Source organism: Physcomitrium patens, chromosome 8 (assembly GCF_059467195.1).
Source record: "Physcomitrium patens ecotype Gransden chromosome 8, ASM5946719v1, whole genome shotgun sequence".
NCBI classification, from domain to species: domain Eukaryota; kingdom Viridiplantae; phylum Streptophyta; class Bryopsida; order Funariales; family Funariaceae; genus Physcomitrium; species Physcomitrium patens.
The window spans coordinates 16056154-16128242 of NC_143417.1; the positions used below are offsets into that span (position 1 = coordinate 16056154).

The 72089-nt window shown below is 33.8% G+C and overlaps 5 protein-coding genes across 24 annotated transcripts in view; 2 read left to right on the plus strand and 3 right to left on the minus strand.

The window, feature by feature from the left end:
- Positions 1-3635, plus strand: part of LOC112285300 (DNA topoisomerase 3-beta) — a 6862-nt gene extending 3227 nt beyond the window's left edge. For both annotated transcript variants that reach the window (XM_024525984.3, XM_024525985.3), the window contains 8 exons: positions 15-94; positions 321-602; positions 711-879; positions 1178-1306; positions 1557-1769; positions 1954-2133; positions 2401-2817; positions 3112-3635. In XM_024525984.3, coding sequence (XP_024381752.1) covers positions 15-94; positions 321-602; positions 711-879; positions 1178-1306; positions 1557-1769; positions 1954-2133; positions 2401-2817; positions 3112-3345 — 1704 coding nt within the window. In that variant the 3' untranslated portion in view covers positions 3346-3635. The remainder of the gene's footprint in view (positions 1-14; positions 95-320; positions 603-710; positions 880-1177; positions 1307-1556; positions 1770-1953; positions 2134-2400; positions 2818-3111) is intronic.
- Positions 3636-5529: 1894 nt separating this feature from the next.
- LOC112285710 (uncharacterized) lies at positions 5530-8620 on the minus strand. Of its 10 annotated transcripts, none has more exons than XM_090252731.1 (5): positions 8453-8601; positions 7416-7532; positions 7095-7318; positions 6635-6841; positions 5530-6219 (listed from the first exon to the last, which is right to left on the minus strand). In XM_090252731.1, the coding sequence occupies exons 3-5, from the start codon at positions 7296-7298 to the stop codon at positions 5902-5904; spliced, it is 729 nt and encodes a 242-aa protein (XP_090108857.1). In that variant the 5' UTR covers positions 7299-7318; positions 7416-7532; positions 8453-8601; the 3' UTR covers positions 5530-5901. The 10 variants fall into 10 exon arrangements, with proteins under 10 accessions (XP_090108857.1, XP_073391854.1, XP_073391855.1 ...); XM_073535753.1 differs by having other exon boundaries at positions 7095-7306; positions 8453-8593; XM_073535754.1 differs by lacking the exon at positions 8453-8601 and adding an exon at positions 8296-8436 and having other exon boundaries at positions 7095-7306.
- Positions 8621-10241: 1621 nt separating this feature from the next.
- On the minus strand, positions 10242-16275 carry LOC112285709 (DNA mismatch repair protein PMS1). Its single transcript, XM_024526727.3, has 15 exons — positions 16160-16275; positions 15767-15946; positions 15387-15539; positions 14908-15231; positions 14405-14631; positions 13563-14279; positions 12985-13349; positions 12687-12828; positions 12422-12551; positions 12110-12178; positions 11879-11952; positions 11467-11532; positions 11099-11202; positions 10632-10843; positions 10242-10495 (listed from the first exon to the last, which is right to left on the minus strand). The coding sequence occupies exons 2-15, from the start codon at positions 15842-15844 to the stop codon at positions 10394-10396; spliced, it is 2763 nt and encodes a 920-aa protein (XP_024382495.1). The 5' UTR covers positions 15845-15946; positions 16160-16275; the 3' UTR covers positions 10242-10393.
- Positions 16276-52384: 36109 nt separating this feature from the next.
- On the minus strand, positions 52385-55453 carry LOC112286165 (uncharacterized). 5 transcript variants are annotated; one of them, XM_090252735.1, is made up of 6 exons: positions 54805-55453; positions 54403-54437; positions 53983-54242; positions 53746-53845; positions 53025-53613; positions 52385-52867 (listed from the first exon to the last, which is right to left on the minus strand). In XM_090252735.1, the coding sequence occupies exons 5-6, from the start codon at positions 53288-53290 to the stop codon at positions 52729-52731; spliced, it is 405 nt and encodes a 134-aa protein (XP_090108861.1). In that variant the 5' UTR covers positions 53291-53613; positions 53746-53845; positions 53983-54242; positions 54403-54437; positions 54805-55453; the 3' UTR covers positions 52385-52728. The 5 variants fall into 5 exon arrangements, with proteins under 5 accessions (XP_090108861.1, XP_090108863.1, XP_073392059.1 ...); XM_090252737.1 differs by lacking the exon at positions 54403-54437; XM_073535958.2 differs by having other exon boundaries at positions 52991-53613; positions 53746-54242.
- A 17-nt stretch (positions 55454-55470) lies between these two features.
- LOC112286163 (uncharacterized) lies at positions 55471-58029 on the plus strand. Of its 6 annotated transcripts, none has more exons than XR_012218094.2 (5): positions 55471-55836; positions 55985-56120; positions 56338-56389; positions 56515-56736; positions 57575-58029. XR_012218094.2 is itself a non-coding variant. In XM_024527807.3 (3 exons), exons 1-3 carry the CDS (start codon positions 55620-55622, stop codon positions 57591-57593), a joined length of 372 nt encoding a protein of 123 aa, XP_024383575.1. In that variant the 5' UTR covers positions 55471-55619; the 3' UTR covers positions 57594-58029. The 6 variants fall into 6 exon arrangements, 1 of the variants encoding a protein (XP_024383575.1); XR_016504605.1 differs by lacking the exon at positions 57575-58029 and adding an exon at positions 56900-57429; XR_016504604.1 differs by lacking the exon at positions 56338-56389 and having other exon boundaries at positions 56459-56736.
- Positions 58030-72089: the final 14060 nt, after the last annotated feature.

Sequence of the window (72089 nt, forward strand, 5' to 3'; positions counted from 1 at the left end):
GATATTCGGTGTAGGTGGCATCGAGTGCACTTAATATGGGACCACATCATACCATGCAAATTGCTGAGCGCCTTTATACACAAGGTTATTTGAGGTATTTACTGCTGCTCTTCTACAAATCTGTTAAGTATTGTTTTACAACTTGGATGTGGCAAAGCTATAATTTGTAGTACTTATGTCTTGGTAGTTGAACGTTGCTTCTCTGCTTTGTGTTTTTACCCTTTTAAGAAAGCCCTCTTATTTGCTATGAGGGTAGGTACTTCTATCACCTGAGTCCTGAATACATGTGCTATGCATGGCAAAAACATTTTCTGGTGCAGTTATCCTCGAACAGAGAGCACAGCATATCCAGCCAGCTATGATATCCGTGAGGCTCTTTCTATACATAGAAATCATCCGATTTGGGGAGACTATGCTTCCTCGTTGATGTCCTTGGGCCCTCATCCTCCTAAGTCTGGAGTTGATGTAGGTGACCATCCTCCCATCACCCCCACTAGATCAGCGACAGAGTCAGAGTTAGGAGGAGGGGACTCGTGGAGATTGTATGAGTATGTTACGCGGCATTTTCTCGGTAGTGTGAGCCCTGATTGCAAATACACAAGGTGAGATAATCTCTTTTTGTTTTTTTGGTTGCATTTGGAATGTTTTTGGTGTAGTTTGTTGTCAAGTATACTCTGCTTCATCTTCGTCTGTATCTTGTACGTTGCCAGAACGAAGATCACTTTTACTGCTGGAGGTGAGAAGTTCTTTGCAAGCGGGCGAACAGTAACCTCGGCGGGGTTCACTGCTGTGATGCCATGGCTTGCTGTTTCAGATGAAAGTTTGCCGCTTATTTCTGCTGGAGAATTAATTCCAATGACGGATGTGGAACTTTACCAGGTGTGTTTTTCAATGCTACTTGAGCAACCAACTGCCACAATCAATTTGATATGGATTTGAGGGGTGTTTTCTGTTGTGCGATGTGCTTTCTGATTTCTTGACTTCTACGAAACTATCCTGGTTCACAGAAAAATAAGTAGTTCTCTCATCAAATATTCTTAGGATTGAAGAGAGGTAGTTTTCGCTGAACGACGAGCATTGTATGCACCATAAATGTTCTTCTGCCCTGCATGTCTTAAATACCTGGTCCTCATGCAGCATTGGTTTGTTGAAAGCATTGGTCTATTTGGATGTGCAGGGGCGAACTTCAGCTCCAGATTATTTAACTGAAAGTGAACTCATAACTCTAATGGAAAAGCATGGCATAGGCACTGATGCGTCCATTTCAGTGCACATCAATAACATCTGTGAGCGTAATTATGCACAGGTGAAATGATGCCCACTTGTCTTTCAAATCGAGTGCAGTATCTATGCATATTCTGTAACCATTGTGTAAAGGATTTATTCATCCTGGGTTTTCTGTTTGTTCAACGCAACATAATTTCTTTTTTTGGGTATTTATGCACATGCATTTCCACATGAAACAAAACTTATCTTGATTCAAGAATGTCACTGATTCAAGGATGCCTCTTATTTACGAATAATTTTGATGGTAAAATGTGTTCGTGTGTTTGCAGGTACAATCAGGTAGACGATTGGTGCCAACACCATTGGGTATCACGCTTGTACGCGGATACCAAGTAATTGATGTGGATCTTTGCCTCCCTGATATTCGTGCTTTCATTGAGAAACAAATAACACTCATCGCTAAGGGGCAGGCAGAGTACTCTCGGGTGGTACGGCATGTCTTGCAAGAGTTTGCTGCTAAGTTTGCCTACTTCGTTGCTCAGGTAACCTCGTGCAGAGAGTATTATGGCAATTTCAGAGCATTCTCTTCTATGCAAAATCTATTGGCTGCATTCTCCTTAATCTTTTGGCTTCAGGCCTGAAATTAATATTTAGACAAGTCATAGCAAACTAAAAATAACGCCTGCATTTCGAAGTGACGTTCTCGTGTGTTGATCATGCTTGCAGATAGAGATAATGGACACACTTTTTGAGGCCCAGTTTTCTCCTTTGGCCGACTCTGGAAAGCCGTTGAGCAAATGCGGAAAGTGTTTGCGTTACATGAAGTACATTGCTATGCGACCATCACGGCTTTATTGTCCCTCATGTGAAGAAGTGCATGCCCTCCCCCAGAATGGCCACATCAAGGTATGTTTTCAACGTGTTTGACGAGTTCAACTGAGCTCGACGTAGGCTGCTGAAAATGTGTGGGCATGCAGAAATTACCCACACCACAAATTGGGCAATTTAGTCCATTGTTACTTTAGTTGTTCTATGCTTATAAAATTTGTTCTCAATGCTAAAATGCAAACGACAGTGTACTGAAGTGGCGATGTTCATCGTGGTGCTATTTTTTATTATTTTCATGTGATTCATGGTATCGCTAGACTCAAGGGACCCATATTTAATCTGCAGCTGTACAAGGAGATCACTTGCCCTCTTGACAACTTCGAGCTGGTGCTCTTCTCCCTCGCGGGTCCTGATGGAAAATCATATCCCCTTTGTCCTTATTGTTACAATAATCCTCCCTTCGAGGGAGCAGAAAAACTTTTTGGTGGAGTAGGATTCTCTAAGGAACCAGGGAAACATGTTGGGAAGGGTGGAATGCCTTGCACATTATGTCCTCATCCCACTTGTCGAAATTCAATGATTCAACAAGGAGTATGTGCATGTCCTGAATGCGACGGCACCCTAGTTCTTGATCCTGTGAGTGCCCCCAAATGGAGGCTTGACTGCAACAAATGCAGCAATCTTGTCTATCTTCCGCACAATGCACATAAAATTGCAGTTTGTCAAGAACGGTGCGAAGAGTGTGGTTCTGCGCTATTGGAGGTGTGATCATTTCCTCGTTACGTCCTTGAACTGCATTTCTGTTTATTGGGGTTTATTCTGAGACCTTGCTATTCAAAATAAGGAGGTTGTCAACTTATGTGTAGTGTAATGCAAGTGTAAGCGTCCTTGGGGGCATAGTGTGAATTATGTTGGCATTGGCAAGTATGATGAATTTACAAACATTTTCCAGCTGAGTATGGCCTTACATTCCAAACCTTCATTGTTTTGGTTAGAACTTTAGTTCACCATGAACTTGTGAATTTAAGACACTGATTTCTGCTTTTCTGAATGCAGGTCAATTTCAATAAAAATTCAACCCCCCTGTCAAATGGAGCCACTCTACACAAAGCATGCCTTCTTTGTGACGAACTGCTATATTCACTTGTAGAGGTAAAGCATGGTAGATCATTTTTCAGTAGGTCTGGGAGAGGGAGAGGGAGGGGTAGGGGTAGAGGGCGGGGTCGCCGTGGTCGCGGTCGTAGTAGGGGGAGAGGGGAAGACCCTCGGATGAGCTTCAGAGATTTCTAAATAATTGCTGAAGATGTGCATCATCGTGTTAAACTAGAGTTTTACAAAGTGCGCACCTGCGAGGAATAAGAGTCTGACGCAGGAAGTGTAAGAGGTTGGAAGAAGATGTTTGTTTGTACTTGAGGCACGAAAGAGTGGAGTCTCTTCACTCGACCGAAAAATTGACAGTTCTACTGCATGATCTTGAAAGTTGATACTGTTTCAGTCAATCGAACACATCGTTTAATCCAGCACTGGGTTAAACCCTTATTCCAGAGTGCTGGGTTTAGCGGTATGCTCTAAACGGTGGACATCTGACTGCATCGTGGGTTTACTATGGACAATGTGAACTGAAGTATGCCAAATTGCTATTGCTTTCTTTGTGATGTAAAGTAAGGTAAACAGTTTGTGATATTTTTATAGTTGGTTGTCTTCAAATGGGTGTGTTGCTGGGATGCTGAAGAGTCCGATTACCCTCTATGGTTGGAATGCATAATAGGACTGGAGGACGTCATAGAACATGTTACAATTCCTTGCTTGCATTTTTGAACCACCCACTCTGCATCCCATTGAACAAGCTTTCTCAAAAGAATTAGATACGGCCACTGTGAGAATGGTTTTGACGCAGGGATTAGGTTTCATCCTTTAATGCAGCACAAGAAGGTTGAGGCCCCAAACAAAATCAGCTGGTGACAGTCTCTACTTTAGTTGCAAGTTCATGTGAGCAAGATGAAAATGCAAGCATCAGACTTGGTTACCTCAGTGTGCCAGAATTGTTTTGTGAGTTTGTTTGTTTTTGTTGGTTTTCTTTCGATTATGTAAACCACTGTTGATCTTTTAAAGCATATGGGGATTTTTCTTGCCCTATTTTTCTTTTTCGAGTATCTTTATGTGGGAATATAATTGGACCATAACAAAGGGATTCATGACCACTTTCAACAGACATAGATTTATGTGTTAATGCTCACCAGCTTATCAACATCAACTATGTTCAATGTCAATGTTACCCAAATGTTTGTTCACAATCTGAATTGTATTTATTTTATGATTTCTATTTCTAAAGTTTAACTACTTGGAGTTAAGAATTATATTTTGACTTCAACATGATTCAAATGACTTTTTGATGCAATTAGCAACCCAATTAGAAAAAAACCTTATTATTACTTTAAATGTGGTTTCAAGGATTATGGACGTTAACATACAAAAAGAAAACTAAAGAAGTTCAAGTCTTGAATACACTAAAATGTTTTTAAATGTTAATGCATCAAACTAAAGACAAATGAAAGTGAAAGACTAAAGAGGAGAAAGTTAGAGAACTTTAATATAAAAGAGGAAGCTCACAAAAACAAGATAATAAAAATATATATATATATATATATAGACTAGGCAATCCTCTAAAGCACCTCCAGTTTATTTTTTAACAGTAGCCTTTGGATTTGCAACAATTTAAAGTCAAGTAAAGTCATAAGAAAAAAAAAAAAAAAAAAAAAAAAAAAAATCAATAATGTTGCATATATTTTTGCTTGCCAATCATGGCTGTTCTTTTAAATTCGTCTATCTAGGGAGATGATTTGGGTATCCATAGCAACTCTTTGACATGCAGTGATTTAACGGCCCATACCTGCTTGTAGTGATATTCTCCATTTCTCCATTATACATAATGAATTAAATGCAAGATACAGTGATCTCTCATTTCGTAGCATTAGATGTGACTCAATAAACATATATTGTTAAACTTTGAACATAAACAGAATGGATTAATTTTTTTACAGAAACAATTACATTTAGACGGGATCAATTTTATGTCTCACTGGAGGCAAAATTCTTCCATAAACTGAACAGTGGAAAAAGAAAAGGCAAAAGGGCAAAATCTGACCTCTGCCGCTTTCTGTCCTACAAGTTGTACTGAAAGAAATCTCTGTTTAAGAAAACCAAAATCTTAGCATTTTCCCCATCTCGTTAAAAGAATCATTTAACAATCGTACCAGATTCATTGGTAACACTAAAATGTCCTCTTCAATTATGCTAAATCTCGAAATGAGGATTATAAATTGTATTATTCAACCATAATATTCAAAACAAAGGTCAGGCTCAAGTATTTGTTTTTTGTTTTTTGTTTTTTTTTCTCATTGGAAATCCGATTAAAAAATTGTATTCCACATATCATGGCACTTGGATGTTTTGTGGCAAAATCAGGAGAATAGATTGAGGGGTTGATAGACCCTAAATGCAGGGAAGGTCATTTTTTAAAGGTCGCAATACACGGAATGCACTATTCCTATCCTTTGCCAGCTTGAGATGACAGCCCGCTCTGCTGGATAAGTGATGAACGATGTCAACATACCTTTCTCACAAAAAATTCAAGCGACTCACAAGCCTCTGTGGCAAACTGTATAAGGAAGATCTTAGTGTTTTGCTACTTATGAGTGAGGAACGGTACTCCGCATGAAGTTGTAAAATAGCCCCTTGGGTGTATCTTCATATGCAGTGTGAACAGCCTCAGGGTGTATCCCTCTATTCGAAAGGCTGGGTTTGATTGAAAAGGGAGTAGACGCAAAATGGGCTGAAAAGTGATGTTCACAAAAGGACGCTTGTTTTAGCTTCCTCTTGAAGTCTGGTGATATAATCCTGGCATTGATGAAGGTCGGTCACCACAAGCACTCCATTCTCCTTCGCTGCACGCGCCTCCTTTGAGTCAAAGCGGTTCAGGAGCAGCGCATGCATGCCCAGGGCAGCAGCAGGAACGAAATCCTTTCTGAGACTGTCCCCAATGTGCAGCGCTTGCTCTGGAAGGATGTTGTCCCCAGCTCTCGACAATGCAATCTTAAAAATTTCGGGATTAGGCTTCTCAACGCCTTCAATACCAGAAAAAACACCAAAGTCCCACTCTTCTCCCTGTTGCAACCCACCATCGATTTTTACTTGTCAGGAACATCTTGAATTACGAGTTTGAAATGGTCAGCTGAACCACATCCTGGAGTAGAGAGGCACTTCTGCTGTTTTACAAGTAATTATGTGAAACGTACTTAATAAGCCAAGGACTAGCTGACGGAAGTCCAAGGCCCAAAGGTTGAAATCTTAGTGTAGATAATATTAAAAAGGCCGAGTCCATTAACTTGTGAGGGCAGGGGAAAATGAGGAATTCGCTGGCTGAAAACAAAAAATGCGAAATTAAGGCTAGAAGTCCCAACAGTGAATACGTTTTGTAGCATTGAACCACATCCATTAGTACTCAACTCCGTGAATATGCCGATACTTCAGCTGTTCAGCACACGTAAAGGAGAAACAACAGCAGATTAAGGAATCTGACCTGGCGAAGTCCTAATTGTGGTAGGATGTCATCGCGATATCTGTAAGATGCATTACTCAGAACTCCGACCACGATACCCTGCGCTCGTACCCATCTCAAAAAGGGTTTTGCGTCTTCAAATACTTCGTATGGCGCTGCAGACCCAAAGATTCCATAGATGCGCTTAAACACAGCATCAAATTCTTTGTCGGTGTAATCATAACCAGCCTATTTAATACAACAACGGTTTAGAGGTCAAAATTTATGCTTAAGAATCACAAAAAGCCTAAAGATCTTGCAGCGAATTTCAAAAAAGTCTGAGACATTCCATACAATTTTAGTTCATAATTGTTCTTCGAAGGCAAACCTGCAATCATGAGGCCGAAACTATGAACACGAACATGCACAATAATTGGGATTCATCGTGGCACATATAAACTACACAGCACTCTAGAGGGTCGCGACTAAGATGAGATCGTACCTCACAGAAGGCCTTTCTAACACATGTCCGCCACCACTCCTGGTTTGAAATATTGTGTAGCTTCCCAAAGCACGGGTACAACGTGTCCATTTCCTTGTACGCGACCTTGAAGCCCTGATGCATTCGCTCATAATCTGGGCATGGCAACCCGGACCGCTTGGCAGCCATGCAGTAGTAATCCCCCAATACCCCCTTATACCCCATTAACGTCCCTGTAACATCAACTGTTACGCATTTCAGGGGTTGAGCTCGAGACCTTACTCCATGCTTCAGCAGGGCATGAGAGCCTGAGGTGAAAGCACGGACAAACATGATCCTCACCATGGCTGTTCAACCGCTTGAAAAAAGAGACTGGGGTTGTAAGCAATTTGAGTTTAACAATAATTGTCGTTGAGAGCTGCAAAGGTGCTTAAAAAATAAGCACATCACTGAAGAAATCTGCATAATCCACTGTTGCTCAGTCAGTGAATTATCTTTCATGACTGACGAGGGCATAAAGGTGTTGGTATCAAGTTGCAGCAACAAAAGATGCAGACAATAAAAACTAAGACATAGGATTAAAGTAGACGCTCCAGTACTCGATAATTCAGTTCACGCAAGTCAAATATCAAGGGCTTCATTTTAAAAGTCTTATCAAATTTGTCAAGGGTAAGGTGTAAACTTCCTTGAACAGCAAATCATAGAAACATAAACATATCCCGTTCTCATACCTCTCAGTATTATTGGCACCAAATACGTTCTCGTCCTTACATCATCATCAACATTAAAAGCCAATATCCAAAAAAACGTACGAATGATCACTCTGCTTACAAGGAGATTCCTAGGAGTCACTGAGGGATGGCTGCGATGCTGCCACCAATAAACATATCGAGATTCTATAAACCCCTACTTCAAGAAACCCCTAATTTCCACAATATATCATAGCAAGAATACCCGATCCACAAGCAGACACAAACCCAGCAATAGATCGAAACCCGTGATGAAAAATTCCTGAAGCCACAAAACAATGAATATTCCAACGAAATCTAACCAAACCAATCGAAAGACGATTGAAAGACGTTGCATAGTCACCCACAACCTAACCGATCGTCCCTTCAAGGTCACCACACCCCCTTCACGCACACAACAAAAGATTCTTCCCCAACATGCACTAAACCACAGCAAATTATGCTTTTTGAGATTCCATCCCGGGATAACTCACTCTCTATGTTGCTGTTCGCGAAACAAAAAATTGGGCAATACTCGAAGACATGCACTCTCCTGCAACTCACCGCGATCCCAGCAAAACAATCAAGCGGTAACCACAGTAGCAATCGTGCACACCGACTGATCATGCAAGTGGGCAATGCGAGAGCTACCGGCAAACCAACCACTGCGTCTGGGCTTTTGAATATCCCCGAGAGCTGATCGGCTTTGGCTCGTAGACGTAATAAAAAATGTGGGTCAGGAAGATGACGTCGAGGAGGAGAAAGAGAAGGATCTCGCCTTATCCAAGCATCACATCGAAGCTGCACAAGGCATCGATCGCCATGAGCTGCAGTGCCCTTTGTAACCCGCACATAGTCATACCCGGCGCAACAGGGGTCCCTCGTGCCGGGTCCTCGCTGACTCACAGTTGTTGGGTCCCTCTGCCTCCCGCGCCGTATCGCGGGCGCGGACATTTGTGCAAGTGGGTCAGGACAATTCCTCAATTTCCTGACTCAGACCTTGACGATTTGATTGTGTTACGTCTTTTACCAGCTGATGGGATGCTTGGGACAGATGAGCGCGATGGTCAGGTTAGGGTGAGGGTCTCGCACCAGACATTGTGATTGTGCGCTTTGCTGGTGACAATACAAATATCTAGTTGATATTTCATGATTTGGGGCTCGCTTCGTTTCTAAGAGTAACTCCAAAAGTTTCGGATGTGGGAATAGGACGTTGTGCTTTCAGTGATGCGTTCGAAGCTTGGTAGACGAGTTTCGATAACTGAAGGCACCATCGTTGTGACTGTGCAAGTTCCCCGTGACTCGTCCAGGTTGGTCGTTGTTTCTCTTCATCTGTGCATCAGTAGCCTTCCTTGCGACTGGGGAAACTTTTTGGTGTCAGAGTTGCTTGCGGAACATATCGGTCTCGTTGCTCTGGTCAGTAAGCAGGGTGTGCAATTTCTGCTACGGTACAGGAATTGTGAGCAGTGTTTGTGTCTGGGTATTATATTTAGACAATTCAGAAGCTGGGGGGCACAGTGACCAAGCATAGAAATATACCGTAATTTTGCTATCCATAATCCGAACAGGCTTCACGTCTCCGCGAGAAATGTTGACCGTAAAGCCAGTTGATACTCCCGTTTATAATTCAACTAATTTGGTTCAATATCTGCAAGTGATTTCTGGCATTCTAGGAAATCAAATTCCCAAGTGCTCCTCGCTCCACGCCGCAGCTCCTTTTTAATCTCGAACAACTTCAACGAAACCAACTCCAGCAATTGTCATTCCTAAAACCTTCTCAGTCCTTCATCGACCCTCATGCATAAAACGCCGACATCCTGACCAGCCTTGCAGAAGGTAGCAATACCGATGACAACCCCAGCAAAATATAAATTTCCACATGGGAACTCCATCTTCATTACGACTAAGCGCTATTTTGATACTACTTCCACGGTCGCGAGACAAAACAAATCTCAAGGAGAAGTGATTCTCGAAAGATGCTCAGGAACTTCAAAGAAATTGCAGTTCGCGTGTTGTGCCGACTAGCGTCGCAAGCGAAATTTTCACGGCATCTTATCAACGTGGGCAAATCACAAACCCGAAGGTCCAGCAAGAGCTAAACCCAAAACCACGCCACGGAGTAAGATGAGAAAACTCTTTAATCTTTTTATCCATTAACAGCACATCAACCGTCGACGATATTAATCCTATTTACATAGTTGTTGTCAAGTGAGATTAGATACCATTTTCACATCCATCCTCAGTATTTATTATCTTGTGGCTCCTGAAGGTAAGAGCGTTTAATTCACCTTACACTTCTTGCCCGCTGTCAGAATGAATGATCGTTTTGACCCAAGGTAAAAGAAACCAGAGACATGCTATGCTACGCTATGTTTACAGAAACTCTTTTTCACTTGGGAAGGAAACTTACAGATTTTCAAACCACACAACTTGGCAAGACTTGGGCAAAGATTGGAAGGCTTGGTGTATTGAGCAGATGCTATATTCACGATATTCCATCTAAATATGGACTGAGAATTTAATTTCATAAACCATCGCTATTTTTTTACATTCTAACCTGATTGTAAGTGACAATTGTAGCATCAAACTGTGCTACTTTTGTCGTAACACTTCAAGATCTGCCAAATGCCGCATGGTTGGCCGACCGTGGGGACAGTTCCAAGGGGCATCCAGGTCTGCCAAATGGCATAGAATCTGTCACATTCATAGACACCAAAAAGCAAGGGGAGCACGTTATAGGATGCCAAATACGTAAAACATCATAATGAGTCTAACTGGAACTTGAAAATCACACGAACAACCGTGAGAAGAAATCACAGACGTTACCCACCTTCTCCATCTCTTTTTTGCACAGAGCGTCGCCTATCATTATGGAAGATCTACAAGCCCGAGAGGCTAACATTCCTCGAACCCGAGATGGACGTATAGCAGATAAAAGTCCTCCCTTCTGTGATCCATTTTGTGATCCAGTGCCATTAGTAGTACTCGGTTTAGCAACTGGCGCCGTTCCGTTTGCCAAGATTCCTACTAGTTCCTGCACATCTGCATCATGCAAGTAGACATTGAGCTACACTTTGCAACATCCAACTTGACAGCACTAGGCAAAATCTGCAACCGACGTACATCTTTACAGGCTGAAGAAAAGTTCGAAAAAAAACCCGGAAACTGGACTAATAAGCTCACTCCAGGTAGAAGCAAGCAGGCACCATGAATTGTAAAATACATTCTGGGTTTACTCAGGCGAATAAGTCAGGTGCCAATCAACAGCATGCTTCTGCTGGAAAAGTACAATCGTACCTCCAATTCCGAATGTGATATTCTGGCTGAATGGCACAGCACTAAGTGAAAGCCGACTTCCTAAAGGGGCATCCTCGTTCTCCACAAAATCAAACCCATTTTGTCTGCCAAAAAATAAATCTGGTTACGACCATTAAAGTTCACAAAATCAAATGAATTCAAAGGTAAGACATTTCCAGGTCTTAGCTAACAGAGATCTCTGATACTCCTATGTAGTGCTGAAAGTGGGGAGAGACAGAAGAGCTGCTCTCCCAAATAATGGATGCTTTTACATGCTCTGACAGCACATCAATTTCCACTTCGTATGAGTTTCTGCATCTCATTCCGGAACTACAAACGTTGATCATTTAACAGATCCGCAAACAAACCTGAATGTTTCAATGTGAGTAGTAACAATGACCTCCTCTGCAGCTGACAGCTCCAAAGACAAAGGCCTGCAATTATAATAGCAAGAAATAATAAGTTGCATGAAAGTACATTTTATTCCCGTTCAAGGAAACTACTTCCACACTCCAGCATCAATTCCATGCTTTGCAGGAAATTGCAAAGGTACCCATTAGACTCCTAATATCTAAGAGACGTCAATAAATTTCTATCCATCAAAATGCCAAATCGATTTCCGATTTCTACTTCTTTTCTTTTCTTTTCTTTTCTTTTCTTTTTTTCTTCTCTTTTTTAAAATTTTGAGCCAACTACACCCAAATAGTCATCCATCTGGCTAGCCAACACTTCATGTTAATAGAAAATATTAGGTCAATAGGTTGAATCATCAGTACGAACCGCAGAAGGGGTTGCTTGTTCAGAATTGTGGACTTTGTTAGACGCTCAAAATTGTACTTTTCGTCAGATGCATGCTGTTGCAATCGCGATACAACCAAACCTTGTTAATTCTAAATCCAACATAATCTAATTATTTCGGAAAGATCTCACTGAATCAGAAGTGAATAGACAAATGAAGGCTTTCGTCTAGATAGTACACAACAATGACATGTGCAGCAAGGATTCAAGTACCTGGTCAACAATGAAGAGATCCTGATCCAACTTTGCGAGAACGAATCCTAGATTGAACTGTCCAACCACCTATATTTATGAAGCAAGCTTAGAAATTTTAAATGGAATTAACTTCCTCTCACCAAGGCCTAGAACGTATTAGGGTCAAATCAGAATGCCAATAGCACCAAAGTTCTCTGAACATCATTAAAAAAGTTACATAAATCAAGCAGATTGGTCACTTCTTAATGAAAAAGAACCCACATACAAGAGACCTGAACTTAAACCTATCAAGCGTCCATTTGCCACCATACAAGAACTATAGAAGATAACCTTCATATTCTTGAAGTCAGCTTTATTGAAACTACGTTCTAGTTCTTTGGTGGCAGCAACCAGAGCTGCTTCCTTCCCAGCCCCACCATCAGTCACACGAGCAGCCTCCAAGGTTGCGGCAGTGAAGCCCCTGGGCGCAAGGGTAAACATGCAACATTTTCTTAGTACTCCGTACAAAATGAGCAATAGAATTATACGGTGCAGTCATCTGAACCAGAAACCATCTCCATTGATGTGAGTTATCTAAATCATAGAATTTACTAACCTCATTCTTTTGATAGACTTTCCCTGCGGAGCCATAGTATCCGCAAAATGCAACAATCCACGCTCACTCTTCCTACGAAGCTTATGAATATCAAATAAAACTTCACTCGTGTCCACTGGTGGGCCGGAAGGCTGATTTGCAACTGCAAGAAGATCACAATAAACCCAGTAAACACCACCATCGAGCAGATATATACAGGAGGGATTAAGTAACCGATATTCGAAATGTCCTACAGGCTCCAGCGAAGAATTGAACCTTGAAGCAGATTACGACTTCGATAGAAGTGCAGGACACTAACCTTGTGCGCTAGCCGCGACAGCTTTATCAACTATGCTTCTATTCAACGGTGAAAGCTCAACACCTTCATCTTCCAGTCCAGTGATGTGATTATCATCTTTGTCTAAATCGACATCATCTCCACCAACTTTACTAGAACTTGCTTCCTTTTCACTCAGACCAATTACAAGTTTAAGCTTTGGAGCAGCTGGCGTTAGAGCATGCTCAGTGTGACCTGCACAACAGGGGTCTTTTTCTTGAATTTTCTTTGTAGAAGTGATATCTTCAACTTCCATTGCAGAAGTTCCGTCTAGGCTCGGTTCAAAAGTTACCATCTTGTCCTCTTCCTCCATTTCAAAATCCTCCCCCATACGTGCAGGCGCATCCCTACGACACAGAGAGACGTTAGTTTAAAATACAGTTTTTAAAATGAAGAAAGTACCACAATTTTTATTTAAGGAAGGGGGGAGGGCCTTTTTAAAGACTTGTTCATGACAGTATTAGAATAACCATGATTCGGAGGTGAAGCGATACATGAGTTGGTTTGAAGAGTATTGCAGACGTGGAAAATAATAACATTGCAGGACGAAGAAAGAGTACCTTTTTTTAGAAGAAGTCTTTTTGCTTGTCGAAACAAAACCTGTTAGACGAGACTGCGATGTCTTGAGAGCGATCCTATTCAACTTTAAATTATTCACAAGAGCGTCGGAAGGCGTAATAACATTCCCCTTCTCACTTGCTACAGTTCTGGCCCCCTTCAATTTGAAATTCGCCAAATCAATAAAATCGTTCTTGGATCCATCTTTCCGTCCAGAAACTGGAGAAGCTGTGGGAGTTCCCAAACTGGTACGAACTGCTCCTCCACCAAGCCCACCTCTACGCATGGGAACGACTTCACTTTCTTCTGCAGTAGCAGTTTTCTCTTCCAAATTCTCAAAATCATCCTCCTCAGGATCTAACTGACCAATTGGACTGAGAGGCTGGGTCTCAAAATCAACAATGCTTACTCCATGCTGGGAAGAAGTAGCTTTATCAGCAAAGTTGTTGACAGTGTAAGTGTACTTATCAGGGGTATATACACACTCCAAGGCCTCCTTCAGGGCAGTTAACAAGGCACTCTCAGTGTGTAGAAATACCTTCCGCTTGTCAGGAGTTACGTTCACATCGTAAGCTGTGGGTGTCAGGATGAAATTCAAAAATGCCATCGGTTTCTGAAGAGAGTTAAAGGACCCATACAGCTCGTTTAACAACTTGTTGATTTTGGGAAGGTCAACAGGACGGCCGTTGACATAAATAAACTGTCTGTCACCTGAAGCCCTGTGTGTCATCCATTCACCAGGCCCCACAGATTGCTAAGAATCTCCTTCCGACATCAAGTAAATGGATAACCGCAAATTAACGATTACTTATCAGAACTTCATTGTCTGAGAAACGGATTGCACCTGCCACAACCACTACCAGGCCTGGAGATGAATCCCTCCACGAGGCAGCCATCGGAGACCTCCATATTTAATGGCTCCAAACATGCAGCTGTCTTGCTACCGAACACAGAAATTATGTTGTCTTTGACTGAGCCACTACCTTGTGTTCGAACAATCGTCGTCCGCCCACTTTTCCCGACCTGATTGGTACAAAATATTCGAACGCCCTTGGCTATCAATGCGTATGCCTGTGTACAAGGTATCACAACGCGAAGTTAAGGAACGGAATCTTCCTAAACCCTGAAACCAAAAAGAAATGATGCTGGTCTGCAAAGTCAGATCAACCTCTACAACAATTATACACCAGAACAAAGAAATCCCAGTAGAAGCTAATAATAAGTTCCAAATCTAGTTTCCGATAGAGATTTAGCACTTGATTCTATTGACAGATGCTAGTGATACAGCAATACATAGAATTATCAATGCAATTACCATCAAGTCCAGAATAATGAAAAAACAGTGACCTGTAATACGGACAGCAAACGGCCGTACTCGCGCCGTATGTTGCGCTTGAACTCCTTGAACCTGACAGGCAAGGGCGAAAAGAGGTTGGCGACTGCTACAGTGGTACCAACCGCTCGTGCTACACTCTCCTGAGAGGAGAGCACACCAGAATGGTCATACGTCAGACGGGCACCGATAGCTTCCTCTTTAGCACGTGTAGTGACACTTACATCTGAGAGTGCACAGAGCGAACTCAAAGCCTCTCCTCGGAATCCAAATGACGTAAGGGTTTGCAAGTCTGAAAAATCAGAAATTTTGGACGTGTGGTACTTCAAAGTGAGACCCTGCAGATGGGAATTTATGTTGAGTATACAGGAGAAAGCCAAAATGACAAAAATCAGAATCCACGATCAATCTGCTGCCAGCAAACAGATTCAACTTCCTCATCTCGTGAATCTCAGGGAAAATTCTGCAATGGCTACCAGCACTCAAGCCATACCTGATAATTCTCTGGTGAGACCCCTGATCCATTGTCAGCAACTTCTATAAGCACACTCCCATACTCCTTTAGGCGAATCTCGATACTCGTAGCTCCAGCATCGAGACTATTCTCCACGAGCTCCTTCACCGCCGTTGCCAAATCAAGCACCACCTGCGGCATTGAACACTCTATCCACCTCAGCCTCCAGACAAACATGTGGAAGGTCAGTCATCCGCAGTCACATCGAAATTCAATCACAACCTTGCCCTGCATCCTATTCTCAGCACCCTGAAACCACAGACACTAGAGATCACAACTTCGCTTTGATTCCAGAGGCGATGAGAACGAAACCAACGTTGAAGAACTGCAATGTTTTCTCATCACGAATCGCGACCCACCTGGCCTGAACAGATGCGGTGCACTGCCGCCCTATCAATGGGCTGAATTTTAGCACCTCCATTGCTGCCCATCACCATAGTGACCCTCCTCGCATCAACAGCCCAATTCTACAAGATTCTCCCAAACCCAAATTCGACTCCTCTGCAAAATTCTCCCCTTCAAGAATCACTGCACAAATCCTGAAATCAAAAAAGACGCACCACACTCGATTAAACTCGAGGACCGACCACCGCTCGCACACAACCCATCACCATTCGCGACACAAAACGCGGTGCCCATTGAAGCTCAACTCATGAACAGCACATGCCCAGCGGGGCACATGTGTGGCCATGAGAACCAACGCTCGAAGCAGAACCATGAGGAGGCAATGTGAGGGAGAGGGAACCGAGCACCTAGCCATAACTGTAGAGGCAGGGGGCCATGAGAGCAGAGCTGAGCAAAGTAGGGGAGGAGGAGGATCGGAGCTATGGCGATGGAGTTAGGGGTTCATCACTGGCGCGGTGCCAGTCCCTGCGTCTGAACACACACACTACTCTCTCTCTCTCTCTCTCTCTCTCTCTCTCTCTGTGTTTGCTGATGTGGCAACTCCGCCAATGCTTGCTGCGGAAACATGTCTTTTATTCTATTACAAGAAAAGTTGTCATCCTAAAACATTTCTTGTAATACTCCAGCAATGGCTTCTTACATCTTAGATACAATAATTGATTTAAGATTAGATTTAAGTACTAAATCTAGATTTTAACATGGTTCAAAGGTAGAATTATACTCAAGAATTTATAAATTAGACTGTTGGATCTATTAGTCTTTTATTTTGGCATATTATTTTTTAAGTTGTCAAAATTGATTTTTCAACAATGGATTAGACTAGATGGAGCTATTTTAAGCCAATATATAAAAAAATAAAAATGAAAAATTATTATATTATTTCAAATCTTTTCTATCTATTGATTTTTTATTATATTTTTAGAAATTTAAATTCTAATATTTATTTTCTTTTAAAAATGAACAAATTGCATCATGCTAAATGTAGCTTCTAAATCACTTTTTCTTATGGCTAAATTATAACTTAGTTGGAATTTCAAGCCAACTAACAACTTTTAATATTTTAGGTTACAAGACGTTTTTTTACAGACAAAAAAATACAGCTTATAGCTTAGTAAAAATAAGACTCAGATTTACGTGTTTTATTGTTTTTTTTTTTTTTTTTAAAACATATCCACTATTTCTAGGTACTTATGGTGTTGATCTGAGGTATTCATTCTATAAACCTTTCAAAGTCACCTAAATAGAAAGTTTATTAATTATTAAAAAATTTTAATCTTTTAATTCTAAATTGCCTTGGAATTAAGACCAGAGTTTCAATCTCAGATGGTTCATAGACTTGTTGTGGTTTATTTGTTTCTTTGCCCAATCAAAGAATATATCTTTCTTATTTAATAATAAGTATTGAAATACCTTTATTTATGTCTAACTTTTATGTGTTATATTTGCTTAAGGCATTATTATTTTAAGAATCTAACAAAAAACTTAAATTCTAATTCTTGTATGATTTTTCGTCAACTAAAATATTGTAACTAATTTCTCATCATTTTTATTATCTATATTTTTGTCTTTGTACTTTCCATTATTTTTTCTTCCAACAATGCTACTATTATTTCTATAAAGAAAAGATTAGTATGGCCACAAATACATCCTACTTTAATTACTAAATTCAAATCTTATACTTTCCACAACCATCAAATTTGTAATTCTTTTGGCACCAAATATGTTTAAAATTTGTATTTTTATGGAATACTTTTAAAATATGCTTATAATTTTGTCACGGCCATAATCATGTAAGCTAATAATTACATATAGAAATAGGTAGAAGTAAGTAAAAGTAGATAAAAGTAAGTTAATTCTATAATATTTAATATAGAAGCTTCCTAGAAACTTCCTAGACGCTGCTTTGACTTCATAGGTGTCTTTAATTGACTTTTTGGATTAGAAATGTGGTCAACAAGTTGGCCATGTGCCACACATGTTGTTAGCTTGAAGATCAAGCTAACTATGTGGCCCACACGTAGAAAAACTTGCCTTGTAAGTCAAGGCATGTGTCCTACAAAGTCAACACATATTGGAGGTCCTAGAGAACGTCGCCACGTAGCCCCTAGTTAGATAGTATACATAGAGACAAGAGTGAAGGCTTCTTCACTCTTGTCAACTCCTTTCTTGTTTCTAGTCTAGGTTCAAGAGTCTTTAGTTTCTTGTCTTGTGGCAATAGCCATTCTAGTTTCCTTTTAATATACCTACTTGTTTATATTTTGACTTATTATATCGAGATAGCCTTTTGGTGTATATTTTCCCTCATCGAGTCTTTGTCCTTGACAGATTGACAAGAGTACACTTACAATATCAGAGCTTTGTTTTTTCTTGAGTAAGAGTGGATTACCCCTTTCTCTTCACAATACATAAGCGTATTAGAAGTTTGCGGATTACCCACTTCTAAACTGATATTGTTCTTAGTATCTTCTTTGTTATCAAGTCTTTCTTTTCTTTTGTCTTGAGCAATATCAAACAAATTTTTCTTCTTAGTGTCATTATGGCAGAGCTTGTTGAAATGAAGAGTGCAATGGCACAAATGCAAGAGCAAATGAGGGAGTTAATGCTTGCGATGCATCAACTCAACTCACCAACACAAGAAAGAACAAGAATAGCAGAAAGTGGAGATATAGAGATGATCGAAGCTGCTTCAATATCTACAACAAATCACGTTCCTTCTCCAATTGTACAACAGCCTATAAGCACTAGAGAACCAAGAATTGCCTTACCTGAGAAATTTGATGGTACAAGATCAAAGTTTCGAGGGTTCATCAATCAAGTACAATTGGCAATTGAACTTCAACCGCAAAGCTATCCAACTCCAGGATCACAAGTCAGGTTTATTGGCACTCTACTTTCTGGTTCTGCATTATCGTGGTTTTCGTCTTTTCTTGAACAACAAAATCCAATATTGGACAATTTGGAAGCTTTTTTGGCGGAGTTTCGATCTATGTATGGTGAACACGATGCAACTCGTGTTGCAATAAATAAGATTCGAATTCTGCGACAAAGAAATCGCTCAGTAACAGTATATGCTTCACAATTTTGACAACTTGCAATTGACATCAAGTGGGATGATGCTGCACTCATCAGTCAATTTCTTTATGGATTGTAATACGAAGTAAAGAAATTGATGCTCAACTTACCTGATCCTCAAACTTTGAGTCAAGCAATCGATTTTGCGGTAAAATGTGATAATCGACTTTTCGAATTTCGATCCGAGAATCATTCAAGGGAACCTCAACATTATTACTCAATGGCAACATCAACATCTTTGCCAAACGTACATTCAGAAGTAGAAGACATGCAAATTGACGTGGTACGTTTTAAACCCCTAACTGAGCAAGAAAAGATTCGTCGTCGTCAAGAAGGATTATGTTTATATTGCGGAGAACCTAAGCACACTGCTCAACATTGTCCAAAGAAACGACGCAACTATAAAATGAGGGGTACGACGGTCAAAGAAGACAACATGTTGGAAAACGGATTCGTCCAGCTACAATAGGGACCGTGCAGCTGGAACCTTGTACAATTCCTAATGAAGGTCCTATCCTCTTCTCAGAACCCTCTCCTTGTTTTATAATAGACTTATATTTAGGACCTAAGAATTACAAAGCCTCTGCTTTATTAGATTCGGGAGCCTCAGCATGTTTTTTAGATGAACAATTTGTTAAAAGTCGTAAAATACCCTTTGTACAGAAACCTAAATCAGTACATGTAGAAGTCATAGATGGTCGTCTCTTGTCTTCTGGAGATGTCACTCATGAAACTCATCCTATAAAAGTAACAATAGACGGTCATGATAGCTACATAGCTTTTAACATAATTAAATCCCCGTCCAATCCAGTTATTTTAGGTTTATCCTGGCTAAAAAAATATAACCCTCGAATAGATTGGAATTCGCGTAAACTTGACTTTTTCCAAAGCGTTATTAATAGTTCTACCAACCAAGTAAAAAATTATAAGTCTAGTATAGTAAAACCCGTATTGATAGGTGCAAAAGCATTTATACACGCAGCAAAGAAGGATCAACTTTTGCTATTTATACTGCACCTATTTCTGAAAACGTAAAGACTTCAATTGGCATTCCAAGTCAATATTAGGAGTATCAAGACGTTTTTGAGAAAAAGAATGCAGATATTCTTCCTGAGCATCGCCCATATGATTGTTCAATCGACCTCAAGGAAGGAACTCAGCCACCATTTCGAGTAATTTACAGTTTATCGCAAGATGAGATGGCTGAACTCAAGACATATATTGACGAGAATTTAGCGAAGAATTTCATAAGCCATTCAAAATCTCCAGCAGGAGCTCTAATTCTATTCGTAAAGAAAAAAGATGGATCTTTACGAATGTGTGTTGATTATCGATGACTCAACAAGATCACAATCAAGAACATGTATCCATTACCTTTGATATCAGGATTCCTTGACCAGTTGAATCAAGCTAAGATCTATACAAAAATAGATCTAAGAAGAGCATATAATCTAGTACGGATCAAAGAAGGAGATGAATGGAAGACTGCGTTTCGAACCAGGTATGGACATTTCGAATATAATGTCATGCCCTTTGGACTCACGAATGCACCAGCTGCTTTTCAACATCTCATGAATGATGTATTTCGTGAATTCTTAGACAATTTTGTCGTCTGCTATCTAGACGATATCCTCATCTATTCTAAGAACGTCGAAGAACATGAAATACATGTTCGTCAAGTATTACAAAAACTTAGAGATGCAGGATTGTACGCCAAGATGGAAAAGTGTGTATTTCACACTACTCAAGTTGACTTTTTAGGATACATCATTTCAAATGATGGTCTCATGATGGATTCTAAGAAAGTCCAAACAATCATGGATTGGAAGATTCCAAGGACAATAAGAGATGTCCAATGTTTCTTGGGATTTGCCAATTACTATCAGATCTTCATCAAAGATTTCTCACGAGTTACAGCTCCACTTACACGCTTGACTAGTAAAGATAAAATCCAATAGAATCAAGAAGCGGAAGCAGCATTTGAAGCCTTGAAGACATCATTTGTCTCTACACCAGTCTTATATCGTGTTGACTTCTCTAACGCATTTTTTATGGAAACAGATGCATCAAATTTTGCCTTGGGTGCAGTTTTATCACAAATGGGATCAGATGACAAACTTCATCCGATAGCTTTTCATTCAAGAAAATTCTCAGCAGTCGAGATCAATTATGAGATCCACGATAAAGAACTTCTTGCGATCGTGGATTGCTTTCAAGAATGGCGTCATTATCTAGAAGGAGCTTCTAGTCCAGTCATTGTGTATACAGATCACAAGAACTTCGAGTATTTCATGTCAGCACGCTTGTTGAATCATCATCAAGCTCGTTGGAGTATGTTTTGTCAAGATTCGAGTTCATTATTACTTATCGGCCAGGAAAACAACAAGGTTTGTCTGATGCTCTATCTAGACGTTCTTATTTTGTACCAAAAGAAGGAGATGCAGCTTTTGAGCAACAAAGAACGGTCCTCTTGAAACCGGAGCAATTTCATCTCCGAGCAATGAAATCAACATTGACTGTTGATTCAACTTTTCTCAAGCAAATCCAGTCCAGTACGTCCTCAGACCCTCTTGTTTATGATATCGAGAATAATTCTTCGAAGTCTCATGATCCTTCTAAGTTCGAGTTCAAGAATAATCTATTATATTTTGAAGGATGCCTATATGTTCCAGAAAGAGAAGCACGTTTACGTGTTCTTCAAGCACGTCATGACTTTCCAGCAGCAGGGCACTTTGGATATAATAAGACTTTGGAACTCATATCAAGAGATTTTTGGTGGCCACAAATGTGAAAGTCAGTCAAAGACTTTGTACAATCATGTGATATTTGTTCAAGATCAAAAATTCCTCGTCATCGACCTTACGGACTTCTTCAGCCATTACCTATACTAGAACAACCATGGTCTTCTGTTTCTATGGATTTCATCACAGATCTTCTAAGCTCAAGATCTTATGATTCTATATTTGTGATAGTAGATCGTTTCACCAAGATGGCACATTTTGTGCCATGTACAAAATCTATCACAGGTGAAGAAACAGCTAAGCTTTTCATTGATAATATCTATCGCTATCATGGATTATCTAAAGATATCATATCAGATAGGAGAACTCAATTTGTGTCAAGATTTTGGAGGACCCTTTTCAAGATTTTAAAAGTGGACATAAAGCTATCTTCGGCTTTCCATCCTCAAACTGATGGACAAACAGAGCGCGTAAACTAAGTCTTGGAGCAATATTTAAGGTGTACTATCAATTACCAACAAGATGATTGGACAACCCTTCTGCCATTGGCAGAGTTTGCTTATAATAATACGGTACATTCTTCCACGCAACAAACACCTTTCTTTGCCAATTATGGCTATCATCCACGACTTGATACTTTTGATTTTTCAAAAGTTGATAATCTTGCAGCAGAAGATATGGCAAATCGGTTGTCAGAGTTACATGCAATAATGAAGACGTAATTGAAGGAAGCTCAAGAACGACAAAAGATAAACGCAGATCTATATCGTAAGGAGCAACCACAAATCAACGTGGGTAATAAGGTATGGCTACTTCGTCGCAATATCAAGACTACTCGACCTTGTGACAAGTGGGACTATCGTAGGCTTGGCCCCTTTTCTGTTTCTGAACAGATCAACCCAGTTGCATATCGGTTACATCTACCGGAGTCAATGAAGATCCATCCTGTATTCCACATGTCTCTTCTTGAACCATATAAGACAGTGGATATACAAAGAAGAAGACAAATGCCACCGCCTCCTATAGAAGTAGATAATAATGAAGAATTTGAGGTGGAAGAGATATTAGACTCAAGGCGACGCCGAAATAAGCTGGAATATCTTGTTCATTGGCGCGGATATGATATTAGTGAACGCACATGGGAGCCATCCAGGAATCTAGCAAATGCATCAGCTAAAGTCAAAGTTTTTCATCAACGACATCCATCAAAATCAAGATGAAAATCTCTCTTATAAAAGAGACAAGATTGACGCAAGATAACATTCAATTTCCTATCTTTGTTTGTATTTTCTTTGCATTTGTGACGCTAATTAGATGGAGAGCCAACAACCAGCGGATTCAACTCAAGAACCTTCGTTTGCTGACTTGCCGGACGAGACATTATGATTGTCACAACCTTCAAGACGATGCAATCGAGATGAAGATCTTCAAGAACGACATGTTCTTCCTCGAATAGATGGTGAGATACAACCCGTTTGGTATCACGATTTGGGAAGGGACTCTCGATGTTTGGTGATTTTGCTAGAAGTAGGAACAACTCCTGATGGTGTTCCGAATATTCTATTCGAAGGAAGTTACGAAGGCCTCAACAATGATCAAATAACTGGGTGGTCTTCCCGCCCTGGTATGGGACACTACCGATGGTTGAGAGGCCCTATCAATCATCTTCGAAGAGAACAGAGATCAGAGTATGTGGTGAATACAATTCATCGCATCATAGATTTCCTCAACATATGATGACCGCTCCTCGTGGAACTCGTCTCTAGAAGGAGGGGTAATGTCACGGCCATAATCATGTAAGCTAATAATTACATATAGAAATAGGTAGAAGTAAGTAAAAGTAGATAAAAGTAAGTTAATTCTATAATATTTAATATAAAAGCTTCCTAGAAACTTCCTAGACACTGCTTTGACTTCATAGGTGTCTTTAATTGACTTTTTGGATTAGAAACGTGGTCAACAAGTTGGCCATGTGCCACACATGTTGTTAGCTTGAAGATCAAGCTAATTATGTGGCCCACACGTAGAAAAACTTGCCTTGTAAGTCAAGGCATGTGTCCTACAAAGTCAATACATATTGGAGGTCCTATAGAACGTCGCCACGTAGCCCCTAGTTAGATAGTATACATAGAGACAAGAGTGAAGGCTTCTTCACTCTTGTCAACTCCTTTCTTGCTTCTAGTCGAGGTTCAAGAGTCTTTAGTTTCTTGTCTTGTGGCAATAGCCATTCCAGTTTCCTTTTAATATACCTACTTGTTTATATTTTGACTTATTATATCGAAATAGCCTTTTGGTGTATATTTTCCCTCATCGAGTCTTTGTCCTTGACAAATTTGTAGGCAAGATTTTATTTTATTGTTTATTTATATTTGATTCTTAGACCAATATATGAGTACCTCCTATTATTTGATTAAATTTTTAATTATAAATATATTTTAAATGGTATTTTAAATTTAAAGATAAATAATAAAATTTAATAAAAAATACAAGAAAATTTTGATAAATATGATAAGAATAACATTAAATTTAAAGTAAATATTTTTACAAACATCTAACAAAAAGACTTAGAAAATATTTTATGAAGTTCTAAAAGATTTTGGAAGATTTTTAAAATATTCCAATAAGAGGTTCAAAAAGATTTAAATTTTTTTTATAAGATTCTAAAATATTTTTTTAGAATATTCTAATAAATTCTAAACACTTTACGATAATTAAGAAAGTTATATGTGAAGCTTTTAAGGATTGCTTTGTCTTCAAGAAATATTAAAACTTCTCATGAAACTTCTTATAGTTGCTTTTTCTTTCAGTAGTATAGAAACTTCTTGAAAAGCTTCCTAATATCTAGTATATATTAGAGTCGAGATTGAAGGGATCCTCAGTCTCAATAAAACATTTTTTGGAGCTCTAGCTCATGTTACTTGGTATTGATCTTATACTCATCTAATTTAATGAAGTTATTATTAGCTTTCTTGTTGAATCCTTCCTGTTCAACTTCTTATTTGGTCTTTTATATAATATATCTATGATATTTTGTGAAAACTAACTCTTTTATCAATATTAGATCTTGATATTTTTTTAAGAGAGAGTGGATTATCTCTCTTCTTGAAGGCATTTAAGTGCTTTAGAGGCTATGGATTATCTTCCTCTAAATTAGTATTATTTAGAAATTTTCTTTTTTTCTTTAAAGATGGTTGGAAGTGAAGATATTAATATAATTGAGTCTCCGAAGTCCAAGTTAGATATTATTACAAACATTCTAAATGCTTTATTTCATAGTACTACCGAAATTGAAGGATTTTTTGCAAGATTTTATAGTAATACAAGACTTAGAGCAGTTCAACCTATAATGCTATCACTTTTTTAAGCTTCTATATTCAAGGAGGCAGTACCATATGTACATCACTAAGAAAACTTATCTATTCAATAATATAAAGAGCATCAAATTAGTCTTACAAAAAGGTTTGATAATACTTGCTCCAAGTTTTGAGGGTGTGTTAATCAAATTTGATTGGTAATTTTTTTATGACCTAAGCACTATCCAACATAAGAGTCTTAAGTTGATTTATTTAGAACCTTGCTGATAGGACAAGCCTTATCTTAATTTGTTCCTTTATTGGAAACGAAATCTCCAATCTTGAGCAACTTTGAAGTTTTTTTAGAAGCATTTCCAAAGGCATTTGAAGATTATGACAAGGCTCAATAGATGACAACAATGATTTTTTTATTATGTCAAAAGTCATGCTCTGTATGAATTTATGCATTTAATTTTAGATAATTAACTTATGATATCAATTGAAATGAACAAGCTCTTATAAGCCAATTCTATTAGAGACTAAAGAATAATATGAAAGACCTATTATTATTATCATTTGATCTTCAAACATTCAATGAAGCTATTAGTTAAGTTATGAAGTATAATAATCAATTATTTCAATATTGTCAAGATCAATACTTGTAGACTTTAACAAAGCAATGCATTAAAAATTCTTATTTTATTACTTCAACAAACATATTACTTTCACACTTTAAAGCTAAGGATATACAAAATGTTATAATATGGTTTAAACTTCTTACAACAATAGAAAAGAAGTATTAATTTGAACAAGGTCTATACTTATATTGTGGTGAAGAAGGCCAAAAATTTGAAAATTTTCTAAAAAACAACATACAACCAAAAATATAAGTGCAATCATTTAGAAAAATAAAGAGGTTCAACAATAATAGGGATTGTGGGGCTAAATATTTAAACAGCTCAAGTTCATTAAGGTCCATGCTTTTTTGTCCAATTTATTTATTACTTTGATATATCTTTATTTCTTAGTCTACAAAAAACTTCAAAGAAATGCCTTAATAGATTCAAGAGCATCTTCTTGCTTTTTAAATGAAGAATTTTTTAAAATTCATAAAATTCTTTTAGTATAAAAGTCAAAATCTGTATATGTAGAAGTAATAGATGGTCAACATTTATCTTTAAGTAATATTATTAATAAGACCATATTTCTAGAAATATCATTTAAAAAATATAGTAGCAAAATACTATTTAATATCATTATAATCTCATTTAATCTTATTATTTTAGGACTTTGATGATTAAAAAGATATTATCTATCTATAGATTAAAGATTCCATAAGGTAGAATTTTCTATAGAATTATTTTGGAAAAAAACTATCAAGAAGTCATCAATAATAAAGTCTTTATTTTTGGAACAAGGACTTTTATAAAAATAGCTAAGAAAGAAATGTCATTTGTTATTTATGCAATTCCAACTTGTGAAGAAGCTCACTAGTAGTTATCTTAAAGTAGTATAAGGAAGTTAAAATATATATATATATATATATATATATATATATATATATATATATACATATATATTCACATATTGCTTAAGCATTAATTATATTATTATATCATTGATCTTTAGAAAAGGGCTCAACCACCATTTGGCCTAATCTACAACCTATCACAAAAGAAGCTTTTAAAATTGAAAGATTATATGGAAAAAAATATTATAAAATATATTATTTAATATTTTAAATCTTAAGCAAGTACACCTATATTTTTTGTGAAGAAAAAAAAAATGAATCTTTATACATGTATGTTGATAAATGTGGCCTTTACAAAATAATGGCAAAGAATTATTATCCATTACTATTATTATTAGAACTTTTGGAATAATTTGGTCAAGCCAAGATCTATACCAAAATAGATTTTTATGAAACATATCATTTGGTATAAATTAAAAAAAGAGATAAATAAAAGACATCATTTTGGATAAGAAACAAATATTTTAAATATAATGTCATTGTGATAGATATATAATTAAAGAAGGTTTTAGAAGATTCTAAAAAGTTCTAGAAGGTTCCAAAAGGTTTCAAAAGATACCAGTAGGTTCTAAGAAGGCTCTTGTAGGTTCTAAGAGGTTCCAGAAGATTTCAAAAGGTTCTAATAGATTTTAAGAAAGTTCTAGAAGGTCATAGGAGATCCTAGAAGGTTCTAGGAGGCTTTAGATGATTTTGGAAGTTTCTAAATAAGGATCTTAGGCTTTCTTTATTCTCAAGCCTCATAAAAACTTCTCAAGAAGCTTCTTAGGACATAGTATATATAAGAGTCGAGGTTGACGGGATCCTCAGTCTCGACAACTTACTTCTTGAAGTCTAGTTAGGACCTTCTTGCCTTATATCTAGTTGTTGTCTTAATATCAAGCTAACTCCATTTCTTGGACTTGAATCCTTGTCTTGTATATGGTCTCTAACAGTTTATCAAAACTACCATAAAACAATATTATGAGCTTAGTCTTTTTACAGAGAATGGATTATCCATCTTCTTAGAAGTACTATAGTATTCTAGAGGTTGCGGATTATCCTTCTTTAGACTAATATTTTTTTTTTTTTAATATTCTTTTGATTTCTTTTCTTTATATCATAGATCAACTTTTTTTCTTTTAAAGGCATGTATTTCTTTGTTTTTCTATGACAAAAGATAGAAAAGTTAATATGACAGAGTCAAAAGAGATCAAGTTAAATTCTATTATTAATATTCTTGAAGCATTGAGGATTATGATAAAGACTTTGTCAAAGTAGAATGAAGAACTATGTATGACCATACATAATGGTCAAAGAGCTGGAGTGTCTCAACCACCACATCAAATTACAATAAGGATTCCAAATTCTCAAATGACTATGTCTACTTTAAACATGGGAGGTGCATCCACTCAAGGCAATAATCTGACAACAATAACAATAAAAGAATAAAAAATCAGCCTTTTGAAAAAGTTTGATGGCACCCACTCAAAATTTCGTGGCTTTGTAAATCAAGTATGACTAATCACCTTACTTCAATTTCAATAATATTCCATTGAAGTATCTCATGTTGGTTTGATTAGAATCTTGCTCTCGAGTGAAGCTTTATCCTAGTTCGTATTATTATTTAAAAAGAATTTTCCTATATTGTATAATTTTGAAGCATTTTTGGTAGCATTTGTGAAAGCATTTAGTGAACATGATAAGGTTTGTTCTTCAACAACTAAAATTTGAAGCCTTTAACAAAGAATGCACTTTCCATCAACGTATGCCTTAGATTTTTGACAATTAGCATATAATTTAAATTGGAGAGAAGATACATTGATGAGCCAATTTTATTAGAAATTAAGAGACGATATCAAAGACTTATTGTTACCTATGCGAGATCTTCTAACATTCAATTAAGCCATTAGTCAAGCTATGAAGTGTGATAACCATTTATTTCAACAATGACAAGATAAACATTCTTCAAATACGCCACATGTCAATACCAATTATTCTGCAGCTTCTTTACTACCTAATTCTAATGAGAAATTGAAAGCAAAAGATATGTAGATTGATGCAATTTGCTTCAAACCTCTTTTTGACTAAGAAAAAAAAATTGAAGGGAACTTAGCCTATGCTTATATTGCAGTAAATCTAGCCATAAGGTTAATAATTGTTCAAAGAAACTCTAGTGTATATATTAAACGAGGAGTGCAGCCACATCATCAAAAGATTTGTAGAAAAACGAGGGCATCCAATTATAATAGGAATTGTGCTGCTAGATTCTTCACTATCACAAACCAAAAAAGGTCTTGTACTCTCTGCTAGCCCTTCTCATTGTTTTATTATACCTATATGGTTATGAGTCACAAAACTAAATTACCATGCATTACTTGACTTGAGAGCCTCTATATGTTTTATTAACAAAGAATTTTTTAGATCATACAAAATCTATATGGTCAAAAAATCCAAAGCCGTACATGTAGAAGTAATAGATGGTCAACCTTTATCCTCTGGAGACATCACTCATGAAAAAATTTCATTAGAAATAACCTTTGACAACCATAACAGCCAAGTAGTATTCAACATCATGAGATCACCATCAAGTCCAATTATTATACGACTCTCATGGCTTGAAAAATATAATCTACAAATAGATTGAATATCACAATAGTTAGAATTTTCTCTAGTAGATCATAGAACCCTCAGATCTATGAAAAAACTTTTAATACCCAATAAGCCAAAACTTAAATAACATTTATTTATTAGAGTTAGAGCATTTGAGGTGGAAATCAAATAAGATACTATGTTTATTTTCTACGCAAATCCACAATTGGAACCTATGATTGCTACAACAATAATTCTAGAGGCATATAAGGATTTTACAGATGTATTTGAAAAAAAAATGTAGATATCTTGCCAAAGCATCATCCTTACAATTGTACAATTGACCTTCAAGAAGGTGTTCAATGACCATTTGGATCCATCTACAATTTATTCCATAATGAGCTTACGACTTTAAAATAGTACATTAAAAAAATTTGGCTAAGAATTTTATTTGACATTCCAAGTTACCAACTTGTGCTTTGATATTATTTGTTAAGAGGAAAGATGGATCCTTACAAATGTGTTTCGATTATCATGATCTTAATAAAATCATGGTAAAGAATCGATATCCATTGCCATTGATATCCAGACTTCTTGATCAACTTAGTCATGCAAAGATCTTTATGAAGATTGATCTACAAGGTGCATATAACTTGGTATGTATTAAGGAGGGAGATGAATGGAAGATAGTATTTCACACCAGATATAGACATTTTGAATACAATGTCATGCTTGTTGGACTTACAAATGCTCCATTCATATTCCAACACTTGATGAATGATATATTTTGCAAACATGTCAATGACTTTATTATAATCTATTTAGATGATATTCTGATCTTTTCTAAGAATCCGAAAGACCACAAAAAATATGTCTGTCTTGTACTAGAAAAACTACAAAGTGCTAGGCTATATCCAAAACTAGAGAAGTTTGTATTTAATGCACCTCAAGTCGAATTTTTTGGATATATTATTACTAAAAAAGACCTTTTTATGGATCTAAAGAAGGTACATGCAATCATTGATTAGGCAAAGCCAAAAACTGTATATGATGTTCAATACTTTTTTAAATTTATAAACTTCTACAAGATTTTTACTAAGAATTATTTCAAGATTACTACTCCACTTATATGTTTGATATGCAAAGACAAATTAGATTGGAGCCCCAAAGCAGAGAAAGATTTTTAAAGCTTAAAAGATGCTTTTATAACAGTTCTAATTTTAATACATTCAAATTTCAACAAGCCCTATTTTATAGAGACCGATGCCTCAAACTTTGCATTGAAAGTAGTTTTGTTACAATATAGAGAATATGGCAAACTTCATCCAATTGTATTCCATTCTAGAAAATTCTTAGCAACAAAAATTAACTAAAAAATCCACGATAAAGAGCTACTTGCTATCATAGATTCTTTCTAAAAGTGGCACAACTTTCTTGAAGGTGCCTCTCATCAGATGATTGTATATACAAATCACAAGAATTTTGAATATTTCATGTCAGCCTAAGTATTGAACTGTTGCCAAGCATATTGAAGTATATTTTTTTTATGATTTGACTTTTGCATCACATATCGACTCAGGATCCAACAAAGATTATTGGATGGATTATCAAGACATTCCTATCTTGAACCAAAAAAAAAGACAACATATTATGAGCCATTACATTGATTTATTTTGATATTTAATATAAAAAATATACTTATTATGCTTAAAATAAAAATTTTATGAGTTAATATTAGAATTTTAGGAAGAAATAGAAAATAAATTGTTAGTAGCAGATATGCAATCTAAAATAATTTTTAATAAGAAAAGCTATAAAGACTATATTTTTTTAATTAGCTAATAGTAGAAAAATTAAAGAAAGTAGATTTGGTATCAAAAAAAAAAAGAAAAGAAAATCTAGTGAGGTTTAATTATGATGGATTTGAAGATTTTTTCTAAATTCAATAAATCCAAGTAGCAAAGTGATTCTTCTAATTTATGGAAGCCTTTCAAATGCAATAGAGGCATCAAATGCACCATGTGGAGTGAAGAAAATAAGATCAACACCCTTTCCTTTAAAGTACAAGTAGAGAAATGAAATTCTCATTTGTTGAAGAATTTTACAAATACTTCCTAAATCCTTGTAAGTAAAACACCTTCATAAAAGTTACAAAGGAACATAGATTGATGCATGTGAATAGTCAATCTTAGCATAAAAAGGTATTTTAAACACAATTGCTAAGTTAGATTTATCAATTTTTTTTTTTTTTTTTTTTTTTTTTTCCACTTATAAGAGCCATGAGCCTTAGTCACGAAATTAGCTCTTAGATGAAGGAAGGCCGTAAATCTACATTAGGGATCTTAGAGATCAAGGGTGGAGATGTGACTGCCCTTCCACAAGCCACCACTCAATTGTATAAGAGTGGTTTGATTTCCCAAGCCTCTCTCTCTCTTTCTTTTGATGAGGGCAAAGCCATACCAAAATATGGTGTCAACCCTAACCCTAATCTTATTTTTTTACTTCTTTCTTGATCTTAGAACTTATTGCAAACTTTAAGAACATATGAGCATTGGTTTTGTGTCGTAGGTGGTGCTTGTTGAGGTTTAAAAGGCGCCCCTTTGCAATTAGTGGTCACCAACTATTTCTATAGTCAAAAGGGTTTGAGGGGCGTCGGATTTTCCTCAATCGGTTTGTGGTTTTTTATTATTTGAAAGTAAATATTTTTCATCACATATTCCTTGTTATTATATTTTCAACGAGCTAAGGCTTGCTCAATTTGGAATTGAACTGAATTTTTGGTGAATTTTTGAATGCAAAAAATGGCTGCCTTGGCAATTTCAATAATCTAACTTTTAAAAGGCATTTCTCAGTGCCACTTAATGCGATTATTTTGAAATTTTGGGAATACAATAATCTACAAGCTAAGCTTCTATTGGCATAGATTGAATCAAATTTTAAGCAATTTTGAATTTTTAAAAACTTTTTGAGTAAAGAGGGGTTGACTGCAGCAGCAGGTCTAATGACCCAATTTTGAAGAAGCAATGCTCTCGCAACTCAAATAGTAGATTCCTACGAAAAATTTGAAGAAAGAGCGTCTTGAAGTTAAATTTCCAAGACAACAAAAATTCCTAGATTTGAAGCTAATTGGATTTTTGGTGAATTTTAGAGTAAAAGAGGAATGCTTCTCTCAATCTTTGGATATTGTCAAGGTACTTCCGTGTGTACCTTTCTTTATTTTATTTTATTTTCTTTTATTTTATGTTATTTTTATTATAAATTTTAACTTCTAAATTTCACTTTTGGCTTTAATTTTTAAGTTTTAATCTTCTCTATTTTATTTTTATTTTTTTTATTTTTAACCTTTATTTTTTTATTTTTTGTTTTATTTTTATTATTTAAATTTAAATTTAAATTTTTATCTTTTAATTTTTAACCCAATCTTTAAAAAATTTATAGTTACTATAGATTAAGAATAATAACTTAATTAATTACTTTTATCATCAATTATTTAAGAAGTAAAAATTTATATATTTTAAGAAAATAATAAAATAATAAAATAATAAAAATTAGTAAAAATGATCTAATAATAGTAATAATAATAATAATAATAATAATAATAATAATAATAATAATAAAATAAAAAATTAAACCAAATTATCTAATTAAAAGTAGAAGAAAGAATTATTTGCATGAAATTAAGGAGTGAATTATCATTGTGAATGTAAGTAATGTTAGAAGATTTGATTAATAACTTGGTGTTTTAAGAAGAACAAATAATAAATGGTTTAGAATTTAAATAATAGCTTTATTTTTAAATTCACATAGTTAATTCACTTATTTTGAGTTAGAATAAACTTTCAATTAATAGAGGTTTATTTTAGCTCACACATATCATCAACAATGTGCAACCTTATTAAAACCTGCTCAATTTTATTTTTGAGCAACCAATATATCAATGCATATGGATTCATCATTTCTTGATTAAGTTTGTAAAGCTTCAAACACAGACCCTCTTATTTTTAATATCAAGTGTCTTACCAACAATCTTCTTGAAGTGTCTTCAAAATTCAAGGTTAAAGACAACCTCTTGTTCTTTGAAGAATGTTTATTCATTCTTGAAGGACCAACTTTCCTACGTGTTCTTCAAATATGCTGTAATTTTTCTATAGCCAGATTCTTTGGATTTAATAAGACTTTGGAACTTTTATCTAGAGACTTTTGGTAGCCTAAAATGTAGGACGTTAAAAAATTTGTACTATCATGTGATACTTGTTCAAGGTCAAAGAACCTTAGACATCAACCATATGAACTTCTTCAATCCCTTCCTATTCTAACACATCTATGGTCATCTATCTCTATGGATTTCATTACAGATCTTCCACCATCAAATTCATTTGACACTATCTTCATAGTTGTTAATTGATTGACCAAGATGGAACATTTTATATCTTGTAAGAAGTCAATTACTAGTTAAGTAATGGCAACACTTTTTATTGACAATATCTATCATTACTACAGGTTGCCAAATGACATTGTATTGGATCGTGGGCCACAATTTGTATCAAGTTTTTAAAAGGAACTTTTTAAGATTCTTAAGATTGATATCAATCTTTTCTTTGCCTTCTACCTTAAAACTGATGGCCAAATAGAGTGGATCAATCAAATTCTTGAGCAATATTTGAGGTGCACCATCAACTATCAACAAGACGATTGGACTTTTTACTTGTTGTTGGTGGAGTTTGCATATAACAATACAATCTATATATCTACTTAGCAAACGCCATGCTATTCAAACTATGATCATTATTTAAAGTTGGATATGATAGAGCCTTCAAAGTCGATAAATCTAGTAGTAGAAGAGTTTGCTATAAAGATGGCCAAACTTCATGCAACCATGAAGACTCATCTAAAAAGGGCTCAACAACGTTATAAGCTATTGGCGGATGAATTGAAGAAGGAATATCCTCCATTTCAAGTTGGTGACAAAGTATGGCTTCTTCAACGCAATATAAAAACCAACAAGCCATGTGATAAGTTGAATTACTTAAGGTTGGAATCATTTACGATTCAAAAATAAATTAATTATGTAACTTATCACTTAGATTTACCTTCATCTATGAAGATTCATCTAATTTTTTATGTTTTACTTTTCAAAAGGTATAAATAATCAAATATATTAGGTCGAAGACAACCACCACCTTGTATGGTTGAAATCAATAATCATGTTGAATTTGAGGTAGAAAAGGTATTAGATTCAAGGATAAGATATGGAAGGCTTGAATATCTAGTACATTGGCGTGGATATGATATCAATGATCATATGTGGAAACCACCTGACAACCTTATAAATGCACAAATGAAGCTTCAAAGGTTCCATCAATGACATCCATCTAGACCAAAAGTGACAAAATGAAGAATAGTAGCGTTGTAAGATGGCTTCACCATGAAGTTTTTTAATTCTTTGTTTTATAAAGAAAAGGGAAGAAGAACCTTTTAAGAGGCAATTATTGTCAAATATTTAAAATAGTATAAGTTAATAGTTTGAGTTCATGTCCATAGCCTGTTTATATTCTTTTGGTCATATCTACTTTATATGATATGAATAGTCGAGAGATAGATGCCTTGTCGATCATACCATCTCAACCAAGTAGCTCATAGAGATGAATCCAAGATGAACAGCCACTTGAACCACAAAGACCTCAAAGGATACCTAGTTATAGGTCACTAGTAATTGTGTTTGAGGTAGAACCTGTCTATGAGGGATGTCTAGAAGGACTGTTTGCACAAAAATTTCATAATGAAGATACCAAAGTTCATGCTTGGTCACAAGTAAAAGGCTTGAGATACTATTGACGGCTACAAGGGCCTATGAACTATTTACCTCATAAAATATAACTGGAATATATAGCGGATATCATGCGACAGATCTTCAACTTCTTGCATATATAATAACTTGCTGCAACATTGCTTCTTGGAGACCTCATAGTTAGAAGAGGAAGTGATGTCACAGACATATAATTGAAGAAGGTTTTAAAAGGTTTTAGAAGATTCTAAAAGATTCCAAAAGATTTTAAAAGGTACCAATAGGTTCTAAAAAGGCTCTTGAAGGTTCTAAGATGTTCGAAAAGATTTCAGAAGGTTCCAGTAGATTCTAAGAAAGTTCTAAAAGGTCATAAGAAATCTTAGAAGGTTCTAAGAGGCTTTAGATGATTTAAAAAGTTGGTGAAGAAGGATCTTAGGCTTGCTTTATTTTCAAGCCTCATAAAAACTTCTTAAGAAGCTTTTTAGGACCTAGTATATATAGGAGTCTATGCTGAGGGGATCCTCAGTCTCGACAACTTATTTCTTGTGGTCTAGCTAGGATCTTCTTGTCTTGTATCTAGTTATTGTCTTAATATCAAGCTAACTCCATTTCTTGGACTTCAATCCTTGTTTTGTATATGGTTCCTAACAGTCATGCCTTTTGGATTAATAAATTCTCTAATTATATTCTAACATTTGATGAATAATATTTTTTGAAAATTTTTACATAAGTTACTTTTTTGTTATCTTGATGATATCTTAATTTAATCTAAGAATTATGAAAAATATAAAGATTATATGAGATTAGTCTTACAAAAGTTAATAAATACAAGTTTATATGTCAAATTAATAAAATATTTATTTTATTAGTTAAAATTAGAGTTTTTTAAATATATTATATTTAATAAAGGCTTGTTGATGAATCAAAGAAAGTTAAAGATGTAACAAAGTGGACAACTTTAAAGAAAATACAAGATGTATAATATTTCATTAAATTTATTAATTACTATCAAATATTTATCAAAAATTACTCCTAAGTTGCTTCTCCTATTACTTAATTGATATCCAAAGATAAATTAAGATAGATACTTCAAGCACAAAAGATTTTTCAAGAGTTAAAGGTAGCTTTTATTACAACTCCAATCTTAATGCATGCAAATTTTACAAAGGTCTTCTATTTGGAAATTGATGCTTCTTATTTTGTTTTAAAAGTTGAACTATCACAGATAGAAAAGAATCATAAATTCCACCAGATTATATTCTATTTTAGAAAGTTTTCAACTATGAAGATCAATTATGAAATTCACAATAAAGAACTTTTTGTGATTGTAGATTGTTTTTAAAAATAGTATTTTATGTTAAAAGATGCTATACAACTTGTAACTATATATATGGATGAAAAAAACTTAGAATATTTCATATCAAGTCAGATTTTGAATCACCACAAAGCTTATTAGAATATGTGATTATTTTATTTTGATTTTATAATTATATATCAATCAAAAAAGTAATAAAGAATATAAGATGCTGTCAAAGACAAGAACTCAATGAAAAAGCAATTCAGACAAGTGAGCCTTCACTCAAAGAAAGGTAACAAAATATAAATAAATAAGTATATATATTGAAAGAGAAACTAGAATGGCTATTGCCAAAAGACAAGAAAACTAGAGACCCTTGAAACTAGACTGGAAGCAAGAAAGGAGTTGATAGGAGTGAAGAAGGCTTCACTCTTGTCTCTATATATACTATCTAACTAGGGGCTACGTGACAACGTTCTTTAAGACCTCCAATATATGTTGACTTTGTAGGACACATGCCTTGACTTACAAGACAAGTTATTCTATGTGTGGGCCACATAGTTAGCTTGATCTTCAAACTAACAATATGTGTGGCACATGGCCAACTTATTGACCACGTTTCTAATCCAAAAAGTCAATTAAAGACACCTATAAAGTCAAAGCAGCATCTATGAAGCTTCTAGGGAGCTTCCATATTAAATACTATAGAATTAACTTACTTTTATTTACTTTTACTTACTTCCACCTATTTGTATATGTAATTACTAGCTTACATGAGTATATCCGTGATATTACCCTCCCCTTCTAGGGACGAGTTCCACGAGGAGCGGTCATCATATGTTGAGGAAATCTATGATGCGACGAATTATATTTGCCACATACTCTGATCTTTGTTCTCTTCGAAGATGATTGATAGCGCTTCTCAACCATTGGTAGTGTTTCATACCACGGTGGGAAGACCACCCAGTTATTTGATCATTGTTGAGGCCTTCATAACTTCCTTCAAATAGAATATTTGGAATACCATCAGGAGTTGTTCCTACCTCTAGCAAAATCACCAAATATCGAGAGTCCCTTCCCAAATCGTGATACCAAATGCGTTGTATCTTGCCATCTATTCAAGGAAGAACATGTCATTCTTGAAGATCTTCATCTTGATTACGTCATCTTAAAGGTTGTGACAATCATAATGTTTCATTTGGCAAGTCAGCAAATAAAGGCTCTTGAATCAAATCCGCTGGTTATTGGTTCTCTATCTCCTGAGAGTCACAACTACAAAGAAGCTACGAAAAAAGATTGAAAGTAGAATGTTACCTTGCCTAGATGTTGTTTCTTTTATAAAGAAGGTTTTCATCTTGATTTTGATGGATGTCGTCGATGAAAAGCCTCCACCGCCTTTACCGCATTTGCAAGATTCTTTATTGGCTTCTATGTGTGTTTACTAATATCATATCCGTGCCAATGGACAAGATATTCTAATTTATTTCAGCGTCGCCTTGAATCTAAGACTTCTTCTACTTCAAATTCTTCATTATTATCGACTTTTATAGGAAGAGGTGGAGCTTATCTTCTTCTTAGTATGTCCACTATCTTGTATAGTTCAAGAAGAGACACATGGAATACTGGATGGATTTTCATTGACTTCGGTAGATGTAAACAATATGAAATTAGATTGATTTGTGCAGAAATAGAAAATGGTCGAAGCCTTCGATAGTCCAACTTATCACAAGGACGAGTGGTCTTGATATTATGACGAAGTAGCCATACCTTATCACCCAAGAGGAATGGTGGTTGTTCCTTTCGATAGACATCTGCATTGACCTTTTGTTGTTCTTGAGCCTTTTTTAACTCTGCCTTCATCGTTACAAGTAGCTCTGATAAATGAATTTCCAAATCTTTCGCAGCAGGGTTATCAACTTTTGAAAAGTCAAAAGTATCAAGTTGTAGATGATAACCATAATTAGCAAAGAAAGGTGTTTTTTTTGTAGAAGAATGTACCGTGTTACTGTAAGCAAACTCTGCCAATGGTAAAAGTGTTGTTCAATCATCTTGTTGGTAGTTAATAGTACATCTTAAATATTGCTCCAAAACTTGATTAACGTGCTTCATTTGTCCATCAATTTGAGGATGGAATATCGAAGATAGTTTTATATCCACTTTAAGAATCTTAAAAAGAGTCCGCTAAAATCTTGATACAAATTGAGTTTTCCTATTTGGTATAATATCCATAGGTAATCCATGATAGCAATAGATATTTTCAAGAAAGAGCTTAGCTGTTTCTTCACGTGTGATAGATTTTGTATATGGTACAAAATTTGCCATCTTGGTAAAATGATCTACTATCACAAATATAGAATCATAAGAACCTGAGATTGGAAGATCCGTGATGAAGTCCATAGAAACAAAAGACCATGGTTGTACTAGAATGGGTAATGGCTGAAGAAGTCCAAAAGGTCGATGACGAGGAGTTTTTTAATCTTAAGCAAACATCACATGAGTGTACAAAATCTTTGACTGCCTTTCATATTTGAGGCCACCAAAAATCCCTAGATATCAACTCCAAAGTCTTATTATATCCAAAATATCCTACTACTGGGAAGTCATGACGAGCTTGAAGAATACGTAAATGTGCTTCTTCTTCTGGAACATATAGGCATCTTTCAAAATAGAGTAGATTATTTTTGAATTCAAATTTAGAGGGATCATGTGATTTAGAAGAATTATTCTTGATATCATGAACAAGAAGATCTGAAGACATACTTAATTGGACTTGCTTAAAAAAAGTTAAATCAACAGTGAATGTTGATTTTATTACTCGAAGATGAAATTACTCCGGCTTCAAGAAAATTATTCTTTGTTGCTCAAAAGCTGCATCTCGTTCTTTTGGTGCAAGATAAGAACATCTAGATAAGGCATCAGACAAACATTGTTGTTATCCTGGGCGATAAGTGATGATGAACTCAAATCTTGATAAAGACATGCTCCAACGAGTTTGACAATAATTTAATATGCATGATGATATAAAATATTTGAGGTTCTTGTGATCCATATACATGGTGATTGGACTGGAAGTGCCTTCTAGATAATGACACCATTTTTGAAAAGAATCCACAATTGCAAGAAGTTCTTTGTCATGGATCTCATAATTGATTTCTGCTACTGAGAATTTTCTTGAATCAAAGGCTAATGGATGAAGTTTGTCATTTGTTCCTATTTTTCATAAAACCGCACCCAGAGCAAAGTCTGATGCATCTGTTTCCATAAAGAATGCTTTGGAAAAATCAACACGATACAAGATTAGTGCAGAAATAAACGCTGTTTTCAAAAATTCAAAAAAAACTTCTGTTTCTTGATTCCATTGGAGTTTGTCTTTACAAGTCAAATGTATAAGTGGAGCTACAATTCGAGAAAAGTCTTTGATGAAGATTCAATAGTAGTTGGCAAATCCCAAAAAAAATTAGACATCTCTTACTGTTTTTGGAATCTTCCAATCTATAATAGTTTGAACTTTCTTAGGATCCATCATAAGTCCATCATTTGAAATGATGTAACTTAAGAAATCGACTTGAGTAGTGTGGAATACACACTTTTCTATCTTGACATATAGTCTTGCATCTCTTAATTTTTGTAACACACAACAAAAATGAAGTTCATATTCTTTTGGATTCTTAGAAAAGATCAAGAAGTCGTCTAGATAACAGGCCACAAAATCGTCCAAAAACTCTCAAAAAACATCATTCATTAGATGTTGAAAAGCTACTGGTGCATTTGTAAGTCCAAAAGGCATGATGTTGTATTCAAAATGTCCATACCTAGTTTGAAATGCAGTCTTCCATTCATCTCTTTCTTTGATGCGTACTAGATTGTATGCTCCTTGGAGATCTATTTTTGTATAGATCTTAGCTTGATTCAGCTGATCAAGAAGCCCAGATATTAAAGGTAATAGATACCTATTTTTTATAGTAATCTTGTTGAGTCCTCGATAATCAACACACATCCACAATGATCTATCTTTTTTCTTCACAAATAGAATTAGAGCTCCTGCTAGAGATTTAGAATGGCGTATGAAATTCTTAGCTAGATTTTCTTCAATATACTCCTTGAGTTCAGTCAACTCATTTTGTGATAAACTATAGATTGGTCCGAATGGTGGTTGTGCTCTTTTTTGAAGGTCAATTGAGCAATCATAGAGACGATGTTCCATGAGTGTATCCGCATTCTTTTTTTTTGAATACATCTTGAAATTCTTTATATTGACTTGGAATGCTACTTGAAGTCTTTCCACTAGTAGAAACAAGTGTGGCATAAATAATATATGGTGATTCTTTCATAGCAGCATGCAAGAAAGCTTTTGCATCTATAAATACGGGTTTAATTGAATTGGACTTATGACTCTCTACTTGATTAACTATACTATTAGTTGTACTTTTAGAAAAAATAAGAGTTTAGAAAATCGAATCTATTTGAAGGTTGTATTTTTCTAACCACGATAAATCTAAAATGACTGGATTAGAGGGAGATCTAATGATATTAAATACTACAAAACTATTATGACCATTGATTATTACTTCTATAGGAAGGGTTTCGTGAGTAATATCTCCAAAAGACAATGGACGACCATCTATAACTTCTACATGAACAGGTTTAGTTTTCTTTACTAAAGATATGTTATGTCTTTTAGTAAATTCTTCATCTAAAAAACACGCTGAGACTCTTGAATCTAACAAGGCAGAGACTTTGTAATGTTTAGGTCCTAAAATAAAATTTAATGTAAAACAAGGAGAGGGCTCTGAGGAGAGAATAGGACCTTTACTAGAAGTTGTGCAAGGTTCCAGCCATACGGTCCCTATTGTAGCTGGACAAACTTGTTTTCCGACATATTATCTTCTTTCACAACCATACTCTTCATTTTGTGATTGCATCATTTCTTTGGACAATGTTAAGCAGTGTGCTTTGGTTCTCCACAATATAAACATAATCCTCTTGGCGACAACGAGTCTTTTCTTCCTCAGTAAGAGGTTTGAAACGTATTGCATCAATTTGCATATCCTCTACTTCCGAATGTATGTGTTGAAGAGGTATTGGTGTTGCCATTGAATTATAGTAACGTTGAGGTCGACTTATACGGTTCTCAGATTGGAATTCAAAAAGACGATTGTCGCACTTCACAGCAAAGTCAATTGCTTGACTCAATGTTTGAGGATCAGATAAGTTGAGCATTAATTTTTTTACTTCATATTGTAATCCGTAGAGAAATTGGCTAATAAGTGCAGCATCATCTCACTTGATATTAGTTGCAAGTTATCGAAATTGTGAAGCGTACAACGTTACTGATCGATTGCCTTGTTATAAAATATGGATCTTATTGGTTGCAACACGAATTGTATCATGTTTTCCATACATGGATCAAAACTCTGTCAGAAAAGCCTCTAGATTATCCAATATTGGATCTCGTTGTTCAAAAAAAGATGAAAACCATGATAGTGCTGAACTTGAAAGAAGCATACTAATGAATCTAACTTGTGATCCTGGAGTTGGATAGCTTTGGAGTTGAAGTTCAATCACAAGTTACATTTGATTGATAAATCCTCGAAACTTGGATCTGGTGCCATGAAACTTCTCGGATAGGATAATTCTTGGTTCTCTAACATTTGAAGGGCGTTTCACCATAGGAAAAAGGACATAGTTTGGTGCAGATATTGAAGCAGCTCCAACCATTTCTATATCTTCACTTCCTGCCAATCTTGTTGCTCCTTGTAGTAGTAAATTGAGTTGATACATCGCAAGCATTAACTCCCTCAATTGCTCTTGCATTTGTGCCATTGCACTCTTCATTTCAAGAAGTTCTGCCATGATAACACTTAGAAGAGAGAAGATGTCTAATATTGCTCAAGATAAATAGAAGAGAGGACTTGGAAACAAAAAAAATACTATAGACAATATCAATTTAAAAGAGGGTAATCCACAACTTTTACTATGCTTATATCTTATAAAAGAAAAGTGTAATGCACTCTTAATCAAGATTAGACAAAGCTCTGATATTTTACGTATACTCTTGTTAATTTGTGAAGGACAAGAACTCAATGAAAAAGTAATTCAGACAAGTGAGCCTTCACTCAAAGAAAGGTAATAAAATATAAATAAATAAGTATGTATATTGAAAGAGAAATAGGAATGGCTATTACCAAAAGACAAGAAAATTAGAGACCCTTGAAACTAGACTGGAAGCAAGAAAAGAGTTGATAAGAGTGAAGAAGGCTTCACTCTTATCTCTATATATACTCTCTAACTAGGGACTACGTGGCGACGTTCTTTAAGACCTCCAATATATGTTGACTTTGTAGGACACATGCCTTGACTTACAAGACAAGTTTTTCTACGTGTGGGCTACATAGTTAGCTTGATCTTCAAGCTAATAACATGTGTGGCACATGGCCAACTTATTGACCACGTTTCTAATGCAAAAAGTCAATTAAAGATACCTATGAAGTCAAAGCAGCGTCTATGAAACTTCTATGGAGCTTCTATATTAAATACTATAGAATTAACTTACTTTTACCTACTTTTACTTACTTCTACCTATTTATATATGTAATTACTAGCTTACATGAGTATTTCCATGATAGATGCTTCACCAAAGAGATAATATCTTACTCCAAAGATTAGAGAAGCAGCATTTAATCAATAATATATTAATTTTTTAAAGCCAAAATAATTTTATCTTTGTACTATTTCTATGGTTACACTTGATTCAAGTTTTCTTGAACAAATTTATGCAGCCTCAGCTAAAGATTCATTAGTTTGTAATATCAAGTAGCATCTTGATAAATACAAATTTAAGTTTGTAGAAGATCTTTTGTATTTTGAAGATTATTTATATATTCCAAAAGGACCAATGTAACTTTGTATTCTTCAATCTCATCATGTTTTCTCAACTATAAGATATTTTGGATTTAACAAAATATTACAATTTATCTCTTGAGATTTTTAGTAGCTTCAAATGTAGAAGACCATAAAGAATTTTTTCCTCTTATGTGACATCGGTTCAAGATCTAAGAATTCTTGACATTTTCTTTATGGACTTCTATAGCCATTGTCAATTTTGAAGCAATCATAATCTTATATATTAATGATTTATATTACCAATCTGCAATCATTAGTTATATTCAATACTATCTACATTATTGTAGATTGACTTACAAAGATGGTATATTTTGTCTTATGCAAAAAGATAATTTTTGGAGAAGAAATAGTAAGGCTTTTCTTTGATAATATATATCAATTTCATGGCCTATTTCATAATATTATTTTTAATTAAAGACCTCAATTTATATTAAGATTTGAAAGTTTCTTTTTAAGATATTGAAGGTGGATATGAAACTTTTCTTTGTCTTCTATTCTTAAATCAATGATCAAATAAAACAAGTCAATCAAGTTTTAGAGTAGTATTTATAATGTACCATCAACTATTAATAAGATGATTGGACCTTATATTTATCTTTAGCACAATTTATTTATAATAATATTCTTCATGCTTTGACTCAAAAACACCATTTTATGCCAAATATGATTACTATTCAAAGCTTGATTTGTTAAGTAAATCAAAGGATGAAAACCTAGTATCTAAAGATCTTACAAAATAATTATCATAGCTTTAGATAACTTTGAATTTCTATTAATAAGCATCTCAAGATTCTTACAAAGTATCTTCAAATGAATTTAGAAAGAAATTCCTTATTTTTTAAGTTAGAAATAAAGTATGGCTTCTTTGACAAAATATCAAGATCAATTGGCCTTACAATAAATTGAACTACGAAAGACTACGGCCATTTTATATTCAAAATTAAATCAATCCAGTGGCTTATTGTTTAGAACTATCCACATCTATGAAAGTACATTTAGTCTTTTATATTTCTCTATTAGAGGCTTATTAAGAATTAACTATTTTAGAAAGAATACAACCATCACTACCTTATATTGAAATAAATAATCATATGGAATATGAAGTTGAAAAGGTCTTTGATTTTTGGTGAAGAAGAAGCAAATTAGAATATTTTATTCATTGACGTGGCTATGATATTAATGAATGTATGTAGAAATCAACAAAAATTCTAATTAATACACCACAAAAGTATAATATTTTTATTGATGCTATCATCAAAAATTAAAACCTATTTTAGGATGACTTTTCCATAGAGCTATTGCTAGGATGTTAATTATAACAATAATAAAAAAAATTCTCTCAACAATCTTTAATTTAGTATATTTAATTTATTATCTAATATATCAAATTAATAAATATTTAGAAAGTATTTAAATCATGAATCTTAAAATAGAATCAAAATTATAAATAAAACAAATCAAAATAAAACTAAAACTTATTGAGAGAAGCAATGCCTATACTACAATCAATTCAAACAAAAAACCTTAAAGATGATGCTTAAGCTTTGGTCATTCTATTATAGATATAAAATTGACATTCTTTATAAAAATTGAAGTTAAAAGGGAAAGTGATATTATGGATATCTAATAAGAATATTCTAATAATATTTTTAGAATATTTTATTAAATTTTTATTTTTTTAAAAGACTCTCAAAATAATTCAATATGAGGTTTTAAGAGATTTTTAAAATATTCTATAAGGTTACAAAAGATTTTTAGAATATTTTAATATATTTTAGAAAGTTTCATAATATGTAGTATATATTAGAATCAAGGTTAAGAAAATCTTTAGTTGTAACAATATATCTTTTAAAACTCTAATTCGTCTATCTTAGTATTGATGTCAAGGATAAGAACTTGATGAAAATAAATAAATAAGTGAGACTTTGTCAAAGAAGTATGACAAAATAGAAATAAGAAACTATAATTATTAAAGAAAAACTTAAATGATTATTTCCAAAAGATAAAAAAACTAGAAACTTCTTAAAAGTAGACTAAAAATAAGAAAATAAATGATAAGAGTGTAGAAGGCTTCATTCTTACCTCAAAATGTATTATTTACCTAAGAAGTATATGGCGACATTCTATAGGACCTCCAAAATATATTGACTTTGTACAATACATATTTTAATTAGTAAGATAAGTTTTTTATATGAACACTACATAATTAACTTGTTCTACAAGCTACAAACAAGTATAATACGTAATTTACTTATTGACCAATTTTGTAACCTATTAATCAATTACAAATACATATAAAATGAAAAAAAAATTTATGAAGCTTCTAAGAAGTTTTTTTAAAAGATGTTATGAAATAAATTTATTTTTATCTACTTCTTTTTATTTATATTATATAATAATAATTATAATAAATATATATCAATAACATTATCTCCTTTTTTGAGGACAAGTTCTACAAGGAGTAGTGATCGTATGTTCAAGAAGTGTAGGTACTACAAATTATATTTGCCACGTATTTTAATCTTTATTTTTTTTGAAGGTAGTTGATAGGTCCTTTTAGTCATTAGTAATGCTTTATTCTAGGATAGAGAGACCATCCAATTATTTATTCATTATTGAGACTTTTGTAGCTTCTTTCAAACAAAAAATTTGTAACACCATTAGGAGTCATTTCTACTTCCAATAAAATTATCAAATATCAAGACTCTTGTTTCAAATCATAATATCAAATATATTATATCTCACCATCTATTTAAAGAAGAACATGTCATTTTTTGAAGGTCTTCATTCATATCACATCATCTGAAAGGTCGTAATAATTTCAACGTTTCATTCAATAAGTCAAAAAATGATGGATCTTGAATTGAATCTATTGGCTGTTGATTTTTTATCTCTTTAATGCCATAATTACACAAAAATTATAAAGAAAGATAAAAGATAGAATATAATTTTTTTTTTAAATTATGTTTTTTTTATAGCAAAGATTTTCTATCCTTCATCTTAGTTTTTATAGATGTCATTAATGAAAAGCTTTGATCTTCTTTAGTGTATTTGTAAGATTTTTTTGCTAGATACTATGTATATTTATTAATATTATATCTGAGCCAATGATTAAGATATTTCAATCTAAATTGGTACCACTTCAAATTTAAGACTTGTTTTACCTCAAATTTTTGATTATTATCCACTTCTATAAGATACATTGATATTTGTCTTCTTCTCACAATATTCTTTGTCTTACATGGCTCCAAAAGAGACATATGAAATACATATGAATTTTTATAAATTCCAATAGATGTAATTAATAAGCGACTAAATTCACTTGTTCATAATTAAAAAATGGTCTAAGTCTATGGTAATTTAACTTTTTATAAGAACAAATATTTTTAATATTACAACAAAGTAATCATACTTAAATCCACAAATGTTTTTCTTTAATTTTAATATATATGGTCCAAATTTCTTTTTTTTCTATCCAAAATATATTATGATATTTTTTTAAATATGTATTGATTACATATTAATTGAATATAATTAATGATTCTTGAATAAATTGATATCTAATTCTATGTCTCTTTCTTAAATTTGGTTCATTAATTATATACTTGATATGTTTTATAGTATCAATTGATAATTGGATAGCTTTAGATTTTATCTTTTTTTTTACCATAGTTTTATATTTAGTTTGAACTTTGGCCTCAAGTTTCAATCTATAGTTTGTAGCAAGTCTACCATTTGCTACCATCTCTTTTAATTTTTTATAAGTCTTTCTTCAATATATTTCTACTGCAACATCTCCATCCATGCTTATAGCTAAATTCTTTAGAATTTTTATCAAATCATCATCTAAACCTACTTCTTCTATTATTCCAACTATGGCTTTATCATTTAAAATTAAATCTATTTTTTTAAGTTTTTTTTTATTTCTTCACCTTTCTTCTATTTATAGAATCTAAATCTTTAATCTTTTGAATATTTATAAATCTATTATTAGTCAAGTTTTAAAATCTAAAATTAATATTATTTATATTGAAATTTGTAGATGATTCATTTGTATCCATATGTCCCTATGCTATAAGGATACTCTCTAAAAATCTACAAAGTTATTTCTCAGCTACAAAGGCATCTCTTTTAGTTGTTTTTTAAGCTTTTATCAATAGATTTTATAATAAAAAATTATATAATTTTTCTTCTATCCCAATTACAAATCCAAGTATAATGTGAACCATCATCCAAGACTCTAGTCTCTATTATAGTAGCTATAATATAAGATTGACCAAGTATTATTAGATATATAATAGAATTTTGTATAAAAAAAATTTGTTGTACTTCTACATCTCTAATCCTAGTCTTTATAGCTAGACAATCTCTATATAAATTACCTTATTAGTTGTTTTTAGCTCTAATTATCCAACCTTGGTTGATATCAATTGGCTACTTAATCTTCTCATATATTCATCATGATATGATATTGATTTCACATCCATGATCAACTAAGGCCAAAATTGGATCTTTAGAATTCCTCAACTTCACATATGTTTCTATAGTAGCTCTAATCTAATAAGAAATTGAATAGTTATTACTTTCTATTCCATCATTATTACATTTAGAGTAAGTATTTACACATGTTTCTTATGCATTCTTCTTTATTTCTATAGATCTCATAGATATATATTCTATTTGATGTTTTTTTATAGCTTCAATATATTTAAATAAAGTATCATCTTTCATATCAATCTTACCTCCAATATTTGGCATTGCAAACTATGCAAATACCTATCTTATCTCTTTTTCTTCATCCATAGTTATCCATATATCTAATACTTTTATTACAATAGCTTCAACTATCATCTGTTTCTTTTTATTTATCACATTAATGAACAATTCATGGAAATCTTTTTTAGCTATACCAAGAGCCTCTCTTAGAGTGAATTCAATTTTGGCATTCAAGGTCCTCTCCTCTAAAATACTTTTCATATTTATAGATGTCTCAATGTTAGATTAAAGCTTGTAAGTAGGATTTTTACCTTTAGATTTATTTGTATTATATTTTTTCTTTTCTTTGTCTCTCACCTACCATTTTTTTAATAATGATGTACTATCAAGATAATAGTTACAACTTCTCTAATCATGGCTTCTATAGTTGGTAAAGAATTAGCCTTAACTACTTTTTATTAAAGCGCAATAGAGTAAGACTCAACTTCTTTTCTTTTTATGGTATTACTCTATGATATTTATTCCTCCACCAATTTTTTTATGCTACCATTTTCAAAATTAGTCTTCAAAGGTTCATTTGATCATATGAATCTTATTCTACCCTCCTTGAAATATACAATAACATTCTTGATTACAACCTTATAACTATCATACTTACCACGCTTATAGTTGGATTGTCACACCATATACATCTTTCTACAAATTCTTTTGAGCCTTCAATTGTCTTTGATGAACTTGCCATTTAGAATTTTTTCAACTTAGTCATTTCCATCTTCAAATCTTATATGATTTTGATCAATTCTTAAAAAGTGTCATCTTTAGCAGTCTTGATTACCTTTCAAAGTTACACTAGATTTTAAGATGTAGGCATTGGCTTTAGCCTTGATATTAAACTATGAGTCTTAATCTTTTTTTGTTTAGTCAAAAGCTCCATTATCTCTTGTATTAGCCTCCAATTATTCATAAAATCACTCTTAGATGTCTTATCTACTAGATAAAAGAACATCTTGTCCTCCAAATACTTATCAGTTGCCTATAAGAATAATATAGTTTTTTTTTGTTTCCAAAAGCTGCTTCTTTTGTCATAGCAATTACTCAAATTTAATCTCAAATTTCTTGATTAGTTCATTTGAAGCTATTTGATTTTTTAGCCTTAATTTAATCCACTTCAAAAAGGTGTGTTTTGTCATTATCTTTGAATCTTCTTCAAAAAATTCATCTTTCAAGAGTTCTTCAAATTTCTTCTATAATATAGCCTCAATATGCAAATCTTGCACCTTTTCTTTGATTTTTGGTATAACTGCCAAATCAAAGATAGTAATCATCTTTATTTTAGAAACTTGATGTACCTCCATTTCATATGTATAAATCCTTAGAAATTTAGTAATGTCTCTTCCATCAAACCTTCCAATCTTATCCACCACTACTTATAAAGCTTTGGTAGTATTTCTATCCTTTCTATGCACTTGTTGCTTCTCTTTTTATAAATTGAACAAATGCCCTAAATAAATCATGAGTACTTATTCTACTTGATAATACAAACTCTAGGATTTGATCTCTTATCTTGACTTATTGAGAAAATTTAGTGCCTTAAAGCTCTTTAAGTAGAAGTACAAATATATTAGAGTAGAAAGAATTTTCCTTAAAAAAATGTTAAGCTTTTGGCTACCACTAATTATTCAATCAAGTGTCAAAATAAAAAAGCACCAAATTTTTATATATAATTTTTTTCCTATTAGGATAATTATATCAATACATAAGTCCTAAGTACCAAAAGACATCCAAAATGTGATAAAAAAATTCTAAATCTTGATATATTTTGAAGGTGATTTTTTTTCAAATTTTAATAGATCATATTTCATGATCGGATTGTCCAAATAAACTAAAATTTTACATGAACTATTGATATATTTTAAACAACTACTAAAAAAAATTTCAATAAAAAATTTATTATGGATCTTGAAATATTCCCAAAATCCTAACCATAGCTTCAAACCCTTGCTTATATATACCCATGTAAAATTTTCTTTATATTTCATAAAATAAATACTTAAATACCATAATATTTTGATGTATAGCTTTTTAACCTAATAATACATAATTTTGGAAATTTTGAGCTAAAAATTCATTCAAAAACTTAAAATATAGTTCCAACCATTACTATCAATAAAATGGCTCACTTACTACATTTCAATTATATACGTTATCTTCAATGTTTTATAACTCCTTCATATAAATTCCAAATATAATAATTCTTTAATAAAAGATATAGGTTTTGAAATCATTCTTGTGATTGTACCTCTCAAACTCCAAAAGCTATTATATAATTTTTTTTATTTCTAAAAGAGCAACCATATATCTTAAAAAGACACCTTAACTTTAAATGGCTATAACTTTATTACCTCTAACTCCAAATCCTCAAAAATTTAAGCACAAATTATAGTTCAAATTTTAAATCTTACAATCTTTGCTTTTAATTTTTGAATGCATCTTTTGAAGTTGCCAAAATCCTTGTTATGGTTGTAGATAGCCTCTTGACAATCTATTGGACATAACTTTTAATCAATAGAGATGAAGTTCCTCACAAGTTGTCTAAATTGTAAAGCATACAATGTTATAGATTGATTTCTTTGTTGTAAAATATAGATCTTGTTTGTTGCAACATGAACTATATCATGTCCTTCATACATTCAATGAAATTTTATCAAAAAAACTTTTAAGTTGTGTAATATTAAATCACATTATTCAAGAAAAGATGAATACCATAATAATGCACAATCAAAAAGTAGTGTTGTAATAAACCTAACTTGTGATCCTGAAGTTGGATAGCTTTGGATTTGAAGTTCAATTATTGGTTGTACTTGATTCATGAATCTTTAAAACTTTGATCTTATATCATCAAACTTCTCGGATAAGTTAATTCTTGGTTCTCTAATATTTAAATAGTGTTCTACCATAAGAAAAGGAACATGATTTGGTACAAATATTGAAATATCTTTAATTATTTCTATATCTTTATTTTCTAATATTCTTGTTTGTCTTTATAGTGGTAAATTGAGTTGATGCATTGTAAGCATTAATTTCTTCAATTATTCTTGCATTTGCGCCATTACACTCTTTATTTTGAGAAGTTCTATTATAATAATACCTATAAGAAAAAAAATGTCTAATATTGATTAAGAAAAAAAAAAAAAAAAAGAACTTGAAAACAAAAAAAAAAATACTAAAAGTAATACTAACTTAGAAGAAAATAATTTGTAACTTCTAATATGCTTATGTCTTATCAAGAGAAAACAATACTCTATTCTTAATGAAGAAAAGATAAAACTTTGATATCATAAGCATATTCTTATTAATTTATAAAAAGTAAGAACTCAATGAAAATAAATAAAGAAGTGAGACTTTTTCATAGAAGTATCATAAAATAAAAATAAATAAATATATATATTAAAAAAAAACTTATATGATAATTGCCAAAAAACAAGAAAACTAGAAACTTCTTGAAACTAGATAAAAAGTAAGAAAAGAATTGATAAGAATGAAGAAAACTTCATTCTTGCCTCTATATATACTATCTACCTAAGAGATATGTAGCCACATTCTATTAGATTTTCAAAACATGTTAACTTTGGATGACACATATCTTAATTAATAAGACAAGTTTTCTATATAGACACCACATAATTAATTTGTTCCATAAGTTAGTAACATGTATGACACATGATTAACTTATTGATCAAATTTCTAACCTACTTATCAACTACAATCACATGTAAAGTCAAAGCAACATCTATGAAGCTTTTAAAAAACTATCTTAAAATATGCTATGAAATTCATTTATTTTTACCTACTTCTACTTGTTCATATTACCTATATAATGAATACAATAAATTTATCTACTACAATTGTTCTTATATTCTTTCATTTTAATCAAATTCTTGTTAATTTTTTAATTGAAATTCTTTTATTTAACTTATTTAATTTTTAATATTTAGTTTTTATAAGTAAATTGTTTTATAAAGAATTTATTTTTTAATAAATAAAATCTAATATAAAATATAAACATTTTAAACTTCTAATTTATGTTTGTTTTTTATTTTTTATAGCATTTCAAAATACCTGCTTTAGAATATTTTTTTTTATTTTTAATTACATATAATTTTATAAATGATATAGTTTATATTCTTTAAAAATAATAATTAATGTTATACAAAAAATTGATATAACTTTAAAACATGTTTTAATGATAAATCAATAAAAAATTTAAAAAACATATTTTGTTATAAATTTGTATATTACTCATAAATCTATTTTTATAAATATTAACTTCTATTAAATATAGAAAAAAACTAAAAAATGCATCTTTGAAACATGATCATTTCTATAAGGACATCAATATGTTTTCTAAACAATATCAAGTAATTGCTTGTAAATGATACAAAAGCATTGCATTCTTGATCAAGTTTATGCTACTTTGCTGATTACAATTTGGGGTGTCATGTCTGCTTCCGAAATCAACGAATCTATTAATACACCATTTTCATATTTCACAGTAACTTCAATTCCAGGTTTCACAATCACAGTATTCACAATGAGCATAAACAGGATGGCAATCAGGATTATTGGAAACAACGACAACAGAACAGGGTGGGAGGAGGCTAAGATCGGGTCCGAAAACTGGAAGTGGAATGAACTCCAGTAGATTGACAAAAAGATTGAAAGAAGAAAACTAAGACTTGCGGTGGTCATGGACAACTACCTGATGGATCAGAATCATGGAGTCCAAGGAAACCGTAACAGAAAGTTGTTTAGAAAGGCCTAGCCTGTTTTCACCCTGAGCCATTCCCAGATGGCAATTTCAGCGTCGAAATTGAATACCCACAGTTTGGAACAACATGACATACTTGATCGTTCGGTGCCCACATCATCCGACTTCGTTAGCATCAAGTGGAAATAAACGGAGCTACATTGTATCTAAGCACAAGAAGTGCGCAGAGTAATGGCAGAGGATTAGTGAAAGAAAGTCCCCACAGTTTGTTTCAAAGCGCCCAGATTTGTTGCTTCACCAAGTTGGCGAGACATGTACCTCCCTGTAGAATGGTCGCTGGAGATGAGGAACTTGGATCTTAAAGCCTCCACCTTTTCAATCCTGCACCAAGACACACAAACAGACAAGGATTACAGTTGGATCATTTACCGAATGGTTGATAAGCTTTGCATTGGTTTCACACGAGGGGAAATGAGCTTGCAAATGCTGTTGGTTGTCTTTAACTCATCGTCGTCTTTGCCCTTCAGTGCAGTCTCACCGGACTTGCTGAACAGCAGATGCATGGGTCCGAATGGGGTGTCGACGCCGACGGATCCCTCCATGGCGTACCCAGTGCCTCTCCCTCTGAGGATGTCCCACAGAGCACCGCCGAAGTCCTTGGGTCGAAAGGTAATAGGCACCTGCAAGGTACCAGAGCCTTAACCCTTCACCGTAGTTGCCTCCCAAAGTCTGGCCTTTCCAATAGAAAGGTCTGCAAGCTGCAGATCGTATACGAAAGAATTTATTCCTGAAAGGAGAATTCATGACAGAAAATTGCCCCCCGTCACTGAAGGTGTCACACTCAGCTTTCGCAATCGGGGGGTCGAACAATCGAAAGTGCTCAAAATTTGACGGATAAAGGATACAGGAAATGAAGAGAAAAGAAAAGAAAAAATGGTATCAATGTCGAATTTGTTCATGTTCTTGAGAGTCAAATGCAACGTAGCGGAGGTCTCTTCCAGCGAAAGGTGGTCCCAGTCAATGTAATCCAAGTCTACATCTGGCTTGTGAGGAACGAGAATCTCTCCCTTCTCCTCCAACGGAAGAGTGATCCTTCCAATCACCGGAACATCAATCAACAGGGTTACCTGCAGCAACCATTCGCAGTGCTTCCTTCAACTTCCAAGCATTCACCACTCGGTTGCAGACAACTCAAAAGAATCAGATAGAGAGAGGAACACATAGCATGAAACCTAAAATGCATCCTTAACTCCACATACCTTGCAAACATAGGGCAGCACTTGACCAGGTTAAATGTCGATTAATGTGTCGACGATATCTTTATAGATCAGAGTAAGCGGGATCTTCACAATCTCGGAGCTGTGGGCATGAATCGTTCCAGCGTCAGGGATGGTGCCAGAGCAGAGCTTCCTACCTTCACTCGAGATTTCATAGATGATGTCGATCAGAGGAATGGGGATGGGATTAGGGTTCGTGATCTTCACATCTATGAATACCTCAGCGTGCTTCGTGTCAATGTTGAGCACATTGAACCCTGCAATGTCAGCGTCGGGAGTGCCCCAACTTAACAGTTCACCGATGGTCTGACCCGTCGATGAAGCTCATCACTCCACCCTCCTTGGTCTTGTCTTCCTCCTCTGCAGGCTTATCCGATGCTCGATCTTCAATGGTCACTTCCCCAACGTTCTGTGTCAAAGCCACGACATCCTTCTCTTCATGGTCCGCCATGATTTGTGTTTTCTAGTCAGCTATTTTCCTGCAGCCATTTGACCCAGCAGGATTAGGCGAGATTGTCCAAAGAACTGTGATCTGGCACGTATCCCTAGAAACGACTGAGGTTCCACGCCACAATGGTGCAATGTGAAGCATTAAGTATGTGTTTACAGCGATCGAAGCAGGAGATAAGAATAAGAAACCTGGTGTGTTCTAGCACACTGCCACAATGCTACACCTGCACCGAACGACCCACGAAGTTCAGGTAGGTGAAGGCACCAGCCGCGGTTTCCATGGATTGTAAGCATTGAACAGGTCGGACCTCGGATAATCAACACCACCATTTAGGAGCTAACAGCCAAAATGTGGACGAGCTTCAGCGCAGAACAAGCTTTCTACACTATGATAGGCATCCAAAATCATGAAAAAACAAAACTTCCTGTGCTCATGAGACAGCAACGAAGCTAATCCAATCGAAACCGTAAACTTAGCACACAACATACATTGGAATATACGAATGGCGAGGGTCAGAAAAGTACGATGATGCAAGCTAGCGCAAAACAAAACACCACCAAAAACACGTACGAAAAGGACTTGAAACCCACCGCAATCGATCACACCAGTGCTCGCTCTGATCCAACCCCACTATTTGCAACCCAGGAAATGGCGATCGTGCAGTGGATTAACAAAACCACAATGACGGAGAGCACTTTCTAGAACAGACCCAAAAGCTCGTACAAAGCTCCTCACTGAGGAACAAGTTGAGCTGCAAATAGACGGTAACAGTGCTGGCTGCAGAGCTATCGGCTCTCCATCCTTGGATCTCTGGCGCACAGCTTCCAGCTACCACTCGATTCAACGGCAGATCACATCCTGTCTCTAATCCTGCTCTTGACTCTCTTGAGAGTTCCTAAATTACCGAACTGAGCATTTGGTAGATCAATGAAAAGTAGATACAATGATTTGTAAATGTGTGGTGTGATAGTCTTGATAAATTTCGTTGGAACGCGTGAAACAAAAAGAAATCCAAACAACAACAACAACGAAGAAGTAGAAGAAGAAAGTGGAAGAAAATAAAATAAAACAAAAATGAAGATAGGTAAAGAAAAGATACTGTACACATAACTACTATTGTTGCAATCTGATTTTTACGTGAAAGCCGAGTTCTTGGTACCACAAAAATCTGTTGACTTAGAATTCTGGTTTAAAGAAAGAATCAGAAAGATGAACAACACACAAAATGCACAAACCCAATTAAAGGAACGACGGACGAAGAACAGTGCAACCAATTGCGTCGGAGCTGCCGCTGCTGCCGCCGTCCCTCCCCGGACGTCACCATGCGTCTTGAATTGGACTGGCAGCAGCCCTTAATCAAATTGAGCATGCATTGTGCATTCCGTAAACTCGGATTTGATGAAACATGAACCCATCTTCTAAAGGGTTGAACCGCGGAGCACCGATTCCCCCACACCCGCTGGAAGGATTTATCACAGTCGCCCGGGAATTCCTCACACCAGGGCTCAATCGCCTCAAACGTGCTGTGGCGGCGCTCATTCCCCACAGCTTGCGAGAAATTGTCGTCGGAGGAGGACGGCTCTTGACCAGTCTCGCACGTACAGTTCGACAATTTCCTGCAGGTAAGGCCATTGATCGAGCTCCCCACCTGGACCGAGTCATGCCTCAACTTCAGAACTCCCACTCGTTTGCATCGTGATTGGCGCAACCCTACCAGGAATTAGTACACTTTCGCAGCTCGGTTACGCAATTGTCCTGGACCGGTGGCAGTTTGTGTGCGCCAGCGATCAAGGAATGGCTACTTTCCAAAGTGGGTTTATGGTGAAACCCGACCGGCCTTGAATCCACTCACCGCGGGACGATTTCCCAGAAACGAATCCATTGCGTTCAACCAACTGGGCAAATGGTGAGTGCATCGTCTCCTTACTTCGTCAATTTTTTTCTTGTCCTGGCATTGAATCTCCGGTATAATTTGGGTACCTCATTTGCTGCCCCTGTTTGATCGCTTCTTGTGGACGAGGCTCGCTCGCTGCCGTAGTGATCTTTTTGAGAATAATGCTACACTGAGCGAGTCCCCAGAACGTTGCTGTGCCATTTCTCACTGTCCACGGTTTATTCTCCAGAGCCTTGTTCTGGGAGTGAGACCGCAAGCCATGGCCATTTAGGGTGTCATTGGTAAGTTTGCGATGTAGTTGAGTTTCTTCGTTTCGCTGTTGAAACCTTGTAGAAATTGGTTTGTCGCAGATACTAGAGTGGGTTTGAACGTGGGTTCAACATGGTGGGATTCGTTGTGGTGGCAGAGTGAGCGTCTAGTGATCGGAGGAGGCGAGGCGAGGCGAGGGGAGGGAGGCAGCGAGAGTTGAATTATGAAGCCGGGTTGGGATTTTTTGTACTGGTTTGCCGGCGCGGTGTGGAAGCGCCTGATACGGTGGATTGAGAATTGCTTGAACACCGCGGTCATCGTTGCAGACGCGCTCCGTGAGGGCGACATTGAGCTACTTCGAGTTGCTTAAACCACATCAGTAAGATACGTAAAGCTCGAATTTGCAAAATGCAACCTCTTCTGCGTTGTGATTCTGTTTGACTGCTTCTCTACCAGCTGACCTTTACGGAATTTGGGTTCGGGCTTCATCGCTTCTTTACACATCTTGTGTGCTCGTCTGAAAATTTGTGGTGGTGCATCAGGCTTAACAGACTCTCGTCCTCCATTTCAAAACCGGAAACAGTTGATGCTCTTCGTATACAGTGGTCTCCCATGAGTGAATTTTCGCATTTCATGGCATCTGCTTGGAATTCTCTGATGGATAGTATACCATCGTTAAACGAAGTCTTATGGTCCCTCCTCTTGTTATTGCTGTGTCAGCGCCGCTGTATTAGACGATTCTCATGAGCTAAGGCATTGTGACGGTTTTTATCACCAGTAGATCTGTCCCGTCGCCAGTTCGTCAAAACAATCTTTCATTAGGGGAGCTTGTGTGGGGATCTGAATCTTGACCTTTGAGAAGTTGAACATGATAGACAGTTTTCGTGAGCACAAGAAGGGGATCAGATGGTCACTAGAACGTCAGTGCATGACACTCGAAGGATTCAGTGAACAGAAAACATAATCCGTAGTTACCATCAAAACCATGGGAATTGTGGGGACCAGAGAGTGCAATTCGTTAATTTGTTTAGTTTACGTTAGATTATTATATTCAAAACCTACATTTGCATGACTTTTTAGACTGATGAATGTGTTTGTAAGCCAGTCATTTCTCGTTCACTGATTAATTATTCCATAAGGCGTAGTTGTGTAAGAAAACCTGAACCTTCACAACAATGTTTTATTTTTAATGTTTTATTTCTGGTTTATGTTCTCAGTTCGATGGTTGGCAAATAGCTCATTCCGCAAGACTTAAGAGAGGACTTGGAAATTCATGGCGAGCAACAGGGGATGTCATTCAACTCGCAGCTAGCGAGAACTGTAATAGTTTTTGTCCAAGTTAACGGCAGCTCACGCACAGAATATTAGCAGAAGGCTGAATATATATCGTTGGCTTTGTACGGGTCTTGAAGGGCGTGGCCTCATTGCTTCTGCAGGCAATGAGAATAGAAGCTCCAGCATGTACCACACAGCTCACGGCTATGGCTATTCTTTGCTGCAATGAGCACAGTATTCATACCTTATCATTCCGATTCTGCGATTAATTAAACCGGTAATTCATCCTGTGGAGTGATGGCCATAACAATTATGTCCAGAAGCACAGAATTTGGTGCGAATGAAGTTTTTTTATATTGAAACCTGTGGAATAAAAAACAGATTTATGTCCTGAGGATTCATGACTTCTAATTGTAGAGGGTGGAAGGAAATCCATCCGGAAAAAAGTGTGATGCTTTTTTTGCTATATTTGTGGGTGCTCTCTCAGAGTGGTCTGTTTGGTGCTTCATTCGAGATGAACTCCCAGTTCTTAATTTAGTTCCATGTCCAGCCAATCATAGGATATATTTGCATCTTCAACCTCGCTGTGTCAATTAACCTTATTTTTTATGATAACCACGTGACTAGGAGGACCTGCCATGCAATCTCTTCAGCTTTTTCAAGGTTAGTAATCCGTTCCTGGGGGGCAGGCCCTCCGACTTTGAGCCTCCTTACATCTGTCGCGTTGAATTCCGCTCAATCATGTGCTTAGAAATTGCTTTCACTGGCAGACATCACAGCAGTGATGTGACTTCAATGTACTCAATTACATGTGTCTCAGTGTGTCTATATTTATGCAACTATATACAATTTTATACAAAACAGTACATAAGATTCTATAAATATATATATATATATATATATATATAACCAGTTTTGTAAATAGTTTTATATAATCTTATGAATGATTTCGTATGTACGTTTGTATGTAATGCTGGTATGTTTGTGAATTGAGGAGTTTGACAACAAGTGAGCGGTATATGCAATTCTGCAAAGAAAGTTAGGAAGTTCTTCATGGAGTTGTGTGTTATACCTGCATTGGTTTCATTTGTCTTTCTTTATTCACCCAAAAATTTGTGTTCCTTAACGTCTTGGCTTTGTTTTGATGTCATTCTAAAGAAGAAAAAATAGAATTTGTATATATAATTGGTAAAAATCCTCTTATTTAACATAAATATTAAAATTGAAGAAAATGTTTCTTACCAACTCCAATCCATGTTGATTATCATGCTTTTAATTACAATTCAACAACCAAATTTAGTTGCATGTTATTATTGAAAGAATATTTTATAATCCAAAACTTTAAATATAAGACTCTTGATTATAATAAGAAGAATATTATTATCTTTGTGACATTTTTTATATTTTTAAAAGTAAGACTTATAAACATTAGAAACTAAATAGTGCATATAATTAAACTCATACAACTTTTAGAATTGGATCATATAATGAAGTTGAGCTATTTTTATATGAATTTTTGTAAATAAATATTTATTATCATAATACTTTTCAAATAAATAAAAGAGTTTCTAGGTAGACACTTTTTACTACGTAGACAACTCCTATACTATGTACCTTTGTATAAACACATTAAAACTCCTATTTAAATTAAAAAAATATGTAAAATAAATTTATAATTAAAAATTCTCTATATAAAAATAATATTCTTTTGAAAGTGAATGAAAAATCACATGAATGTTATTATATGTTTTTCTTAAAAATTAAAAAATTTATATAAATTATTACACATAAATATTTCATTATAAATTTACCTTAACTTTTTTTGTATAAATAAGAGTTTTACTATGTGTATGCACTAGTGCATGGCACAAGGAGGAGAGGAAGGTGTCTGCTTAGTTGAAAGAGGTTGTTTACCTCGTAGTTTCTGTAAATAAATTAAAAATATATATATTTTTTAATTATAAAAATCATTTTTGTAATTTTAACATCTTTAATAAATAATAAATAACCTGTTTTATAAATTTTAAAATTTTAAAATACATGCATATATTTTTACAATTGCTAATTAAAATATATAATAATACTAGTTTGAAACCACAATTTTTGTACACATAAAAATAAATATTATATTTAGAAAGTTTTTATATACTATTGAACTTTTTTAGCCACATGAAATTTTAAAAAAAAAAAGAAAAAGGAAAAAAAATTGTACTTTTAATATCCTGTAGTGTCACGGCCATAATCATGTAAGCTAATAATTACATATAGAAGTAGGTAGAAGTAAGTAAAAGTAGGTAAAAGTAAGTTAATTCTATAATATTTAATATGAAAGCTTCCTAGAAACTTCTTAGACGCTGCTTTGACTTCATAGGTGTCTTTAATTGACTTTTTGGATTAGAAATGTGGTCAACAAGTTGGCCATGTGCCACATAAGTTGTTAGCTTGAAGATCAAACTAACTATATGGCCCACACGTAGAAAAACTTGCCTTGTAAGTCAAGGCATGTGTCCTACAAAGTCAACACATATTGGAGGTCCTATAGAGCGTCGTCACGTAGCCCCTAGTTAGATAATATATATAGAGACAAGAGTGAAGGCTTCTTCACTCTTGTCAACTCCTTTCTTGCTTCTAGTCTAGTTTCAAGGGTCTCTAGTTTTCTTGTCTTTTGGCAATAGCCATTTCAGTTTCTCTTTCAATATATATACTTGTTTATATATAATTTGTTACCTCTCTTTGAGTGAAGGCTCACTTGTCTGAATTATTTTTTCATCGAGTTCTTGTCCTTGATAAATTGACAAGAGTACACCTACAATATCAGAGCTTTGTCTAATCTTGATTAAGAGTGGATTACCCCTTTTTCTTGATAAGATATAAGCGTATTAGAAGTTGCGGATTACCCTCTTCTAAACTGATATTGTCCTTAGTATTTTCTTTGTCCGCAAGTCCTCTCTTCTATTTGTCTTGAGCGATATTAGACATCTTCTCTCTTCTAAGTGTTATCATGGCAGAACTTCTTGAAATAAAGAGTGCAATGGCACAAATGCAAGAGCAATTGAGAGAGTTAATGCTTGCAATGCATCAACTCAATTTACCACCACAAGGAGCAATAAGATTGGTAGGAAGTGAAGATATAGAAATGGTTGGAGCTGCTTCAACATCTGCACCAAACCATGTCCTTTCTCCTATGGTGGAACGCCCTTCAAATGTTAGAGAACCAAGAATTGCTCTACCCAAGAAGTTTGATGGCACAAGATCCAAGTTTCAAGGATTTATTAATCAAGTACAACTTGTGATTGAACTTCAACCCCAAAGCTATCAAACTCCAGGATCACAAGTTAGATTCATTGGTACGCTTCTTTCAGGTTCAGCACTATCGTGGTTTTCGTCTTTTCTTGAACGACGAGATCCAATATTGGATAATCTAGAGGCTTTTTTGGCGGAATTTTGATCCATGCATGGAGGATATGATGTAATTCGTGTTGCAACTAATAAGATCCGTATTTTACTAGAAGGCAATCGATCGGTAATGTTATATGCTTCACAATTTTGACAACTTGCAACTGATATCAAGTAGGATGATTGTGCACTTATTAGCCAATTTCTCTACGGATTACAATATGAGATAAAAAAATTAATGCTCAACTTACCTAATCCTCAAACATTGAGTCAAGCAATTGACTTTGCTGTAAAGTGCGACAATCGTCTTTTTGAATTCCGATCTGAGAAGCATACAAGTGGACCTCAACGTTACTAGAATTCAATAGCAACACCAACACTTCTTCAACACATACATTCGGAAGTAGAGGATATGCAAATTGATGCAATACGTTTCAAATATCTTACTGAGGAAGAAAAGACTCGTCATCGTCAAGAGGATTATGTTTATATTGTGGAGAACCAAAGCACACTGCTTAACATTGTCCAAAGAAATGAGGCAATCACAAAATGAGGAGTATGGCTGTGAAAGAAGATAATATGTCGGAAAACGAGTTTGTCCAGCTACAATAGGGACCGTGTGGCTGGAACCTTGCACAACTTCTAGTAAAGGTCCTATTCTCTCCTCAGAGCCCTCTCCTTGTTTTACATTAAATGTTATTTTAGGACCTAAACATTACAAAGTCTCTGCCTTGTTAGATTCAAGAGCCTCAACGTGTTTTTTAGATGAAGAATTTACTAAAAGACATAGCATATCTTTAGTAAAGAAAACTAAATCTGTTCATGTAGAAGTCATAGATGGTCGTCCATTATCTTCTAGAGATATTACTCACAAAACCCTTCCTATAGAAGTAATAATCAATGGCCATAATAGTTTTATAGTATTTAATATCATTAGATCTCCCTCTAATCCAGTCATTTTAGATTTATCGTGGTTAGAAAAATACAACCCTCAAATAGACTGGATTTCTCGAACTCTCACTTTTTCTAAAAGTATAACTAACAGTGTAGTTAAGGAAGTAGAGAGTCATAAGTCCAGTTCAATTAAGCCCGTATTTATAGGTACAAAAGCTTTCTTGCATGCTGCTATAAAAGAATCACCATACATTATTTATGCTACACCCGTTTCTACTAGTGAAAAGACTTCAAGTGGCATTCTAAGCCAATATCAAGAATTTCAAGATGTATTTGAAAAAAAGAATGCGGATACACTCATGGAACATCGTCCCTATGATTGCTCAATTGACCTTCAAGAAAGAGCACAACCGCCATTCGAACCAATCTATAGTTTATCACAAAATGAGTTGGCTGAACTCAAGGAGTATATTGAAGAAAATCTAGCCAAGAATTTTATACGCCATTCTAAATCTCTAGCAGGAGCTCCAATTCTATTTGTGAAGAAAAAAGATGGATCATTGTAGATGTATGTTGATTATCGAGGACTCAATAAGATTACCATCAAAAACAAGTATCCACTATCTTTAATATCCGGACTTCTTGATCAGCTGAATCAAGCTAAGATCTACACAAAAATAGATCTTCGGGGAGCATACAATCTAGTATGCATCAAAGAAGGAGATGAATGGAAGACTGCGTTTCGAACTAGGTATGGACATTTTGAATACAACATCATGCCTTTTGGACTTACAAATGCACTGGCAGCTTTTCAACTTCTAATAAGTGATGTTTTTCGAGAGTTTTTAGATGATTTTGTGGTATGTTATCTAGACGACATCTTGATTTATTCTAAAAATCCAAAAGAACATGAACTTCATGTTCGTCGTGTGTTACAAAAATTAAGAGATGCAGGACTCTATGCCAAGATAGAAAAGTGTGTATTCCACACTATTCAAGTCGATTTCTTAGGTTACATCATTTCAAATGATGGACTTATGATGGATCCTAAGAAAGTTCAAACTATTATAGACTGGAAGATCCCAAAAATGGTAAGAGATGTCCAATGTTTTTTGGGATTTGCCAACTACTATTGGATCTTCATCAAAGACTTTTCTCGAGTTGCAGCTCCACTTACACATTTGACTTGTAAAGACAAACTCCAATGGAATCAAGAAGCCGAAGTTGCTTTTGAATCTTTGAAGACAACGTTTGTTTCTGCACCAATCTTGTATCGTGTTGATTTTTCCAAAGCATTCTTTATAGAAACAGATGCATCGGACTTTGCTCTGGGTGCGGTTTTATCACAAATGGAAACAGATGACAAACTTCATGCAGTAGCCTTTCATTCAAGAAAATTCTCAGCAGTAAAAATCAATTATGAGATCCACGACAAAGAACTTCTTGCAATTGTGGATTCTTTTCAAGAATGGCATCATTATCTAGAAGGCGCTTCTAGTCTAGTCACCATGTATACGGATCACAAGAACCTCGAATATTTTATGTCAGCATGCGTATTAAATCATCGCTAAGCTCGTTGGAGCATGTCTTTATCAAGATTCGAGTTCATCATCACTTATCGGCCAGAAAAACACCAAGGTTTATCCGATGCCTTATCTAGACGTTTTTATCTTGCACCAAAAGAAGGAGATGCAACTTTTTAGCAACAAAGAACGGTTCTCTTGAAGCCGGAACAATTTCATCTTCGAGCAATAAAATCAACATGGACTGTTGATTTAACTTTCCTTAAGCAAGTCAAATCAAGTATGTCCTCAGACCTTCTTGGTCATGATATCAAGAACAATTGTTCTAAATCTCATGATCCATCTAAATTTGAATTCAAGAACAACCTACTCTATTTCGAAGGACGCCTATATGTTCCAGAAGGAGAAGCACGTTTATGTGTTCTTCAAGCTCATCATGACTTCTCAGCACCACGATATTTTGGAATTAATAAGACTTTGGAGTTGATATCTAGGGATTTTTGGTGGCCTCAAATGTGGAAGGCAGTTAAAGACTTTCTACAATCATGTGATGTTTGCTCAAGTTCGAAAACTCCTCGTCATCGACCTTTTGGACTTCTTCAGCCATTATCCATTCCAGAACAACCATGGTTTTCTGTTTCTATGGACTTCATCACGGATCTTCCAATCTCAGGTTCTTATGACTCTATATTTGTTATAGTAGATCATTTTTTTCCAAGATGGCACATTTTGTACTATGTACAAAATCTATCACAGATGAAGAAACAGCTAAACTCTTTCTTGACAATATCTATCGCTATCATGGATTACCCAAAGATATTATATCAGATAGGGAAACTCAATTTGTATCAAGATTTTGGCGGACTCTTTTCAAGATTCTAAAAGTGGATATAAAACTATCTTCGGCATTCCATCCTCAAACTGATGGACAAACAGAGCGTGTTAATCAAGTTTTGGAGCAATGTTTAAGATGTACCATTAATTACCAACAGGATGATTGGACAACTCTTTTGCCATTGGCAGAGTTTGCTTACAATAAAACGATACACTCTTCTACAAAACAAATACCTTTCTTTGCTAATTATGATTATCATCCACGACTTGATACTTTTGACTTTTCAAAAGTTGATAATCCTACTGCGAAAGATTTGGCAATTCATTTATCAGAGCTACATACAACGATGAAGGCGCAGTTAAAAGAGGCTCAAGAATAACAAAAGGCTAATGCGGATGTCTATCGAAAGGAACAACCATCATTCATTTTGGGTGATAAGGTATGGCTACTTCATCGTAATATCAAGACAACTCGTCTTTGTGACAAGTTGGACTATCGAAGGCTGGGACCATTTTCTATTTCTGTACAAATCAATCCAATTGCATATCGTTTATATCTACCAGAGTCAATGAAAATCCATCCAGTATTCCACATGTCTCTTCTTGAACCATACAAGACAGTGGACATACCAAAAAGACGACAAGCTCCACCTCTTCCTATAGAAGTGGACAATAATGAAGAGTTTGAAGTAGAAGAAGGCTTAGATTCAAGGCGACGCCGAAATAAATTAAAATATCTTGTCCATTGGCGCGGATATGGTATTAGTGAACGCACATGGGAGCCAATAAAGAATCTTACAAATGTAGCAAAGGCGGTGGAGGCTTTTCATCGACGACATCCATCAAAATCAAGATGAAAACCTTCTTTATAAAAGAAACAACATCTAGGCAAGATAACATTCTACTTTCAATTCTTGTTCGTAGCTTCATTGTAGTAGTATCGCTCAGGAGATGGAGAACCAACAACTAGCAGATTCAACTCAAGAGCCTTCATTTGCTGACCTACCGGACGATACATTACAATTGTCACAACCTTCAAAACGATGCAATCGAGATGAAGATCTTCAAGAACGACATGTTCTTCCTCAAATAGATGGTGAGATACAACACGTTTGGTATCACGATTTAGGAAGGGACTCCCAATGTTTGGTGATTTTGCTAGAGGTAGGAACAACTCCTGATGGTGTTCCAAATATTCTATTAGAAGGAAGTTACGAAGGCCTCAACAATGATCAAATAACTGGGTGGTCTTTCCGCCCTGGTATGGGACACTACCGATGGTTGACAGGCCCTATCAATCATCTTCGAAGAGAACAAAGATCAGAGTATGTGGTGAATATAATTCGTCGCATCATAGATTTTCTCAACATATGATGACCACTCTTCGTGGAACTCGTCTCTAGAAGGGGGGGTAATATCACAGATATACTCATGTAAGCTAGTAATTACATATGCAAATAGGTGAAAGTAAGTAAAAGTAGGTAAAAGTAAATTAATTCTATAGTATTTAATATGGAAGCTCCCTAAAAGCTTCATAGATGCTGCTTTGACTTCATACATGTCTTTAATTGACTTTTTGGATTAGAAACGTGGTCAACAAGTTGGCTATGTGCCACACATATTGTTAGCTTGAAGATCAAGCTAACTATGTGGCCCACACGTAGAAAAACTTGCCTTATAAGTCAAGGCATGTGTCTTATAAAGTCAACACATACTGAAGGTCCTATAGAACGTCGCCACGTAGCCCATAGTTAGAGAGTATATATAGAGACAAGAGTGAAGGCTTCTTCACTCTTGTCAACTCCTTTCTTGCTTCTAGTCTAGTTTCAAGGGTCTCTAGTTTTCTTTTCTTTTAGCAATAGCGATTCCAGTTTCTCTTTCAATATATATACTTGTTTATATATATTTTGTTACTTCTCTCTGAGTGAAGGCTCACTTATCTGAATTATTTTTTCATCAAGTTCTTGTCCTTGACATGTAGAAGAGTTATCTAATAAACATCACAAAAATTAGAATTAAAACATTTTATCAATTAAATTTTTTTTGAAACTCAAGAATATAAATATATAATATGAATTCATTGCTTTTATATAACATGATAGACTTATTGATGATTAAGTAATGAAAGTTTTGGATATAATTCGAATTTTTATACTTTTGACTAAAAAAATAATTAATTAATAAATATCTCTTAGATTATGTATGAGATTTTTTTTTCTCTGGTCGTATATTGCTTAAAAATGCACCAATAATATTTAAATCATTCAAAAACTAAGTTTTGTATATATATATATATATCTATATATATATATATCTATATATACATACATAATTTTATTTTTATATATAATTTTAATTTTAATTTTAATTTAAAATTTAAAAATTTAATATTGACATTTATGTATACAAATTTATTTAAATTTTCCAATAAAAAAATATTATATAAAATAAATAAAGTTTAAATAAGTTAAAAAATATTTTTTATGTAAACTTAAATTGGAAATAGATAATAATATCTTTCAACATTTCATACAAATATTATGAGATGTTAAAAATTTTGAATCTTACATTGAACATTTTTTTTAAAATAAAGAATACTTATAAGATAAATAAAAGATAGACATATAAAATAATTTAAGCTAGAATTTAAGTTTTATTTGACTTGCAATGTTGTGAATTTTTAAATTAAAATAGAAAAATAAAATAAAGTTATATGGAATAAATTACATGATAAAATTAATAAAATATAAAATAAAACTAATATAGATTGGTCACTTTATAAATAATTTTTAATTTAATTTTTAAAAATAACTTCATTTATTAGAAATGTATTTCTATTTTTTAAAATATATATACTAATCAAGTTATTCATTAATAGAATCCACTAATCATTATAAAACATACTAATATGTTTTTTTCTAATAGAACTTATAAAAATAAAATTTAGAAGTTATTTCTAAATAAGCTATTAATAATAAAATTTATATATAATTTTAAATTTTATTAGTTTTATATATATATATATATATATATATATATATATATAGAACATTAAAAAATTTTATATTAGATACACCAACTTCCTAGCAAGAAATAACATCCTATAAAACATATGTTTTTTTTACCATCTTTTTTAGTTCAAAAATCTCTTTTAGAATTTCTCAAGTTTATAATGGCATAAAATATATCTTAATAATTGATAGATGAGTCATAAATTGTGATAAAAACATCAACCAATTAATTAAGATTTTTATATTTAAAAAATATACATATGCAAAGATCTTTCTAAAATTCAATATGCTTAGTAGAAAAAATATTGTTAAGATATCATACAATTAAAATAAATATTTTTAATTAATAAAATACCATAATATATGATATTCTTTATCTTGACCACTACTACTACTACTTCTACTACTACGATCACTGTAGCTTGATATATATATATATATGTTTATGGTAAGAAAAGAAGTAACAAGAATTTTATAATAATAATAAATTATTAATTTGTATTAAATACATAAATCACAATAAAAATATCATAAATAAAAATATATTTTTATATTATCAAAAGAGAAAAAGAAGACAACCAACATATTAAAATAGAGTTAAAATTCGAATAGCTATTTTCAAATATAAAAGATTAAGAAGTCTTGAACTAAGATGGAATTAAAAAAATAAAAATAAAATAAAATAATAATAAGAGTACAAAAGATTCTATTCTTGCCTCTACACATATTATCTATTAAAAAATTAATTAGTAATATTTTGTAAGTCATATGATACACATCTAATTTGCGAGATATATGCTTTATTTGTAGAATAACTTTTCAATATGTATTTCATATGGCCAACTTGTAATAAAAATAGCAAAATCTACAATATGTGACCAACATCATTTATTAACATATGTAAAGTATGTATAGTTTCTATGAAGCTTTTCAATAAAATATTGATAATTTAACCTACTCTTACTTAGTTCTCTATAGTTCTACTTAATTAAGTAAATATACTAGTGAATATAACTACTTATTACAACCTAAAAGATTATTAATATCATTCTAATTTGTTCACTAAATTCACTTATCTTTTCATTTACTTCAATCTAACATTCAAAGAAGAATATAAATATGCAATTATATAACTATTATATAAACATGGAATTAAAGAAGAGGATTTAAAACATCCATGCAAATGTAGCAAGATAAGTAATAAGCAATTAAAAGAAATAGATGTCATTTTTGTCTCTAATATTATCATATATTAAATTTTTAAGTTTTTTTGAATCTAACTTAGACTAATATTAGATATAATTTTATGTTTAAAAGATCTATTAGTATTATAAATAATTTTACTTAAACTACAATAAATTAAATTTTAAAATTATTTTTTAATTTTTAATGACTTATTTATTTATGTAAAGCTATATTACTTATAGAATTTATTATTTTTAATACAATAATCATCAAATATATTTTAGTATTGATGTAATTAAGTTACTTCAACTTCAATATTTGATAGCATAATATAATCAATCCTTGTTGTTTAGACATGCGTATCTTTGATTCTTACAAATAATCTTCTCCATGCATGAAAATCAATAAATTTATTTTTAAAATAAGTTCAACCAAGTTTAATACATATTGATAATTTTTTTCTTTTTTTTTTACAAAAATTAATATTTTGGCATAAGTTTCTTAGGGCTAAATATATTGTTTGTCTCTCAAAGTATCATATGCTATTTTTTAAAATTTTATTTCTATATGATATGTTGAATATATTTTGAAAAAATACTTGTATTCTTAAATAAGATTCATAGGTTAGAAATTTTTATATTTAAAATTAAGAATTAAGAAAGAAAATAGAAAAAGCTTTGTACATGAGCAAAAGAAAAGTTTTAGATTTACAAAGTCCATCCACAATCTACTATAAGCAATATCTAAAAGTAATGTAAAAACCTTAAAACCATGCTATTAGTATAATTTACAAAGAAAGAATATATTATTTACTTCTCTAAATATTATAAACATCCAACAAAAAGATTTTGAAAGTATTTTTAGAATATTTTACTAGATTTTAGATGATTTCAAAATATTCTTAAAATATTTTAATAGAAGATTCTATAAAGATTCTTATAATACTCTAAAATATTTTAAAAGGTTTTCAAAATATTTCAGCACATTTTAAAAAGTTCTAAGAAAATTAAGGAAGTTTTTTGAGAAGCATCTAGGATTGCTTCATGTTTAAAAAATAAAAAAAACTTCTTAAGATTTTTTATCTTCAAGTAATATGGAAACTTCTCAAAGAGCTTCCTAATACTTAATATATATTTGAAACAAAATTGAGGAGATCTTTAGTCTCAACAATATATCTCACGAAGTTCTAGCTCACTTCTCTTGATATTGATCTTGTACTCATTTGATTTAATCAAGTTCTTATTAGCTTTCTTATTGAAATTATTTTGTTCAACTTCTTATTTGATTTTTTATATAGTATATTTATAACAATTTGTTAAGACTAACTCTCTTATCAATATTAAAGCTCAATCCTTTTTGATAGAGTGAATTATCTCTCTTCTTCAAAATATCTAAGTACTTTAGAGGTTTCATATTACCTTCAATTAAATAGATATTATTTAAAAACTCATTTTTTTCTTTCAAGATGGTTAAAATTGAAGATATTAGTATGGTTGAATCTCTTAAGTCTAAGATATATATTATTTTAAACATGTTGAATGTTTTATTTTATAAAACTACTAAAATTAAAGAATTTTTAGCAAGATTTTATAGTATTGCAAGATTTAGAATAATTCAACTTATAATGCAATTATTTTTTCAAGCTTCTACATCAAAATAAATGATAGTATATATACTTTAATAAAAAAAATGTCTATTCAATAATATAAGAAGACTTTGATTAGTCTTTTAGAATGATTTAATAGCACATTTTTTAAATTATAAGGATTTTTTAACCAAATTTGATTGATAACTTTTTTACAACCTCAAAAATTTCCATCAAAGAAATCACAAGTTGATTTATTTGAAACCTTGTTTATAAGACATGATTTATCTTGGTTTGCTTATTTATTTCAAAAGAATTCTTTATATTGAAGAAAGAAAAATTAGAAGCCACAATACTTAGGATCAATAAGAGTGCACCCAAGAAAAGTGTGGAATAAGATGACTCTTACTTCTAACACTCTTTACTTATAATTGAAGTCTTTATTTATAGTCATTTTTATCTTTCTTTGCTACATTCAACTAAATCCTAGATTCTTCCTAACTTGGCTGCCACTTAGAATCTTAGATACTATTATGGTAACTTATTTTAATCTTTTATTATCTTTTGACTATTAACAACTTACTATCATTTAATTCTATATAGTGGTAACTTGTTAAGGATAAGAACTTCATAAAAATAAATAAATAAGTGAGACTTTTTTCAAAAAAAGATGACAAAATAGAAATAACTAAATATGTATATTAAGAAAGAAACTAGAATGGCTATTGCCAAAAGACAAGAAAACTAGAGACCCTTGAAACTAGACTATAAATAAGAAAGGAGTTAACAAGAGTGAAGAAGGCTTCACTCTTACCTCTATATATACTATCTACCTAAGAGCTACGTGGCGACATTCTATAGGACCTCCAAAAACGTGTTGACTTTGCACAACATGTATTTTAACTTGCAAGGCAAGTTTTTTATGTAGGCACCACATATTTAGCTTGTTCTGTAAGCTACCAACATGTGTGGCATGTGGTTAACTTGATGACCAAGTTTCTAAGCTACCAATTAAGTATAAATACATATAAAGTTAAAGCAGCATCATTGAAGCTTCTAGGAAGCTTTTCTAAAAGATATTATGAAATTAATCTACGTTTACCTACTTGTGCCTATTCATATTATCTAAATAATAATTACAGTAAATATATGTCCATGACATTTCTTTCTTTTCTAGAGACAAGTTCCATGAGGAGCAGTGATCACATATTGAAGAAGTCTAAGATATGGCAAATTATATTTGCCACATACTCGAATCTTTGTTCTCTTCAAAGATGATTGATAGGGCCTTTCAACCATTGATAATGTTTTATGTCAGGGCAAGAAGACCACCCAGTTATTTGATCATTGTTGAGGCCTTCATAACTTCCTTCAAATAAAACATTTGGAACACCGTCATGAGTTGTTCCTACCTCTAGTAAAATCAACAAACATCAGGAGTCCCTTTCAAGTTCATGTTACCAAATGCGTTGTATCTCGCCATCTATTTAAGGAAGAACATGTTGTTGTAGAGGATCTTCATCTTGATTGCATCGTCTTGAAGGTTGTGACAATCGTAATGTCTCATTTGGTAAGTCAGCAAACAAAGGCTCTTCAATCAAATCCATTGTTTGTTGGTTTTCCATCTCTTTAGTGTCACAACTACAAACAAGCTACAAACAAAGATTGAAAGTGGAATGTTATCTTGCTTAGATCTTGTTTCTTTTATAAGAAAGATTTTCATCTTGATTTTGATAGATGTCATCAATGAAAAGCCTTTACCATCTTTATTGCATTTGCAAGATTCTATACTAACTCCCATATGCATTCACTATTATCATATCCATGCCAATGGATAAGTTATTCCAATTTATTTCTGTGCCACCTTGAATTTAAGACTTCTTCCACTTTGAACTCTTTATTATTGTCTACTTCTATAGGAGAGGATAGATTTTATCTTCTTCTTAGTATGTCCATTATCTTGTATAATTCAAGAAGAGATATGTGAAATACTAGATGGATTTTCATTGACTCTGGTTGGTATAAATAA

Coding starts and splice junctions, on each gene's coding strand:
- LOC112285710 (XM_024526733.3), bottom strand. CDS start 7,418: ATGGTGAGGATCATGTTTGTCCGTGCTTTCACCTCAGGCTCTCATGCC. Junction 6,842..7,094: donor TTAGAAAGGCCTTCTGTGAG/GTACGATCTCAT, acceptor TGTATTAAATAG/GCTGGTTATGATTACACCGA. Junction 6,220..6,634: donor CACAATTAGGACTTCGCCAG/GTCAGATTCCTT, acceptor GGGTTGCAACAG/GGAGAAGAGTGGGACTTTGG.
- LOC112286165 (XM_090252734.1), bottom strand. CDS start 53,290: ATGAATTCTCCTTTCAGGAATAAATTCTTTCGTATACGATCTGCAGCT. Junction 52,868..53,024: donor TCTGCTGTTCAGCAAGTCCG/GTGAGACTGCAC, acceptor GTCTTGGTGCAG/GATTGAAAAGGTGGAGGCTT.
- LOC112285709 (XM_024526727.3), bottom strand. CDS start 15,844: ATGGTGATGGGCAGCAATGGAGGTGCTAAAATTCAGCCCATTGATAGG. Junction 15,232..15,386: donor TCTCACCAGAGAATTATCAG/GTATGGCTTGAG, acceptor TCCCATCTGCAG/GGTCTCACTTTGAAGTACCA. Junction 10,844..11,098: donor TATCACATTCGGAATTGGAG/GTACGATTGTAC, acceptor TGCATGATGCAG/ATGTGCAGGAACTAGTAGGA.
- LOC112286163 (XM_024527807.3), top strand. CDS start 55,620: ATGAACCCATCTTCTAAAGGGTTGAACCGCGGAGCACCGATTCCCCCA. Junction 55,837..55,984: donor AGTTCGACAATTTCCTGCAG/GTAAGGCCATTG, acceptor GACCGGTGGCAG/TTTGTGTGCGCCAGCGATCA.